The following is a 72,089-nucleotide window of genomic DNA, read 5'->3' as shown; positions in this document are numbered from 1 at the left end:
CGATTATATAAACGCATGACCTTTCAACTCCGTATGTAAATGAGGAATCTGGACAGGCTTAGGGAGTAGTTTGAAAAATGGTGTCCTGGAGGAGGAATTTGGCGATATTTTCAGGAATGATTGAGTTTTGGATGTAACAGTTTGTATGGAGTGACACGTTAGATTAAAGATATTTTTTTCTAGATGACAGTAGTATATATATAGTATCCGTCGTATCAGTTTGAATAATCGATTGAGAGGTAGGGTGCCATAACGCTGTTTATCTTTAAGGCGCCCCAATAAACAGCGTCTTCTCGCACCGACAAGACGATATTGTTCGTCTTTCTGTCCCGCTGTTTATCGTTATGGTGCCCCGCTAATCAGCGTTTTTTTCGTTTTATGCATGCTGGAAGGCGAAAAGACGCTGATAAGCGGGGCGCCATAACGATGGGCGAAAAGACGATGATTAGCGTGGCGAATTAACTCGCCCCGCTGATTAGCGACCTCACGTTTTCGTTATTTTGCATTGAGTTGTGGCGTCTTTTCTTTATGGCGCGGCGCCATAACACATATTATCAGGGCGAAAAGACGAAGATTATCGTTCTGTCGGTGCGTCATAATGACACAACGAAATGGCAGAAATCAGCCACCCTACATTTTGCTCGTGATTGAGTTTCCAGCCTTCACTTTTACACAGTACACATACCACTGATGTCATTTTTTTAAATTCTCATTTTCTATGCAAGCGCCTGTGATCATGTCCTATCCCGTGTTTTCGCGCCCGTCAATTTGCTGTTATTCATAATGTTAATATCCAACATTGATGTCAGATTTATAGTCATGTATTGGTGTTTGTTAAACCTTTGGTTATTTTCGAAGGAAAAAGGCGATTAAAGTAGTCGTCGGGGAGTATAACAGAAGAAAGAACGAAAGAAAGACAAGAGGAGAAAGGAAGATGCCAGTGAAGCAAATAATACAGGTATACCGGTCTATAAATATACAGAATATAATACAGGCATACCGGTCTATAAATATACAGAATATAATACAGGTATACCGGTCTATAAATATACAGAACATAATACAGGTATACCGGTCTATAAATATACATAACATAATACAGGTATACCGGTCTATAAATATACAGAATATAATACAGGTATACCGGTCTATAAATATACAGAACATAATACAGGTATACCGGTCTATAAATATACATAATATAATACAGGTATACCAGTCTATAAATATACAGAATATAATACAGGTATACCGGTCTATAAATATACAGAATATAATACAGGTATACCGGTCTATAAATATACAGAACATAATACCGGTATACCGGTCTACAAGTGTACATAACATAATATAGGTATCCTGGTCAATAAATGTACAGAACATAATACAGGTATACCGGTCTATAAATGTACAGAACATAATACAGGTATACCGGTCTATAAATATACAGAACATAATACAGGTATACCGGTCTACAAGTGTACATAACATAATATAGGTATCCTGGTCAATAAATGTACAGAACATAATACAGGTATACCGGTCTACAAGTGTACATAACATAATACAGGTATACCGGTCTACAAGTGTACAGAACATAATACAGGTATACCGGTCTATAAATATACAGAACATAATACAGGTATACCGGTCTATAAATGTACAGAACATAATACAGGTATACCGGTCTATAAATATACAGAACGTAATACAGGTATACCGGTCTATAAATATACAGAATATAATACAGGTATACCGGTCTATAAATATCCAGAATATAATACAGGTATACCGGTCTATAAATATACATAACATAATACAGGTATACCGGTCTATAAATATACATAACATAATACAGGTATACCGGTCTATAAATATACAGAACATAATACAGGTATACCGGTCTATAAATATACAGAACATAATACAGGTATACCGGTCTATAAATATGCATGACGTAATACTGGTATACCGGTCTATAAATATACAGAACATAATACAGGTATACCGGTCTATAAATATACTGAATATAATACAGGTATACCGGTCTATAAATATACAGAACATAATACAGGTATACCGGTCTATAAATGTGCATAACATAATACAGGTATACCGGTCTATAAACATACAGAACATAATACAGGTATACCGGTCTATAAATATGCATAACATAATACAGGTATACCGGTCTATAAACATACAGAACATAATACAGGTATACCGGTCTATAAATGTGCATAACATAATACAGGTATACCGGTCTATAAACATACAGAACATAATACAGGTATACCGGTCTATAAATATGCATAACATAATACAGGTATACCGGTCTATAAATATACTGAATATAATACAGGTATACCGGTCCATAAATATACTGAATATAATACAGGTATACCGGTCTATCAATATACAGAACATAATACAGGTATACCGGTCTACAAGTGTACATAACATAATATAGGGTATCCCGGTCAATAAATGTACAGAACATAATACAGGTATACCGGTCTATATATGTACAGAGCATAATACAGGTATACCGGTCTATAAATATACATAATATAAAACAGGTATACCGGTCTATAAATATACAGAACATAATACAGGTATACCGGTCTATAAATATACAGAACATAATACAGGTATACCGGTCTATAAATATACATAATATAATACAGGTATACCGGTCTATAAATATACATAACATAATACAGGTATTCCGGTCTATAAATATACATTATATAGTACTGGTATACCGGTCTATAAATATGCATAACATAATACTGGTATCCCGGTCTATAAATATACATAACATAATACAGGTATACCGGTCTATAAATATACTGAGCAAAATACAGGTATATCGGTCTATACATATACATAATATAATACAGGTACATGTATACCGGTCTATAAATATACATAACATAATACAGGTATACCGGTCTATAAATATACTGAGCAAAATACAGGTATACCGGTCTATACATATACATAATATAATACAGGTACATGTATACCGGTCTATAAATATACATAATATAATACAGGTATACCGGTCTATAAATGTACATAATATAATACAGGTATACCGGTCTATAAATATACATAACATGATACAGGTATACCGGTCTATAAATATACATGATACAGGTATCCCGGTCTATAAATATACATAATACAGGTATCCCGGTCTATAAATATACAAAATACAGGAATACCGGTCTATAAATATACATAATACAGATATACCGGTCTACAAGTGTGCATAACATAATACAGGTATACCGGTCTATAAATATACAGAACATAATACAGGTATACCGGTCTATAAACATACAGAACATAATACAGGTATACCGGTCTATAAATATACATAATATAAAACAGGCATATCGGTCTATAAATATACATAATATAAAACAGGTATACCGGTCTATAAATTTACAGAACTTAATACAGGTATACCGGTCTATAAATATACATAACATAATACAGGTATACCGGTCTATAAATATACATAATATAATACAGGTATACCGGTCTATAAATATACATAACATAATACAGGTATACCGGTCTATAAATATACATAACACGATACAGGTATACCGGTCTATAAATATACATAACATAATACAGGTATACCGGTCTATAAATATACATAATATGATACAGGTATGCCGGTCTATAAATGTACATATCACGATACAGGTATACCGTTCTATAAATATACAGAACATAATACAGGTATACCGGTCTATAAATGTACATAACATAATACAGGTATACCGGTCTATAAATGTACAGAACATAATACAGGTATACCGGTCTATAAATGTACATAACATAAAACAGGTATACCGGTCTATAAATATCCAGAAAAAGTAGAACAAGGTGTATGCCGAAGCGGGTCCCGCACTTCATTCACTGTCAACAATGTATTCCCACGCGCCAAACTAAGAATAAACATCATTTTCTTATGTTATACCAAATATAGACTATACACCGGTAAATATAGACAAATGATGACGTAATACGTCAATATGGTGTTGTAGCATCCTGACTATGATGGTGACGTGTTACACGATCTGGCGATCATAAAGCTGAAAAAACCTGCCAAGTTGAACAATTACATCCAGCCTATACCCGAACTGGCAAACGACACCATGGACTTCCTGAACAAAACCTGTTATGTCACCGGTTGGGGGGCAATCAAAGGTAAACCATGTACCTGTGATGTATAGTCGCTAAACCTGGTCGACATGGCGGGAGTGTCGTGATGATGTAGGGAGACACACGTCTTCGTGTTATAACTATTTTCATGCCTTAAAAGGGTTACATAACTCCCTTCAACAATGCCCTATAGAACCTGTGAACGTATTGATAATCGCGGCACCACCAGCGCTATTCATGTTTGAGTATTTGAGTTCTAGGAAATTCTATACCTCATTATAAACCATTTTTGTGTGATAGCTTCAGAAACAAAATGTTAGCAAAAGTTCAGTAGTTTATTAACCGAATCCTTTCCAAATATCTTAATAAAAAATGCAAAACAAAACAAAAAAAAACCCCCCCCAAAACAAGAAAAACTATGTAGTTAAATAAAATGACAATGCATGGTCGATATTGTGTACGATAGACACACATTAGTATCGGAGTACAGCGTAATTAATTCTATATATCTTTTCGGCTGCCCCAGGACCTTCAAGTTCGGCCAAGATTCTCCAGGAACTAAAAGTACCAGTGATAACCAATGCTGAGTGTCAGGTCGGCATCATTGGTAATGACACCGACATTTCCGCCGATATGATCTGTACCGATTCGGAACCCAAAAACTCCTGTTATGTAAGTCATTGTATTTCATTTCTATATTTCTATATTAATATCAATAATCCAAGGTTTCGAGCTGATAGCTCCTATCACTTCAACATGAAATAGATATAGTTCCTCACATTCTGTTGTGTAGGAAAACTTTAAAACGGGGAGTAACGAGAAAAACCGAACTTTCATTTCTTTTTTGCGCTAGCATAGATTGGTCTTCCCGTGACCCCATTACTCCCCGTGTTACGAAATCATTTAGCTATCGTCCAAACGCAACTTAATGTCATGTTACTACTGAGCGTAAACGTGGAATATCCGAACGGTAGTGTGAGCATTTATTAAACAGGTTTAAATCTAGTATTTCATGGAATTGATCTGACATGTATAATAAAGTTATTCTATGGTTCTATCACATTTAGGAAAATAGTACAAAACAAAAGTATGTTTAGTCATCAGAAGAGTGAGAGATATGCTTGCTCTCTGGGTTTTTTTTCTCTCCCAGAATGCCTCATTCAAGATGGCTGCCAACATTGACAGCCATCTTGAATGAGGCATTCTGGAAGAGAGAAAAAAAACCATAGGAGTCATCAATTCTCTCCCCTGTATCTTGGTTTTCAAAAACAGAAGTGACATACCTTATAATATCTGTTGTTGATGATTCATGGTGTATACCAAAACACATTGGAACCCAATTCATCAGAGGCCTTGGTGATTAAAACAAGATCTCATGACAAATGATCCTGATGACAGGTACAAAGTTTCTGTCTGTGTATCAACCATGCTAGATTTGTTACACCCCATGTTTAAATATGTGTAAACCGCCAAACTTTCCAGAATGAGGCTGTGAAGAATTCAACATGACAGCCTCCATGTGTTTACATCACGTCAGGATGTTTATGGGTTTTAACATTATAAGATATAGTAGGTAAGGTTTTTTTTTTAATCTTTTTGATCTTATCATAGAATATTTATTGTAAACATATGAGTATATTATAGAATGAAGCTGTTTTTATCATGATTTACGGAGATTGATTTGTTGATGCTCAAGTTATGACTCAGTGTTACGGAGGTCATTTTGTGCAGATTACAGTAGATTTAGATAGTTTGTATTGTAAAATGAAATCATCTCAGTTCAAAATGATCATTCTGAATTGATGTCTTCATTACAGTAGTAAAATCAAGGTTTTGTTTTGTTGCTAAAACTAAAAATACTACCATGACAAACTGGTTTCACTTTCTATTCCCGGAACTGTGACGTCACAGCCATAACTGTCTTGAGTTGTACGGAGGTCATTTTTGGAGATTACAGTAGATTTAGATGGTTTGGATTGTAAAATGGAATCATCTCAGTTCAAAATAATCATTATGAATTTATATCTTCATAACAGTAGTAAAATAAAGGTTTTGTTTTGTTGCTAGAAATAAAAATACTACCATGGTAAAATGCTTTCACTTTCTATGCTCGGAATTTTCTAGAGAGTGTGACGTCACATCCATAACTGTCTGAAGTTGTACGGAGGTCATTCTTTTGGAGATTACAGTAGATTAAGATGTTTTTTTATTGTAAAATGGAATCATGTCAGTTCAAAATAAACATTCTAAAACTGTGTTTTTTTAACATGCTAATCTAACATGCTAACATGCTGTTTTAACATGCTGATTTGCTGTTTTATATGGTGTTTTTAACATGTTTACATGCTGTTTTAAACTCATGATTTTGTCATTTTTGTTGTTTTTGTCATGTTTTGTCATTCTTGTCATGAATTTTGTCATAATTTTGTCATGTTTTGTCATTATTTGTCATTTTTGTCATGTTTTTTTGCCATATATTGTCACGAATTTGTCATAGCATGTTGAAATAGCATACTAGCATGTTGAAATAGCATGTTGCATGTTGAAATAGCATACTAGCATGTCGAAACAGCATGTTAGCATGCTATAACACCCAATCAGCATGTTAAAATAGCATGCTAGGTTGCTAAAACACCAAATCAGCATGTTAAAACACCATATCAGCATGTAATAATAGCAGGTTAGCATGCTAAAACACCAAATCAGCATGTTAAATTAGCATGTTAGCATGTTAAAACACCAAATCAGCATGTTCAAATAACATGTTAGCATGTTAAATTAGAATGCTGGCATGTTGAAATAGCATGTTAGCATGCTAAAATACCAAAACAGCATGTTAGCATGACAAAATCATGACAAATTCATGAAAAACATGACAAAAACATGACAAAATGACAAAAACATGATAAAACCATGACAAAATCATGATAAACACTTGACAAAAACATGACAAAAATGAAAAAAACATGACAAAATCATGACAAAATCATGACAAAAATGACAAAACTTTACAAAATCACGACAACACATGACAAAAATGACAAAAACATGACAAAAGGATGACAAGAATGACAAAATCATGACAAAACATGACAAAATCATGACAAAAATAACCAAAGTATGACAAAACATGACAAAATCATTATAAAATCATTACAAAATCATGAAAAAAATGGCAAAATCATGACAAAACATGAGAAAATCATGACAAAACATGACAAAATCATGACAAAATCATGACAAAAATGACAAAATCATGACAAAACATGACAAAATAATGACAAAACATCACAAAATCATGACAAAAATGACAAAACATCACAAAATCATGACAAAAATTAGAAAAAAAACAAAATCATGACAAAACATGACAAATAATGGCAATTTATGACAAATAATGACAAAACATGACAAAAATGACAAATTCATGACAAAAAAATGACACAAACAACAAAAATGACAAAATCATGAATTTAAAATAGCATGTTAACATGTTAAAAACACCATATAAACATGTCAAAACAGCAAATCAGCATGTTAAAACAGCATGTTATCATGATAAAACAGCATGTTAGCATGTTAGATTAGCATGTTAAAAAGACACAGTTTTAGAATGTTTATTTTGAACTGACATGATTCCATTTTACAATAAAAAACATCTTAATCTACTGTAATCTCCAAAAATGACCTCCGTACAACTTCAGACAGTTATGGATGTGACGTCACACTCTCTAGAAAATTTCGAGAATAGAAAGTGAAAGCATTTTACCATGGTAGTATTTTTAGTTCTAGCAACTACTGTAATGAAGACATCAATTCAGAATGATCATTTTGAACTGAGATGATTTAATTTTACAATACAAACTATCTAAATCTACTGTATTCTGCACAAAATGACCTCCGTAACACTGAGTCAAAGATAACTTGAGCATCAACAAATCAATCTCCGTAAATCATGATAAAAACAGCTTCATTCTATAATATACTCATATATTTACAATAAATATTCTATGATAAGATCAAAAAGATTTAAAAAACAACTTGCCTACTATATTTTATAATGTTAAAACCCATAAACATCCTGACGTGATGTAAACACATGGAGGCTGTCATGTTGAATTCTTCACAGCCTCATTCTGGAAAGTCTGGCGGTTTACACATATTTAAACATGGGGTGTAACAAATCTAGCATGGTTGATACACAGACAGAAACTTTGTACCTGTCATCAGGATCATTTGTCATGAGATCTTGTTTTAATCACCAAGGCCTCTGATGAATTGGGTTCCAATGTGTTTTGGTATGCACCATGAATCATCAACAACAGATATTGAAAGAAGAAGATGTTCAAAAAGAACCAGAAAAGATAAAATATCAAGAATATACAGTTAAAGATAGGTATGTCACTTCTGTTTTTGAAAACCAAGATACAGGGGAGAATTGATGACTCCTATGGGGTTTTTCTCTTCCAGAATGCCTCATTCAAGATGGCTGTCAATGTTGGCAGCCATCTTGAATGAGGCATTCTGGGAGAGAGAAAAAAACCCAGAGAGCCAGCCTATCTCTCAAGAGTTTCTTCAAAACCGAATTGATCTAAGTTACTTTAAAATCGATCTGATCTAAATGTAGATGATCGAAGTCGAGGGGACATAGCCCGAGCGTCATTATGAGGTGTGAACGAGACTGTATCTAGAATAACGAGAATACGTGAACGAGACTGTATCTAGAATAACGAGAATACGTGGACGAGACTGTATCTAGAATAACGAGAATACGTGAACGAGACTGTATCTAGAATAACGAGAATACGTGAACGAGACTGTATCTAGAATAACGAGAATACGTGAACGAGACTGTATCTAGAACAACGAGAATACGTGGACGAGACTGTATCTAGAATAACGAGAATACGTCGACGAGACTGTATCTAGAATAACGAGAATACGTCGACGAGACTGTATCTAGAATAACGAGAATACAACATGTACAATACACAATACATAATTGGATATTATATTTTGGTTCTATGTTCCCAGGGTGACAGTGGCGGGCCTCTGCAATGCTCCATGAATGGCACCTGGGTACATGCGGGAACTGTGTCGTGGGGGAACAGGAAATGCAAAGTGGGGCCTACCGTCTATGCCCGGACCTCTTACCACAGGGACTGGATATTGGCTAACATGTAGACAGGACAAAAACAATCCTTTTTCATGTACACCTTTGTTATTGGAAAGTTGATATAATTTATATCTATAACATAAATCTATTATAACAAAGATCCGCATTGTATCAATAAAGGATTCAGAATTCATTGCTTTAATTTCAAACGAGACAAAGAATAACTGAAGGTACATCAAAGCTTTAGCTATCCCAACTGCCGCGTGGCTCTATCGAAAAGGGTGGGGGCGGGGGATGTGGGTGGGTGGGGTGTCAAATTATAGCACTGCGACCCATGCGCGGAGATACCTCCGGAGCAATTCTCTCGGAATTCTATAGGTGTACTTAAAGGACTTTGGTAAATGTTTAATGTATGGGGTTGCGATGGCCGAGTGGTTAAGATATCGCCACACTAGCCTTCTATCTCTGGGTCGCGAGTTCGACATCCACGTGTCGTGGGGCAGTGAACTGGTACTGACCGCAGGCCGTTGTTTTCTTTCTGCTGATACTGCGGATTTCCTCCACCTCAAAAACCTGTAACGTCGTTAAATGAGATTGGCTGTTAAAAGGACGTTAAACAGAGGAGGGTTTCTAGTTAGAAAATGCGAGTTGCGAGTAACCGCTTTCTGTATCCACAAAAAATACTGTAATTAGGTAGATTGATGAGAATGAAAATTGACTCCTCAAATAAAATTCAACAATATATTAACACATGAGTAATTACCAGGAACAAAATACCCGTAAAGCGCAGCAGAGATTTATATAACTAATTATAGATTTATTTAACTAATTATAGTATCTAGATCTCTGGGCGCTGTAAGAGGTTTTTTACTTACATATGTATCTCCGGACATATACTCTAAATTATAGGGGTTTTCATTTTCCAACCATCGTTTGATATATTTTAATGACCTTGACAGTATTCATGGGTCTCAAACACATGACATATCCGGTCAGAACACATTTGCTGACCACTCGGCTTTTCTCCCGCATCCCACTACTCGGTTTCCCAACAACTACCCCCACCCTACCCCACCCTACCCCCACCCTACCGGTAAAAAACAGCCGTGGAGGCGAGACCCAAAATAAACACCAAGTTCTACATCGAAAATACATCAAAATCTTACTTATAGAATGAAAATTTATGTACGATAGTGGCGAATAATATCCAACAGACAAATTAATAACAAAAGAAAGGATGTGCGACACCAGTGACTACATATATGTATGTCCCTGGCCACAGCTACAACTCCAGGGATTATGAATTGACACAACTTACCCTGACGCCATCCCGATTTGCACCCTTCTCGGAAGAGAAGCTTTCTCAGAAGATCGCCTACCGTTAATATTATATATAATTGGGGGATCCGGAAGAACATAACCCAAACAAACATGGCGGATATCGCTGCGGTTCTCGGAGTGGCATGAACTGTAGTTTCAGAAATAGGAGAGACATCAAATTCAGAAAAGCAGATGAACCTTAGCCATTACTATACCAAATTGATATTCATAAAAGCAATAAAATGGAAAAGGTACACAAAGGCTGTCGGGCTCGTCACAAACAGACACAGAAAACCCTTAAGTGTTGGTGGTAGGCTATATAGGTACTGTATAGTGTTCTCTTATCGTCGAACAGATGCACGCCAATTTGAACATGACCATGACTTTTTTTAAATACAAAGTATACAGAGTAATTAATGGTATTACAATCGCATGATTTTTGCTTGATATAATTTTGCCTGTGTTGCTGAATGACATTTTGATGAAAATCATCAATCATGTCCACAAGTACCTGTGATTGAAAACAATTAACACCTAAGTGTCAATCCAGAAACACACATTTTTTATCATATCAAATACCCTCCTGCAGAACTCTTTTAATTTTGACAAAGTATGTCTTACCAAAATCAATTGGCAATTATGAGTGCAAAACTGCCAACCGCTCATTATGACATTATTCTTAATGTTACATCACAATAGTCACACTGTTGAAAAGGTTGTTCTCTCTTTGATGATAATAATTTGTTTATTCGATGTAGAATAAGTATCCTCGATATACATTCTTTAAAAAGTATTATGTAAATATATTAGCATGTTACTGCTTTGTTTGGCAGTAGCCGCCTGATGAATGCCAACCGGACAAAGGTCAATCAAGCCAACATTTGGTACCCTTAATTTGCCTGCGTCAACTTGGCGTTCATCTGGTCATAACTGACAACAGAAACAGTTCAATGCTTGAGTGAGAGTGTGAGTGGCACGTGAGCAGTACAAGGATTAAACAGGTTCACTTGTCAACTTCCATCACTCTGCACCTGACCCGAACCAAACATCAGGGAAATTTCTGGCACTATTGGTTCAAATGACTCTACCAGCCGATGATTATGTAAATCACAAGATTTTCCGCCTCAATGATATAGCAAGCTGTGTACAAGCATGCTCGTATGTATAACGATATTTACTATGGGTGGATAGGAAGAGTCAATGATGCCCGTTCTCTGTAATTTCCATTTGAGTGAAAATCTCCCCACTTTAGTTTGACAAAATCATATTATAGGTGACTGTGTTTATATCCACTCTCTAGATTTAAAATACTGATTTTTTTTCTCTCAACAAATCATTGTGTAGTACTCGAACAGTCGTTGAGCAGACAATGACACAACAATGTACAGTAACTTTTGTATTGTCCTGCATTCTAGATTGAACATGACATTGTTGATATACATATTGGAGTGCATGCTACGTGTCAGTTAATGGGTACTAGGTAATCAGGAATCAAAACGTTGGCAAAACTTGTATTAGTGCCTAGCATGGAAGGAATGGAATAACGTCATCTACTACTGACAAGGAACTAATATGATGACCTTTCATCATCAACCATCACTACTGACAAGGAACTAATATGATGACATTTCATCATCAACCATCACTACTGACAAGGAACTAATATGATGACATTTCTTGAGATAAGAACAATGATTATCGAGAAGTGAATTTGATTTATTGTAACAAAAATTTAAAAAAGGATAACAATCAAATATTAACGTTTAAAAAAGTCCATATCTATGAAATAAAATATTAATTGAATAATTTGAGCTATACCTGAAGTTACTATCTGTAACATCATTCCATGCATACTAAGGTTGGCTTCAGTATACTACTTCAACATACCTTGTTATTAGCTCCCTGTTGTTAATTAATAAATGTGAAAAAAAGTTTTAGATTGTCACAAGAACACATATAGAAATCCTACTTCAACTGCATCTTTTCCACAAATAGGAAAAAAGAAACTTGTCCTGTTATTGTCCCATCACTGTCAGTGTCACCATCATTGTCAGTGTCACCATCATCAACCATCACTGTCAGTGTCACCATCATCAACCATCACTGTCAGTGTCACCATCATCAACCATCACTGTCAGTGTAACCATCACCAACCATCACTGTCAGTGTCACCATCATTGTCAGTGTCACCATCATCAACCATCACTGTCAGTGTAACCATCACCAACCATCACTGTCAGTGTCACCATCATCAACCATCACTGTCAGTGTCACCATCATTGTCAGTGTCACCATCATCAACCATCACTGTCAGTGTCACCATCATCAACCATCACTGTCAGTGTCACCATCATCAACCATCATTGTCAGTGTCACCATCACCAACCATCACTGTCAGTGTCACTATCATCAACCATCACTGTCAGTGTCACCATCATCAACCAACACTGTCAGTGTCACCATCATCAACCAACACTGTCAGTGTCACCATCATTGTCAGTGTCACCATCATCAACCATCACTGTCAGTGTCACCATCATCAACCAACACTGTCAGTGTCACCATCATCAACTATCACTGTCACCATCATCAACCATCAGTGTCACCATCATCAACCATCACTATCAGTGTCACTATCATCAACCGTCACTGTCAGTGTCACCATCATCAACCATCACTGTCAGTGTCACCATCATCAAACATCACTGTCAGTGTCACCATCATCAACCGTCACTGTCAGTGTCACCATCATCAACCATCACTGTCAGTGTCACCATCATCAACCATCACTGTCAGTGTCACCATCATCAACCGTCACTGTCAGTGTCACCATCATCAACCAACACTGTCAGTGTCACCATCATCAACCAACACTGTCAGTGTCACCATCATCAACCATCACTGTCAGTGTCACCATCATCAACCATCACTGTCAGTGTCACCATCATCAACCATCACTGTCAGTGTCACCATCATCAACCATCACTGTCAGTGTCACCATCATCAACCGTTACTGTCAGTGTCACCATCATCAACCGTCACTGTCAGTGTCACCATCATCAACCACCATCATCAACCATCACTGTCAGTGTCACCATCATCAACCATCACTGTCAGTGTCACCATCATCAACCATCACTGTCAGTGTCACCATCATCAACCATCACTGTCAGTGTCACCATTATCAACAATCACTATCAGTGTCACCATCATCAACCATCACTGTCAGTGTCACCATCATCAACCATCACTGTCAGTGTCACCATCATCAACCAACACTGTCAGTGTCACCATCATCAACTATCACTGTCAGTGTCACCATCATCAACCATTACTGTCAGTCAAAGATTAAAGATGTTAAAGCTGCTGTCAAGCAGAACCTATCAAGATTGATCACCGGTGTATTTTTATTTCGTTTTAATATTATTTTTCCCTGTGTGATATTTTATGAGATGTCAGACGTTTTCGATGCTCTCAATATGCCTAGTGGTGACTTAACCCGACCTAGATTTCTATGACTGGTATCGTCACTGAAACAGAAGACGCCTGATTTTCTGGAGTTCCTGGTCTTTTACCTATTTAACGTCTAAAGAAACCTGACACAACTCTACATTTATCTCCTATTGTGCCCCGTTTTGTCGACTCTGGGTAAGAATCAGCTTCCCTTTTTTAATGTTGGTCCAACAAAAATACGGACAGACAGTCTCACTGAAGAACACAGTGGTACAGGAATGCTAGAGACGGCAACAATGGCTGTTTTAGGAATAATTATCGTGAAACTATTGACCAATACATAGCTGGACATATTTTTCTTCATAACTGTTTTGGAGATAGGAGAATTGTGCAAACGCATGTGCGAGTACATATCTCAAGAGTACAGGCGCTTGTCATTTCATGTGATTTTATTTAGCTATTGAATTACTCCCCCACTATAATCAATATAAATCTATTAGCTAATTCTAATATCACCGGTAAATAATCATGGTGTTGCCTTATTTTGACACGAATACATATACTAATGCCAATATAAGAGGTTCTGTATTTACGTAGATTGGGACTGTAACTGATTGGGTACAACAACTCCATGCGTCCCTTTGCTGCACATTGTTATTTCTCGTATGCTTAATAATGAAAAGGTAAATGATTATATTATAAGGCCACGATAATTAAAATATTGATTTTACAGAAATATTATGTAACTGTGGCAATCTCCTCAAGGAAAGCTTGTCTCCAGACAACAGACACCGAGACCACTACGTTAACCCGGAAATACCTTTATCACTCTCATCATTCACCTCAAGTTCAAAGGTCAAGCAAACACACTATTTTCCTTACATTGAATGTTTTTCCGTCTTATTACTTTTAGCAGATGTTTTTTTTAAACAATTTAAGCCAGCTCAATGAAACTGCCTAATCAAAGATCATGGTCATCGGATTCTATGTCAGATTGGATATCACTCAGCTTTTTAATGTCTTCATATATTTACAGTTAGGTAGTTAGACACGATATAAACTAGATAAGATTTACAGTTAGGTAGTTAAGACACGATATACACTAGATAAGATTTACACTTAGGTAGTTAGACACGATAGAAACTAATTAGATAAGTCTACGAGAGCATATCTGACACAGATCGTAACATCATTCCATAAATATGAAATTATAAAGTTACGCGTAACACATGCCTTGTCATTCAGTGTTTTAAATGATCGAAACTTCGATACGCGGCACGTAAATGTTTACATCCTATCACAAAACTATCCCTAGCCTGTCAGTAACGTTTACTTCAATACTCCTGTTCACTAGATCGCCTTCCTGTGTAGCAACTGACAACTGTGAATTAATCCATGCACAAAAAAAATGTTCCTAATGACAATTCGAAAATATAAAACAAAACAAAACACCACATTCTTCAATAAAACACAAGCAAATAGATAACATGTCTGCTGATAATAAATGGTTATAAGAGATTCGTATGTTTACTTTGATTTGTAGTATTTCCATGCATTCTGGTTACCGATCTGTACGTGACAATGGAATTACAGAGTAAGGCGCAGGCCTGTCAAATGGCACGGTTAGTTTTATTTGTTCGTTTTAAAACGAGAAACAGAAAACGTAAATATCTGAGAAGTGCGTTACTAAAATATCTTTATATGGAATCTGTATAGTCGATTTAAATCCACGGATACACGTTCTAAACCTGATCTGTATTATCCTGGGTATGTTATTGATATAACACCGGTTTGTTGAACTTTGTATCGGCCGTTCTGTCCCTATCTTGCCCACAGCAATGTCCAGTCTGACCGATAAGGTTGTGATCATTACAGGTTTGTTTGTAACTTTATACATAGTGAACACTCAAATTCATAATGCATGTGTTATTATAGCCCAGAACAACTCTTCGGCGTCTATATATATATATATATATCATGGTATAGTTTTCCTGTCAACTATGTAGTTATAGGAATGTCTAACAAAACGGAACGAAATAACCTGTATGTACATAGCTATAGGTAACCCCCTGATGGACTCGTCCATTCATCAACAATGATACTAGTAATCTCGGCAGCATCGGATCAGTAGAACACTACCTTTATGATACAACAATACAATTCAGGTGTAATATTAAAGTACTTGTCCATGTAATTATAACAGGCCGTCCAATCAAAACAGTTATACAACGTTGTATTGTAGTTATGTATAATGTGCACTACATCTATACTTGATTATCACATGAAGTCTTATCTATGACATCTATACTTATCTATGATTATCTATGACATATGCAGTTATGATAATTATCTGTGACATATGTAATTATCTATGACATCTATATTAATTAATGACATCTACATGAATAATAATTAATGACATCTATAATAATAAATGACATCCATACTTATCTATGACATATGTAATTATCTATGACAGATGTAATTATCTATGACATATGTATTTATCTATGACATACATACTTATCTATGACATATATAATTATCTATGACACATGTAATTATCTATGACATATGTAATTATCTATGACATATGTTATTATCTATGACATATATAATAAATAATGACATACATACTTATCTATGACATATATAATAATTAATGACATACATATCGTAATGTTGTAAAAACGATCCCCCTCGGCCGATACTTAATTCGCCAAGGGCCTATTATGATTAATTAGGAAACAGCATAGGTGGTGTACAGATGCTAAAAGTAAATGATTAAATAAATAAATAAATAATATAACTTAAAGGTTTAACAAAATAACATCGCGGGTTGATTCGATGTGATGGCAGCGCGTGTTATGTCGTGAATGTTTTTGTTATTGTTTTTTTACGCGATATGTACATTTCGTCCGCAAATCTCGCCCCAAACAGCGGGTAGCAGTGACAATATCGGGTGGCAAATTCATATTAAAATTAGTTCGTTGTAACGAATTGAACAAATATTAAAATTATATGAAAGTAATTGTGTAGAAAGGTATAATTTAGGCATAAGAAACCAAACAAAAGGTGGTCGAAAGATCCTATTAGCGTAACGAAAAGGGTATCAAGATGACTCGTCACAAACCGACAACATGTACTCACACAACTTATTCGGCCAATCAGCTGCATATAGTTTATATTGCAATGAACGCCGATGGTAAGCTAATGTACGATACTTCTTTGATAAATTACTAAAAACACTAGAATACACTGTATGTCTGTGTGAAATGAAAATAAGATCTGGTATGAGTAGGCTTAAAACTTCAAGTTCATATAATTTTTAATTTTTGCTCGCCAAAACTCACATGGGATGACAACCCATTTCCCTTTTGTACCATTTATATAACTTAATACACTTAATTTACCAGGTGCCAGTTCCGGTATCGGAGCCAGTACCTGTGTACACCTGGCCAAACTCAAACCAAAGTTGGTACTGGCCTCGAGGAATGTAGATAACTTGACCAAGGTTTCTGAGCAGTGTCAAGCTAATGGACTGTCGTCGGAGTCGGTGAGTTTCCAGGTCATTTGTGTAAAATATATGTAAACAGAGACATATACACACTACTGAAGTTACATTGTAAGTACCACAGGGGAGAACGACTGTTACTACTGAAGTTAACGACCACAGGGGAGAACGACTGTTACTATGTCTCTGATGTAAACCAAGTGTTATCTCGCATTATTTCGTCTTTTTAGACTATATATTGTTTGATCACGTGTAGTCGGGGTATAAGTGTTTATGTTTGTATTATACATTCCCAGCGGATGAAGGACAGTTGTCTCTGTTGAACATTACTCGAGGACATGGCCAGTTTTATTGAGAGTTGATAGTATCCTGGTTTGTTCCTTTATTATAGAGGTTGTACAATTCTCTGCCTCGTTTGACATACGGCTCAGCTCCAGGCTAATCGGAGGGTATCAGATAGGTGTTAGAAGCTTTGCCTCGTGGTGTTTACAACTTTGCCTTTAGTTTTAAAACAATCGCGATATCTTGTTGTGTGAAGTTCATGATAAAGGGATCGTGATGTAACCTTGACCCTTTAGGTCGTTGAATAGCTTTCAAATAAAACCATACCAATTGATTATTAATTGTTGGGTAGCTCACAAGTTCATTGTGATATACCATTGTGTTTGTGATATATCATTGTTTGTGATATATCATTGTTTGTGATATATCATTGTGTTTGTGATATATCATTGTGTTTGTGATATATCATTGTGTTTGTGATATACCATTGTGTTTGTGATATATCATTGTTTGTGATATATCATTGTTTGTGATATATCATTGTTTGTGATATATCATTGTGTTTGTGATATATCATTGTGTTTGTGATATACCATTGTGTTTGTGATATACCATTGTTTGTGATATATGATTGTTTGTGATAGATCATTGTTGGTGATATATAAGGCGGCTGTCTTTAAGCAGTTTATTCTCCTCGATTTTGGATCTTCACGAATGTATATACCGGTACCCTATTTCCTGACCGATTTGGTTTTGTTTTAGTCGAACGTATTGAATTTATCTATCAGTTCATGAGGTAATGAAGATTTTCCTCATCACTTGATTGGGATCGAGTTTGAATATCTTTATTATTTTACTCATTTTGTACCTGTGCTCAAATACACATGCCTGCGTAATGTTTTGTATCAAGCAGGAATATAACTATCAAGAAATGGATGTTTCAATATTTACATCAATTGTTGTCAGATCAGAAACACAGTAATAACAAATGTTTTCTAAGGAGTCGTTTTTAGATCAGTAACATTTGTACCTCATATGCCTTTATAATGATAAATGTATCTTTTTGACAGATTCTAATAGTTCATTGTGACGTCGACAAGGAGGATGACCTTCGGAACCTTGTAGATGAGACTGTATCAAAGTTCGGGCACATTGACGTACTGGTCAGTAGCTCATCATCTTATAACAAGACAGTAAATATTGTATGATATAATATTACAATAAAACAAAACAACTTAAAGAAATAAAGTGTAAAAAAAACAATGATGCATTGCAATAGAGTATCAATTAACAGATGTAAAAATGTACCAAATATAGCAACAAATACCATGTGTAAAAATGTACCACATATAGTAACAATTACTAGGTGTAAAAATGTACCAAATATAGTAACAATTACTGGGTGTAAAAATGTACCAAATATAGTAACAATTACTGGGTGTAAAAAATGTACCAAATATAGCAACAAATACTGGGTGTAAAAATGTACCAAATATAGTAACAATTACTGGGTGTAAAAATGTACCAAATATAGTAACAATTACTGGGTGTAAAAATGTACCAAATATAGCAACAAATACTGGGTGTAAAAACGTACCAAATATAGCAACAATTACTGGGTGTAAAAACGTACCAAATATAGTAACAATTACTGGGTGTAAAAATGTACCAAATATAGTAACAATTACTGGGCGTAAAAATGTACCAAATATAGTAACAATTACTGGGCGTAAAAATGTACCAAAAATAGTAACAATTACTGGGCGTAAAAATGTACCAAAAATAGTAACAATTAACGATCGTAAGAATGTACCAAATATAATAACATTTAACGAGTATAGCAATGTAACAAATATGGTAACAATTAACGGGTGTAAGACTTTACCAAATAAAGTAATATTTTGTCCCAAATACCATTGTACATCATGCCCGAACATAGTATGATCACACTGTAAGATTGAATGGCCACACTATATTATTGTATATATGACCACATTGTACAATTGTATGACCACACTGTAACATTGTATGACCACACTTTAACCTTATGTGACCACACTGTAACCTTGTATGACCACACTGTAACCTTATATGACCACACTGTAACATTGTATGACCACACTGTAACCTTGTATGACCACACTGTAACCTTGTATGACCACACTGTAACCTTATATGACCACACTGTAACCTTATATGACCATACTGTTACCTTGTATGACCACACTGTAACCTTGTATGACCACACTGTAACCTTGTATGACCACACTGTAACCTTATATGACCACACTGTAACCTAATATGACCACGCTGTAACCTTATATGACCACGCTGTAACCTTGTATAACCACACTGTAACCTTATATGACCACACTGTAACCTTGTATGACCACACTGTAACCTTGTATGACCACACTGTAACCTTATATGACCACATTGTAACCTTATATGACCACACTGTAACCTTGTATGACCACACTGTAACCTTGTATGACCACACTGTAACCTTATATGACCACATTGTAACCTTATATGACCACACTGTAACCTTGTATGACCACATTGTAACCTTATATGACCACACTGTAACCTTATATGACCACAATGTAACTTTGTATGACTACACTGTAACCTTGTATGACCAAACTGTAACCTTATATGACCACACTGTAACCTTGTATGACCACACTGTAACCTTATATGACCACACTGTAACCTTATATGACCACACTGTAACCTTGTATGACCACACCGTTACCTTATATGACCACCCTGTAACCTTATATGACCACCCTGTAACCTTATATGACCACATTGTTACCTTGTATGACCACACTGTAACCTTTTATGACCACACTGTAACCTTATATGATCACACTGTAACCTTATATGACCAAACTGTAACCTTGTATGACCACACTGTAACCTTGTATGACCACATTGTAACCTTATATGACCACACTATAACCTTGTATGACCACACTGTAACCTTGTATGACCACACTGTAACATTGTATGACCACACTGTAACCTTGTATGACCACACTGTAACCTTGTATGACCACACTGTAACCTTGTATGACCACACTGTTACCTTGTATGACCACACTGTAACCTTGTATAATCACACTGTAACCTTATATGACCACACTGTAACCTTGTATGACCATACTGTAACCTTATATGACCACACTGTAACCTTATATTATCACATTGTAACCTTGTATGACCACACTGTAACATTATATGACCACACTGTAACCTTGCATGACCACACTGTAACCTTGTATGACCACACTGTAACCTTGTATGACCACGATGTAACCTTGTATGACTATATTGTAACCTTGTATTTCCACACTGTAACCTTGTATGACCACACTGTAACCTTATATGACCACACTGTAACCTTGTATGACCACACTGTAACCTAATATGATCACACTGTAACCTTATATGACCACACTGTAACCTTATTTGACCACACTGTAACTTTGTATAATCACACTGTAACCTTGTATGACCACACTGTAACCTTATTTGACCACACTGTAACCTTGTATGACCACACTGTAACCTTATATGACCACACTGTAACCTTATATGACCACACTGTAACCTTGTATGACCACACTGTAACCTTATATGACCACACTGTAACCTTGTATGACCACACTGTAACCTAATATGACCACACTGTAACCTTATATGACCACCCTGTAACCTTATACGACCACACTGTAACCTTGTATAATCACACTGTAACCTTGTTTGACCACACGTAACCTTATATGACCACACTGTAACCTTGAATGACCACACTGTAACCTTATATAACCACACTGTAACCTTGTATAACCACACTGTAACCTTGTATGACCACACTGTAACCTTGTATGACCACACTGTAACCTTATATGACCACGATGTAACCTTGTATGACTACACTGTAACCTTATATGACCACACTGTAACCTTGTATGACCACACTGTAACCTTGTTTTTCCACACTGTAACCTTGTATGACCCACTGTAACCTTGTATGACCACGATGTAACCTTGTATGACTACATTGTAACCTTGTATGACCACACTGTAACCTTATATCACCACACTGTAACCTTGTATAATCACACTGTAACCTTGTATGATCACACTGTAACCTTATATGACCACACTGTAACCTTGTATGACCACACTGTAACCTTGTATGACCACACTGTAACATTATATGACCACACTGTAACCTTGTATGACCACACTGTAACCTTGTATGACCACACTGTAACTTTATATGACCACACTGTAACCTTGTATGACCACGCTGTTACCTTATATGACCACACTGTAACCTTGTATGACCACACTGTACCTTATATGACCACACTGTAACCTTGTATGACCACACTGTAACCTTGTATGACCACACTGTAACCTTATATGACCACACTGTAACATTGTATGACCACACTGTAACCTTATTTGACCACACTGTAACTTTGTATGACCACACTGTAACCTTGTATGACCACACTGTAACCTTGTATGACCAAACTGTAACCTTGTATGACCACACTGTAACCTTGTATGACCACACTGTAGCCTTATATGACCACACTGTAACCTTATATAACCACACTGTAACCTTGTATGACCACACTGTAGCCTTATATGACCACACTGTAACCTTATATAACCACACTGTAACCTTATATGACCATACTGTAACTTTATATGACCATACTGTAACCTTATATGACCACCCTGTAACCTTATATGACCATACTGTAACCTTGTATGACCACACTGTAACCTTGTATAACCACACTTTAACCTTGTATAACCACACTGTTACCTTGTATAAGCACACTGTTACCTTGTATAACCACACTGTTACCTTGTATGACCACACTGTAACCTTGTATGACCACACTGTAACCTTGTATAACCACACTTTAACCTTGTATAACCACACTGTTACCTTGTATGACCACACTGTAACCTTGTATGACCACACTGTAACCTTGTATGACCACACTGTAACCTTGTATGACCACACTGTAACCTTGTACAACCACACTTTAACCTTATATAACCACACTGTAACCTTATATGACCACACTGTAACCTTGTATAACCACACATTAACCTTGTATAACCACACTGTTACCTTGTATGACCACACTGTAACCTTGTATGACCACACTGTAACCTTGTATGACCACGCTGTAAACTTATATGACCACACTGTAACCTTGTATGACCACACTGTTACCTTGTATGACCACACTGTAACGTTATATGACCACACTGTAACCTTGTATGACTACATTGTAACCTTGTATGACCACACTGTAACCTTGTATGACCACACTGTAACGTTATATGACCACACTGTAACCTTGTATGACCACATTGTTACCTTGTATGACCACACTGTAACGTTATATGACCACACTGTAACCTTGTATGACCACACTGTAACCTTATATGACCACACTGTAACCTTGTATGACCACATTGTTACCTTGTATGACCACACTGTAACGTTATATGACCACACTGTAACGTTATATGACCACACTGTAACGTTATATGACCACACTGTAACCTTGTATGACTACATTGTAACCTTGTATGACCACACTGTAACCTTGTATGACCACACTGTAACCTTGTATGACCACGCTGTAACCTTGTATGACCACACTGTAACCTTGTATGACCACACTGTAACTTTATATGACCACACTGTAACCTTATATGACCACACTGTAACCTTGTATAATCACACTGTAACCTTGTTTGACCACACTGTAACCTTATATGACCACACTGTAACCTTATATGACCACACTGTAACCTTGTATGACCACACTGTAACCTTATATGACCACACTGTAACCTTGTATGCAGGTGAACAATGCCGGGAGCAGTATATACCGGTCAATCATGGACACAACTTTGGACATGTTTGACCAGACTGTGAGAACCAATTTGCGAGCGCCTTTCTACCTCAGTCAACTATGTATTCCTCACTTGATTAAAACACAAGGTGAGTAATCCATAGAAATGATGGTTTATATAGATTTATCCTATAACTACGCTTGTTTCACAACTGATATGGTACGTGCTAAAATTCGTAGCAGTGTGTTATTGTCTTTGTTTACACACCGCAGTGTGTAACCACTTTCTAAGCGTCTGATTGGTCATTTGTGACCCCCAACAAATCTGACTGGCTAACCTCTGGCCTTTGACCACAGACTATTTTTACTACTCTCACTTTATTCTTCTTTTTTTGTCGTCTGCCTTCAAAATATCAACATAGACACGTTTTGTGGAGGATTTGTCGATACTCAAAATTAGCAACGTTTGATTGTGACTTAATCACGATCGGTATGGCGGATGTCCTCAATGTTTGATTGTGACTTAACCCAGATTTGCATGGCGGATGTCCTCAGCGTTTTATTGTACCTTAGCCCTGATTTGCATGGCGGATGCCCTCAGCGTTTTATTGTGACTTAACCCTGATTTGCATGGCGGATGCCCTCAGCGTTTTATTGTGACTTAACCCTGATTTGCATGGCGGATGCCCTCAGCGTTTTATTGTGACTTAACCCTGATTTGTATGGCTGATGTCCTCAACCTTTTATTATGACTTAACCCTAATTTGTATGGCGGATGTCCTAAATGTTTTATTGTGACTTAACCCAGATTTGCATGGCGGATGTCCTCAGCGTTTTATTGTACCTTAACCCTGATTTGCATGGCGGATGCCCTCAGCGTTTTATTGTGACTTAACCTTGATTTGTATGGCGAATGTCCTCAATGTTTGATTGTGACTTAACCTTGATTTGTATGTCGGATGTCCTCAATGTTTGATTGTGACTTAACCCTGATTTGCATGGCGGATGTCCTCAATGTTTGATTGTGACTTAACCTTGATTTGTATGGCGGATGTCCTCAATGTTTGATTGTGACTTAACCCTGATTTGTATGGCGGATGTCCTCAATGTTTGATTGTGACTTAACCCTGATTTGCATGGCGGATGTCCTCAATGTTTTATTGTGACTTAACCCTGATTTGCATGGCGGATGCCCTCAGCGTTTTATTGTGACTTAACCCTGATTTGCATGGCGGATGTCCTCAGCGTTTTATTGTGACTTAACCTTGATTTGTATGGCGGATGTCCTCAATGTTTGATTGTGACTTAACCTTTATTTGTATGGCGGATGTCCTCAATGTTTGATTGTGACTTAACCCTGATTTGCATGGCGGATGTCCTCAAGTTTGATTGTGACTTAACCTTGATTTGTAGTTCGGATGTCCTCAATGTTTTATTGTGACTTAACCCTGATTTGTATGGCGGATGTCCTCCATGTTTGATTGTGACTGACTTAACCCTGATTTGCATGGCGGATGTCTTCAATGTTTGATTGTGACTAAACCCTGATTTGTATGGCGGATGTCCTCAATGTTTGATTGTGACTAAACCCTGATTTGTATGGCGGATGTCCTCAATGTTTGATTGTGACTAAACCCTGATTTGTATGGCGGATGTCCTCAATGTTTGATTGTGACTAAACCCTGATTTGTATGGCGGATGTCCTCAATGTTTGATTGTGACTAAACCCTGATTTGTATGGCGGATGTCCTCAATGGCGGATGTCGTTACACAGATTTATATGGTGGATGTCCTAACACAGATTTGTATGGCGGATGTCCTAACACAGATTTATATGGCGGATGTCCTAACACAGATTTGTATGGCAGATGTCCTCAATGAAGTCGGAGACGCTTACTCTTCCGGACCGTTTGTACTTCGAGCCTTCACGGAAATCTTTGTTTTTTTGTTGATAATTTTCCCCCATGTAATCAAAGTTTTGATTTTTGATTCGTTATTATGTCGATATTTATTGTTGTATTTGATCAGATTGTTTACCACTACAACATTCTCATGATGCAGTGATATAATCAGCTTTATATATCTGGCTATTCGATTTGGTACCGTGCATTGTTAACGAAGGACTAAACAGCTGTATGGTGCAGTTTTACATTCATTATTCAGCATTGATTTACCTTTATAATAAATTCATACTTGCAAGATCAATGATTCTGATATTAAAGACGATTTAAAGCAATCCTTTTGTTACTTCCCTCGTCGTTGTACTGAGTGACCTTTTTTTTGGATAGGTATACATGGCTTTATCATTGAAGGTGACAATAAAAAGGTCAATATATAGTTACAGGTATTTATGTTTACAGGTAACATCGTCAATGTATCCAGCATTTCGTCCACTAAAGCGGTACGTAATTGATCATCAGGATAGACATTTCTTTAAAGTCACACTATACGTACAGTATCTGTATGGAGTTCCATTACCCAGTAACTAACACCACCGCGGGGATTCTTATCGCTTGATATACCTGTTTGTTACCGTTTCTCTTTGCAAACCGTATCAGCTTATTACCAAAAGGGCTACTCTCCGCAAACATTGTATACGAGTTATAGGTTTAACTGCACAAAACGTACACCTTATACTGTCGTCCAGTGTTTCCCCGGAGTTGGTGAGAGTTACCTACCCTTAATCAGTCCAGACTTATTTCCACAGTTCCCGACAGCTGTTGCCTACTGCATGGCAAAGGCGGGACTTGACCACCTGACTCGGACCTTAGCTGTAGGTAAGTCGTTATCTTATTTACCGTTTACTGACGTCGATGTTTCCGTGAAATGTTTGGTATGATATAGTGACAGACACTGCCGACATTAGACAGCCCTGGTCAGTTGTTAACCGTGTACGTCCGATATGCTGGCAGTGGTTTCTTACCATATTGTACCTTCTTTTTACATCAGGGTCCGATGTAGACACCAGTTTTTCAGTTTATTTTTCAGCATAGCCGTCTAATTTTGTTTTGGCTCCGGATATGACGCAACAGGTGGCGTTTCTGGTCAAGATGAAGTACGTGATTGGTCAATGTAGCGGTCAATGCAAAATGCAGATATATTTCTTGTTTCTAATGTTTTTTTCCATGGGAATGGTGCGTTTATTGATTTTGTCTGTTTTAATCAAATTTGTTGGCACATTTATCTTGAATATCTGCCAAGTTATAAGTGGTATAAGTGACAAAGAGTCATGCGGTTTCATGTAGCAAAACGGCCAGAGGTCGAAGAACCTCAAAAATAGTATTTCCGCAACAATCGAGGAATCGCTGAAAAGCAAAATCTTCGCCATTAGAACTGTAAAACAGGTATTAATCTTCCGGAAGACGCCGTAACTGCTAAGAATATAATCCCTTTCAAAACAGATTACATGAAAGAATTATAGGGAAGCCATAACTAGAAAAGAACTTTAACCACAAATTGTAGGATACTGAAAGAGTCCAGTGCAGAGGAACTTAATCATTTCACTTTAGGGATGTTTCCGATAAAAACTTTTAAGTTTTCATCAGATCATTACAATGTCATCGGAGTATATTAATGAACTGGTTAAACGGAAAATGGTCAGTATATATTATCGCTTTTTAAGATTTGTTTATTGTTGTTTTTACATTGAAACATAAAAGTTACGCTGTAAGCGACTATTAACATTTGCTTTTAATAACTGACCATTTTAAGTTCAACCAGTTCATTAATATACTCCGATGACATTTTAATGATCTGATGAGAACTTAAAAGGTTTTTTTTATCGAAAATACCCCTAAAGTGAACAGAATAAGTACTATTGTGAAAGTCATCATACCACTTCTGATTTCTGTTGTAGATCTCGCTGGAAAAAAGGTTCGCGTAAACTCAGTCAAGTATGTATTGTAAACAAGTATGTATTGTAAACAAGTATGTATTGTAAACAAGTATGTATTGTAAACAGGTATGTATTGTAAACAGGTATGTATTGTAAACAAGTATGTATTGTAAACAGGTATGTATTGTAAACAAATATGTATTGTAGACAGGTATGTATTGTAAACAGGTATGTATTGTAAACAAGTATGTATTATAAACAGGTATGTATTGTAAACAGGTATGTATTGTAAACAAGTATGTATTGTAAACAGGTATGTATTGTAAACAAGTATGTATTGTAAACAGGTAATTATTCCATCAAGGTAGAGTTGATACCAAGTGTATTTCATTAAAGGTAGATGTACTACTGGAATGAACACCTACTTTCTGTATCGAGGTGTCCTACTACCGTCTAAATGACGTTTACTATACTGCGTAGATAGCTGGCTACCTAGGGTTATACACTTTGAAATAAGTTCGGGATTTTAAGATGTACCTGATCTTACTTTGTTGTTGTTGTAGCCCCGGTGTAATTATCACCAACTTCCAGAAAAATGCGGGTATGGCTGACGACAAATATGAGCAGGTAATTGTTGACCACTTAGACACGAGAAACACTTATATATAATAATACGCTCGCTTAGCTTTCCTTTTAGTGTCTGATATGGTACATTGTACTACGGTATTGTCACAGAAACAATCAATCAGTTGTTAAACCTCCCTGATTTGATAATAAATCTGATTCCTTAACAAGGATACTGACGAAATCAACATCTCTGTTACCAGACCTTGTCTGAGATACTGACGAAATCAACATGTCTGTTACCAGACCTTGTCTGAGATACTGACGAAATCAACATGTCTGCTACCAGACCTTGTCTGAAATCTACATAACATTTCCTCATCCCAAATTAACTGAGGTTATTCTGATGAGGTTTTGGATGCTTATCTCAAAACTCTTAGTAGATGTATATTTCAGGTTCTCTTGAATATTCACACAATCACAGACATATCCAATGTTTTAGTTGGGACCGTTGTATTAAGTGCCATATTTTCACGTGACAGTAATCGTCCCATAATCCCAATGGAGACATACTGTATATATAACTGTAACATTGACCGTCCCAATGGAGACATACTGTATATATAACTGTATTTTCAGTACATTGACCGTCCCAATGGAGACATACTGTATATATAACTGTATTTACAGTACATTGACCGTCCCAATGGAGACATACTATATGTATAACTGTATTTACAGTATATTGACCGTCCCAATGGAGACATACTATATGTATAACTGTATGTACAGTACAATGACCGTCCCAATGGAGACATACTATATATATAACTGTATTTACAGTACATTGACCGTCCCAATGGAGACATACTATATGTATAACTGTATTTCAGTATATTGACCGTCCCAATGGAGACATACTATATGTATAACTGTATTTACAGTTTTTTGACCGTCCCAATGGAGACATACTATATGTATAACTGTATTTACAGTACATTGACCGTCCAAATGGAGACATACTGTATATATAACTGTATTTTCAGTACATAGACCGTCCCAATGGAGACATACTGTATGTATAACTGTATTTTCAGTACATTGACCGTGCCAATGGAGACATACTATATATATAACTGTATTTACAGTACATTGACCGTCCCAATGGAGACATACTATATGTATAACTGTATTTTCAGTACATTGACCGTCAGAAAGCTCTCCAACCTCTGGGAGGTGCTGGCGATCCTGAAGAGGTTGCTAAGGCGATCCAATTCCTGGCATCTGACGATTCTTCGTTCGTTACTGGTCAGCTGATATTTGTGGACGGAGGACGTCACGTATTTTCCCCGTGTTAGAAATGAAGTGTTGGCAATGTTATGGAATGTATACAAAATTGAGTGATTGGTGATTGGACGATGTGTAATACATATAAAACAGTTTAGGTCATTGAACTATGTGTAATACATGTACAACATTTTAAGTGATTGAACGGTGTCAATTGCGCTACATATTCGATTGGCCTACTGAGCAATGAACAATGCCAAAGTATCCAGTGAGTTACATTGTAAAATGCCAACATATCGGGCGATTAGGCATCGTTAGAAATAGGCCTAGTGGAAACGACAACTGCATTCCTTATTATCCAGTAACATATTATAAGTTACAAGTTGTACGTTTATTATAATAAATAATCACAGACAAAGAATGGACGTTCTTCTCGTTTAATGACATGTTTCTTTTTACAATGCGTTTCCAATTATGAACCCTAGTTTGATAATGGCTGATGATTATGATTGCACTAGTTGAATTACGTGTGTTAGTCAAAATTACAAAGTGGCAAGTACTGTACTAGTCCGATTACGGGTGTTAATCATAATTACACATGGCGGGTTCCAGTCCAATTACAGATGTTAATCATAATTACACATGTCGGGTCCTAGTCCAATTACGGGTGTTAATCATAATTGGCGGGTTTTAGTCCGATAACGGGTGTTAATCATAATTACACATGGCGGGTTCTAGTCCAATTACGGATGTTAATCATAATTACATATGGCGGGTTCTAGTCCAATTACAGATGTTAATCACAATTACACGTGTCGGGTCCTAGTCCAATTACGCGTGTTAATCATAATTGGCGGGATCTAGTCCGATAACGGGTGTTAATCATAATTACAAGTGGCGGGTTCTAGTCCGATTACGGGTGTTAATCATAATTACAAGTGGCGGGTTCTAGTCCGATTACGGGTGTTAATCATAATTACACATGGCGAGTCCTAGTCCGATTACGGGTGTTAATCATAATTACACATGGCGAGTCCTAGTCCGATTACGGGTGTTAATCATAATTACACATGAAGGGTCCTAGTCCGATTACGGATGTTAATCATAATTACACATGGCGGGTTCTAGTCCGATAACGGGTGTTAATCATAATTACACATGCTAAATCCCTACATATTGTGAATATTGTTTCCTTTTTTCGCACCTAAAATTAAATTATAAATAGCTAAACTACATTATATGAACTCTTCTTTTTTACATAATACGACCAGTGATTATTTTAATTCTCGTGTTTTTAACACGCTGTGGTTACCAGTGCCAAGCATAGAACTGATGTCACGTGTACATAGTGACCTTAACCAATCTGATGTCACATGTACGAGGATGGCACTGGTACTGCCCTAGTAGTACAGTGATTAGTGTCGTCCCCGTACTGTTGTTGTTTGTGTAACTGGAGCGTGTCGGATTGTGAGTATTAGTTTCGTCCCTGTACTGGTGTTGTTTGTGTAACTGGAGCGTGTCGGATTGTGAGTATTAGTTTCGTCCCTGTACTGGTGTTGTTGTTTGTGTAACTGGAGCGTGTCGGATTGTGAGTATTAGTGTCGTCCCCGTACTGGTGTTGTTTATGTAACTGGAGCGTGTCGGATTGTGAGTATTAGTGTCGTCCCCGTACTGGTGTTGTTTGTGTAACTGGAGCGTGTCGGATTGTGAGTATTAGTGTCGTCCCCGTACTGGTGTTGTTTGTGTAACTGGTGCGTGTCGGATTGTGAGTATTAGTGTCGTCCCTGTACTGTTGTTGTTGTTTGTGTAACTGGAGCGTGTCGGATTGTGAGTATTAGTTTCGTCCCTGTACTGGTGTTGTTGTTTGTGTAACTGGAGCGTGTCGGATTGTGAGTATTAGTGTCGTCCCCGTACTGGTGTTGTTTATGTAACTGGAGCGTGTCGGATTGTGAGTATTAGTGTCGTCCCCGTACTGGTGTTGTTTGTGTAACTGGAGCGTGTCGGATTGTGAGTATTAGTGTCGTCCCCGTACTGGTGTTGTTTGTGTAACTGGTGCGTGTCGGATTGTGAGTATTAGTGTCGTCCCTGTACTGTTGTTGTTGTTTGTGTAACTGGAGCGTGTCGGATTGTGAGTATTAGTTTCGTCCCTGTACTGGTGTTGTTGTTTGTGTAACTGGAGCGTGTCGGATTGTGAGTATTAGTGTCGTCCCCGTACTGGTGTTGTTTATGTAACTGGAGCGTGTCGGATTGTGAGTATTAGTGTCGTCCCCGTACTGGTGTTGTTTGTGTAACTGGAGCGTGTCGGATTGTGAGTATTAGTGTCGTCCCCGTACTGGTGTTGTTTGTGTAACTGGAGCGTGTCGGATTGTGAGTATTAGTGTCGTCCCCGTACTGGTGTTGTTTGTGTAACTGGAGCGTGTCGGATTGTGAATATTAGCATTAAACTGATTTTGGTTAGGATGCTTATTATAGTTTAGCATGAAGTAATGAGTTTTCATTATGCTTAAAATGCATCATTCACATGATAAATAACTACTATGGATCCCTTTTACACAGGAATATCTGCCATCAGATGACATATCTATGGGAATACTAATGACAGTATATCTACACCGAGAACATTTACTTATATCAGGTCACCACGTCAGGACACTCATTCTGTGCCGCCTAATATTGCTGCTATGGCATGAGATCGTTATAAATACAGGGAACTTCCGGTCTAAAGAGTTGGGTACGCAAACTATGAACTTCCGGGCTACAGAGATGAGTACGCAAAATATGAACTTCCGGTCTACAGAGATGAGTACGCAAACTAGGAACTCCCGGTCTACAGAGATGAGTACGCAAACTATGAACTTCCGGTCTAAAGAGTTGAGTACGCAAACTATGAACTTCCGGTCTAAAGAGTTGGGTACGCAAACTATGAACTTCCGGTCTAAAGAGTTGAGTACGCAAACTATGAACTTCCGGTCTAAAGAGTTGGGTACGCAAACTATGACGAGACATGGCTGTGTAAATATATTGATGGAAAGTTATTGAATATCAACATATCTAGGGAGACATCGTTTTACAGAATATCATGGGGTGAAGCTACAAAGTTGTATCTACATTTCTAACATGTTCATCAACATAAAACCCTGGAGCGGACTGGCATTTCCCGAGGATAGTGCTTGGAATAACATCATTTGTTGCATAAGCTGCATGCTTTCTTCATTCATATGGTTCCTATGACGGAACGGGTTAAATCTCCACGACCTGTTCGGAGACGGGGATCTCGGGGCCGGTCTCCTGTACTGGGGTCGATTTGTTGGTTTGGCCGGTGCTGGGGTGGAAACGATTTGAGCTGGACGAGGTGATTTGGTTGCAATCTGAGTCGGTGGTTTCTTTTGTTGAATCAGGGTTGGACCTGCTGGGGCTTGTTTCACCGGTGCTTGGTGTCCAGGTACTTGTTTTCCTTGTGTTGGTCTCATAGGTCCTGGTTTCCTTGGGGCTTGGTGTCTCGGGACTTGACCTTGGTTCCCAGGGAGTCTTTGTCTTGGTCCTTGGTTGCCTGGGACTTGACCTTGGTTCCCAGGGAGACTTTGTCTCGGTCCTTGGTTGCCTAGGACTTGACCTTGGTTCCCAGGGAGTCGTTGTCTCGGTCCTTGGTTGCCTAGGACTTTACCTTGGTTCCCAGGGAGTCGTTGTTTTGGTCCTTGGTGGCCTGGTACTTGTTTTCCTTGGCCAGTTGGGACGTTGTTTTCTGGAGCTGGCTTTCCCTCGACTTGGCGAGTCGCAGTTAACATGGCCTGAAATTTATTGTCAGAGGTCTGCGGCACCTGAGGTCGTGTCCTTCCTGTCTGTACACGTGGGCCCATTGTCTGTTCCAGCCTCGGTCTGACAGGCGGGCGTGTGGTCTTACACTCAGATTTATTGTCGGATTTTAGGACTAATCTCGGCTCACAGCCATCTGGAAGTACTTTGCATTCATTGGGTACAACGAGATTTGCTGAACGGATTCCGTACCTGTAACGAGGAAACAGATATATAATTATTAGTATGTACATCATCGCACATGTTCAGACGGGGACAGTCGTGTTTCCTGAGGTTAGATACATTTAAATGCAGGACGATTGGATACACTAGGTTTACACTAATACAGTAATTGTATGTTCACGCAAAGCGTACGTGTAAGCTAAAAATATTGCTTACTAAGTAAAAAGTCTGAGAACTTTTATAATGTTAACATATCCGTTACACCGTTACATAACGTAGATGTGTTAAATGAGTTTTAGTCACTGATGTAGCGGTATCCTTGACCTGTTACATGTATTACACGTGTTACAGATATTACACGTGTTACAGGTATTACAATGGTGACAGATATTACACGTGTTACAGGTATTACAATGGTTACAGATATTACACGTGTTACAGGTATTACACGTGTTACAGATATTACACGTGTTACAGGTATTACACGTGTTACAGGTATTACACGTGTTACAGATATTACACGTGTTACAGATATAACACTTGTTACAGGTATTACACTTGTTACAGATATTACACTTGTTACAGATATTACACTTGTTACAGGTATTACATTTGTTACATATATTACACTTGTTACAGATATTACACGTGTTACAGATATTACACGTGTTACAGGTATTACACGTGTTACAGATATTACACTTGTTACAGGTATTACACTTGTTACAGATATTACACTTGTTACAGATACATTGTATTACGTTTACTGTGGCCGGGTATCGTTGGTCTATTTACATGTCTGTATTTCATATGTCTGTTTATTCCTAAGACAAACTGCGTCATATATGGGTAGTAATTAGTTATGTATCTATGTAGCCCCTGTCACGTTGCCATGACATTGACAAGTGCCCGGATGGTCAGTGACCAGAGTTCCTGAGGTTGTAGACTCGAGCCCCTGATTGGTGATGTGTGTCCTTTGGTTACAGGAGACTGATCCCGTCATATTAGTCGTTCTACGGATCACACGTCACTCGTTAACAAATAAATTGTTTACGAGTGTCAGTTTTTATTTATGTTTATTTTGTTTACACAAGTCAAACAGATGCCGTCTGTCTTGGCTGCCGTCTAACATTCGGCGGACTTATCTGTTTGTTCGTTAATCAGAATTCGGTATAACTCGTCTGTCCTTTAGTCAAATCTGCATCTCATAAATTTGGCACTTAGGAAAGCAACAAATCAAAAGAAGGACATATTTCACAAGTACAGGGTGTTAAACTGGCGCTTTAATTCAGTTTCAAACATACGATAAAACAGAACAGGAAGTCCATGCGATAGTATAAAACAGAACAGGAAGTCCGTGAGATAGTATAAAACATAACAGGAAGTCCATGAGATAGTATAAAACAGAACAGGAAGTCCATGCGATAGTATAAAACAGAACAGGAAGTCCATGAGATAGTATAAAACAGAACAGGAAGTCCATGCGATAGTATAAAACAGAACAGGAAGTCCGTGAGATAGTATAAAACAGAACAGGAAGTCCATGAGATAGTATAAAACAGAACAGGAAGTCCGTGAGATAGTATAAAACATAACAGGAAGTCCATGAGATAGTATAAAACAGAACAGGAAGTCCATGAGATAGTATAAAACAGAACAGGAAGTCCATGAGATAGTATAAAACAGAACAGGAAGTCCATGCGATAGTATAAAACAGAACAGGAAGTCCATGAGATAGTATAAAACAGAACAGGAAGTCCATGCGATAGTATAAAACAGAACAGGAAGTCCATGCGATAGTATAAAACAGAACAGGAAGTCCATGAGATAGTATAAAACAGAACAGGAAGTCCGTGAGATAGTATAAAACAGAACAGGAAGTCCATGCGATATTACTAAATGACCTAATGGCTTTAATGACCACATGCATTCTTAAAAAGTTCAGTACAGTTGTCCATTTTTGAATTGCCCATCAGCCCCTTGGGTTAGTCAGTGCCACCAAACTACCATCCAAACAAACCATGCTCAAAATGCGATTTTCCTACATAAACTGTAGTGAGGATCGCCACGGGGAAACATGAGATGCCATGGTCATGAAATAAAAAATTTGGTAAGATACCTCAAGACCCTTATTTCTCTCTATGAAGATATCACACGCTGAACATATCCATGTTAGCTTCCACTTTGGGTGTCTTATGTACAGACAAGCGAGGAGATTTATCTGACATGTACAACCTCCAGTTGACATGTATGGCAAGCCATTTTACATCATGTTTTATGATACAGAGATTAACAAGGAGAAGGTAGGTGGTGGTATAAAGGTGACGAGCTTCAGGTGTCCTACATAGTCTGGACATTATCGCCGGACATCAGTAAGTAATTGTGGATATCATTTAGGTCGTGGGATAGAGCTATTTCTTCATGGGAGGTCTAAACAGGCGATCACTGGACAGAGACACGGACACAATTATACCACGTGATGTCCCGTACTAAATAACACGACCAGGGATCTATCTCGACTCGCACGGAGAGACTATCTTAGACATTGTATCACTACATACAGACATATCACTACATACAGACATTGTATAACTACATACAGACATATCACTACATACAGACATATCACTACATACAGACATTGTATAACTACATACAGACATATCACTACATACAGACATATCACTACATACAGACATTGTATCACTACATACAGACATATCACTACATACAGACATATCACTATATACAGACATATCACTACATACAGACATTGTATCACTACATACAGACATTGTATCACTACATACAGACATTGTATCACTACATACAGACATATCACTACATACAGATATATTACTACATACAGACATCACTACATACAGACATTGTATCACTACATACATACATGTCACTACATACAGATATATTACTACATACAGACATCACTACATACAGACATATCACTACATACAGATATATTACTACATACAGACATTGTATCACTACATACAGACATATCACTACATACAGACATATCACTACATACAGACATATCACTACATTCAGACATATCACTACACACATACATATCACGACACACATACATATGAATAATTCATCACTTTACACGTATAGCCATCACTAAACACAGACAATATATCTCACCCGCAGCACTGGAGTCCGTTTCTGGTACAGTGACATTCGGAACACTCGCTGGTTCGGAACCTGGAGCCCGGTATTATAGACAGTTTAACCGACGAGTTGCCTCTTCCTATTACGTAGTCACAGTAATATTTCTTCGTCCCAAACACTGAAAAAACAAAGTGACACTAAAATATCATATGACATTCGCTACAACGTGATCAATGCTTCTTATCCCAAATACTGAAAAAACAAAATATCATATAACGTTCTCTTCAACGTAATTAATACTTCTTATCCCAAATACTGAACTACAACGTAATCAATGCTTCTTATCCCAAATACTGAACTACAACGTAATTAATGCTTCTTATCCCAAATACTGAAAAAACAAAATATCATATAACGTTCTCTTCAACGTAATTAATACTTCTTATCCCAAATACTGAACTACAATTAACGTAATCAATGCTTCTTATCCCAAATACTGAACTACAACGTAATTAATACTTCTTATCCCAAATACTGAACTACAACGTAATCAATGCTTCTTATCCCAAATACTGAACTACAACGTAATTAATGCTTCTTATCCCAAATACTGAACTACAACGTGATCAATGCTTCTTATCCCAAATACTGAAAAAACAAAATATCATATAACGTTCTCTTCAACGTAATTAATACTTCTTATCCCAAATACTGAACTACAACGTAATTAATACTTCTTATCCCAAATACTGAACTACAACGTAATCAATGCTTCTTATCCCAAATACTGAACTACAACGTAATTAATACTTCTTATCCCAAATACTGAACTACAACGTAATCAATGCTTCTTATCCCAAATACTGAACTACAACGTCATCAATGCTTCTTATCCCAAATACTGAACTACAACGTAATTAATACTTCTTATCCCAAATACTGAACCACAACGTAATTAATGCTTCTTATCCCAAATACTGAACTACAACGTAATTAATACTTCTTATCCCAAATACTGAAAAATCAAATATCATATAACGTTCTCTTCAACGTAATTAATACTTCTTCCAAATACTGAAAAAAAACTAAACAAAGCGACACTAGAATATCATTTTACAGCCGCTACAACGTAATTAATGCAAAAACAACAACAAAGTGAGTGACAATTACACGATTCATCATATTATATTTAAATATAATTGTATCTTGCTTGTATGAAGCAATATTTTGGATTTAAAAAAAAATGTTATTAGACGTAACCGTTTGTAACGTCATTTTTGATTGGCTGACACAGCGGCCAAAAACTGTAAAAGGGATTATGTACAAATTATACGGATTAACATGAAATATGTTGCTATTTATGTTATGGGATGCTATTAATTCGTTTTTTTTTATGTCGAGGTTTTATGACATTATTATAGGTGCTATGGATTCGTTGATATATCTTTGTTTAACTACGTAAAATATCAGGGCTATCAATTCGGTAACATTATGTTATTATACTCGCTCTTTATATCATTATACTTACTCGATATATAAAATTACACTCATTATATCATTATACTTACTCAATATAACATTACACTCATTATATCATCATACTAATTATATCATTATACACAATATATCATTATACTAATTATATCATTATACTCAATATATCATTATACTAATTATATCATTATACTCAATATATCATTATACTAATTATATCATTATACTTACTAATTATATCATTATACACTTACTCAATATAAAATTATACTCAATATAACAATATACTCATTATATCATTATACTCAATATATCATTATACTAATTATATCATTATACTAATTATATCATTACACTCATTATATCATTACACTCATTATATCATTACACTCATTATATCATTATACTCATTATATCATTATACTAATTATATCATTACACTCATTATATCATTACACTCATTGTATCATTACACTTACTCATTATATCATTATACTTACTCATTATATCATTATATTCATTATATCAGTATACTCATTTTATCTATATACTCATTATATCATCATATTTACATCTCTCCCTTCTTCAGCTGACTGCGAATATATCTGCATATACGTAATGTAAAAAGGCTAAGCAGATTTATAATCGCGGGACTCGGTAACATAATTATTAAGTCGTTTGTTTGTGACGTTACCGGAACGTCAACTAAGTAACTCCATTTTGAATTTTCTCCATGTTACCTGGTGATCTCTGCACAAAAAGCTAACGTCAAGTGAGTATTTTATCAATAGCTAAACTGAATATTATGGAAATGGGTGCATATTTAACTTCTCCACGAGGTTAGCTAACAACAAATGGCTGAAGCGTACAGTTCCTAGAGAAACTTTACCATGTCGCTACTAACTCTGTGTCAATAATCTAACACAGAAACACTGGATTGTGAATATATCAGTTAATTGAAAATGTGAAAGGTATTAAACAAAAATATTGAGTTGTTTCTTTTAATTTTGTTAACAATACTGGTGTCTTTACGTAGATTCACTGGAAATGTATTATCTTAGACACCACGACTGCCGTAGTTACCAACGTCGCGAAACACCCGAATCTTATTTTCTTCGTTCTGTATTTAAACGATTTGTTTGATGTAAATATAAGGATTGTACCTCATTTTGACTGCGTATACGACTATACGGTAGTATGCCCGCAGTTGGTAACGAGCATACCCTAAGGAGCGCGTTCGGTTGCCAACTGCGGGCATACTACCGTATACGCAGTCAAAATGAGGTACAATCCTTAAAATCAGGTTACACTCTCGTTCTCTCTGTGTTGCAGCGCTTAGAAAGGTTGGTCAAATGAACAGTTGCTAAGATAAATTCGTACTTGGTCCAGTTTCTTTCTTCTTCGGCACATACAAAAACTACTCAAACTATTGTGTTGTTGATTTTAGATGAGAATGAATAAGTGTTCCCCTCATTTTCGTATTTCTCATTTCGTATTAAAAAAAAAAACCCAAAAAACCCTCTTCTTTCTGTTGTACAAACTATATATTTATTATAAAACTATATATTTCCTGTTGCCCTTGGTCCTGTCCATATTCTCATTAACATTATTTAGAGACAAAGAGTATGTCAAAATAAGTGGTAGGTACTGTACTGTCCTTCAGGGAAATATATTACTGTGATCAAAGGAAGAGTAATTGTCTTCAATTCACGAGAAAGATCTACATGATGACCATTCTCTGGAAGCCGAAATCAGGCAAGCACCATACAAACGCTCAAATAACTGGAGCAAGACGAATGGGCCGCAGGTCGTGGTTAGGGGCGTCCGATGTTAGAGAGGAAGCAATGTGTTACCATATGACTTAAGTCTGATCATGGTGACAACATGTCTCGGTAGAGGGTGAAAACCTCTCTCCATTATACTATAAGTCAGAATCGTAGAGATGGATGTATCCCCTTTACAAACCTTTATAGGGACAGAATGGATGGCTAAACAGTATGAACTTCCAAGAACCATCAATAGTTTTATTAGTATAATGCATTCTTATATTAATCGTATTCGACACATATTGTATGTCTTAATATTGTTTATACGAGCAGTATACTTTAACACCGTGCTCTTGTCCTTCATAATTCCTTTGTTAGAACGGACTACATTTTACATGATATCTGATAGACAATGCGTAAAACCCTTATAGTGCCTAGCCGTGTGTTCCAGTGTGATACTAGAGTATCATTAAATAGTAATACGTCTGGACAGTGAAATGTCGTGTCTATATAATTGTACGCTCGAAGAATAATTAAAATGTGTCCTTTACTATCAATCATATCATTGTAATATTTTACTTCATATCTAAAAAATAAATTGAAATACTAAATAAAGGATTGCTGGCTAAAAAGTGTAGTTAATAACAACAACCTCGGAGCCAGCCTATTCCCGGACCAGGTGGATAGATCTGTTGACCAGGCCCCTGGGGGCATACTTACACCCTACTGGCGTACGTTGTCTATTGCAAGAGCAGAACGGTAAAACAGAGTGTGTTACCGACATCAAAGTCCTCGAGACACCTATGGATGACACTTTTCATTCATAACACGCCATTGTGCATTTCTATTTTAACATACTACATCAGGAGCTCCACTTTCATTTTACGCCCTCACATCTATCTAAGTCTGCCATCTGCTGGCGCGCCAGGTCACCCAGGCCGACATGTCGTCCTTAAACACCAGTAATACAATAGAAAGAGGTCTGGTGGCAAGTGATCAAACCGAAGACGGTTATTAATATATACTATATACAAATGTTTACCGTAATAATATACAGGTGGGCACTTTACTGTACCGTACACTACTCCCCTGTACCGTACACTACTCCCCTGTACCGTACACTACTCCCCTGTACCGTACACTACTCCCCTGTACCGTACATAACTCCCCTTTTCGTATAGTAACATCCCTGTCTCCCCTGTACCGTACACTACTCCCCTGTACCATACACTACTCCCCTGTACCGTACACTACTCCCCTGTACCGTACACTACTCCCCTGTACCGTACGCTACTCCCCTGTACCGTACGCTACTCCCCTGTACCGTACACTACTCCCCTGTACCGTACACTACTATCCTGTACCGTACACTACACCCCTGTACCGTACACTACTCCCCTGTACCGTACACTACTCCCCTTTCCGTATTGTAACTCTTTCCTTTTCCGTATTTATTCCTGTTTAACAGGAATTTATCTTCCCCTGTTTACCTTTATTACTTATATTTATCAAATTAATACAGCAGTCGTATAAAAGTGCATGTACATTAAGTACATAAAACAGTAACTGCATTGTTTGGGTATGATCGATGATGTATATGTTAGAACGGGACCACCTGTCGGAGATAACAGTCTCCATTATTGTGTAGAGGTGAAGTGACAGATTGTCGTTGTCTTGAGAGTTAACCCGCCCAACATACGGCCACTAAACCTCGGAACACTGACGGACACTAAACCTCGGACTACTGACGGACACTACACCTCGGACCACTGACGTACACTAAACCTCGGAACACTGTCGTACACTACACCACGGACCACTGACGTACACTACACCACGGACCACTGACGTACACTACACCACGGACCACTGACGTACACTACACCACGGACCACTGTCGTACACTACACCTCGGACCACTGACGTACACTACACCACGGACCACTGACGTACACTAAACCTCGGAACACTGTCGTACACTACACCTCGGACCACTGACGTACACTACACCACGGACCACTGTCGGATACCACACCTCGGACCACTGACGGACACTACACCTCGGACTACTGACGGACACTACACCTCGGACCACTGACGGACACTACACCTCGGACTACTGACTGACATTACACCTCGGACTACTGACTGACATTACACCTCGGACTACTGACGGACACTACACCTCGGACTACTGACGGACACTACACCTCGGACCACTGACGGACACTAAACCTCGGACCACTGACGGACACTACACCTCGGACCACTGACGGACACTAAACCTCGGACCACTGACGGACACTACACCTCGGACCACTGACGGACACTACACCTCGGACTACTGACTGACATTACACCTCGGACTACTGACTGACATTACACCTCGGACCACTGACGGACACTACACCTCGGACCACTGACGGACATTACACCTCGGACTACTGACGGACACTACACCTCGGACCACTGACGGACATTACACCTCGGACTACTGTCGGACACTACACCTCTGACCACTGACGGACATTACACCTCGGACTACTGACGGACACTACACCTCTGACCACTGACGGACATTACACCTCGGACCACTGACGGACACTACACCTCGGACTACTGACGTACACTACACCTCGGACTACTGACGGACACTACACCTCGGACTACTGTCGGACGCTACACCTCGGAACACTGACGGACATTACACCTCGGACTACTGACGGACACTACACCTCGGACTACTGACGGACATTACACCTCGGACTACTGACGGACACTACACCTCGGACCACTGACGGACACTACACCTCGGACTACTGTCGGACACTACACCTCGGAACACTGACGGACATTACACCTCGGACTACTGACGGACACTACACCTCGGACTACTGACGGACATTACACCTCGGACTACTGACGGACACTACACCTCGGACCACTGACGGACACTACACCTCGGACTACTGACGGACACTACACCTCGGACTACTGTCGGACACTACACCTCGGAACACTGACGGACATTACACCTCGGACCACTGACGGACACTACACCTCGGACCACTGACGGACACTAAACCTCGGAACACTGACGGACATTACACCTCGGACTACTGACGGACACTACACCTCGGACCACTGACGGACAATACACCTTGGACTCCTTACTAACCCCTAGTGTTGGTTTGTTTGTTTATGTTTTACGGCCCATCGACAACTAGGGTCATTTATGGCCAAACAGTAAAAAATCAGATAAAATTTGTCATTTTTAAAAGCATTCGTATTGTATATCTAGATCATTATGATAAAAAAGTTGGTTAAAATTGGTAAAATATATATATGTACGAATATATTATGTGAACGTTGTGATATAAATAGAACGTCAAAGACAGTAACGTAAAAGACATCAAAGTCTATAAAATAGATCGATTTCTTTCAAGTAGCTAACTATTGTTTTCGAATCCACGGAACTGAAAAGGGTTTTCATATCCGGGACTCGAAAGTATTTATTACGAATGTGCTTGATATCGGAACATTCTATTCAAAAATGCTCCACTGTGAATTGAGCATCACATGCATAACACACCGGTGGATCCTCTCGTTTTAAAAGGAACGAATGAGTAGGATATGTGTTCCCGGTACGGAGCCGAGAGAGGACGATTTCCTCTCTACGATCCTTCCGACTTGGTGTTGATGTTTTAAGTTTTGGTTGTACTTTAAAAAGTTTGTTGCTCGTCTAGAGAGACCAGCGTTGACTAACCCCTAGTAACAGTAGTAACTAACACGGACTCCGTACTAACCCTTAGTAACAGTAGTAACTAACATGGACTCCGTACTAACGCCTAGTAACAGTTGTAACTAACACGGACTCCGTACTAACCCCTAGTAACAGTAGTAACTAACACGTACTCCGTACTAACCTCTAGTAACAGTAGTAACTAACACGGACTCCGTACTAACCTCTAGTAACAGTAGTAACTAACACGGACTCCGTACTAACCCCTAGTAACAGTAGTAACTAACACAGACTCCGTACTAACCTCTAGTAACAGTAGTAACTAACACGGACTCCGTACTAACCCCTAGTAACAGTAGTAACTAACACAGACTCCGTACTAACCCCTAGTAACAGTAGTAACTAACACGAACTCCGTACTAACCCCTAGTAACAGTAGTAACTAACACAGACTCCGTACTAACCCCTAGTAACAGTAGTAACTAACACGGACTCCGTACTAACCCGTAGTAACAGTAGTAACTAACACGGACTCCGTACTAACCCCTAGTAACAGTAGTAACTAACACGGACTACGTACTAACCTCTAGTAACAGTAGTAACTAACACGGACTCCGTACTAACCTCTAGTAACAGTAGTAACTAACACGGACTCCGTACTAACCTCTAGTAACAGTAGTAACTAACACGGACTCCGTACTAACCCCCAGTAACAGTAGTAACTAACACGGACTCCGTACTAACCTCTAGTAACAGTAGTAACTAACACGGACTCCGTACTAACATCTAGTAACAGTAGTATCTAACACGGACTCCGTACTAACCTCTAGTAACAGTAGTAACTAACACGGACTCCGTACTAACCCCTAGTAACAGTAGTAACTAACGCGGACTCCGTACTAACCCCTAGTAACAGTAGTAACTAACGCGGACTCCGTACTAACCCCTAGTAACAGTAGTAGCTAACACGGACTCCGTACTAACCCTAGTAACAGTAGTAACTAACACGGACTCCGTACTAACCCCTAGTAACAGTAGTAACTAACACGGACTCCGTGCTAACCCCTAGTAACAGTAGTAACTAACACGGACTCCGTACTAACCCCTAGTAACAGTAGTAACTAACACGGACTCCGTACTAACCCCTAGTAACAGTAGTAACTAACACGGACTCCGTACTAACCTCTAGTAACAGTAGTAACTAACACGGACTCCGTACTAACCCCTAGTAACAATAGTAACTAACACGGACTCCGTACTAACCTCTAGTAACAGTAGTAACTAACACAGACTCCGTACTAACCCCTAGTAACAATAGTAACTAACACGGACTCCGTACTAACCCCTAGTAACAATAGTAACTAACACGGACTCCGTACTAACCTCTAGTAACATTAGTAACTAACACGGACTCCGTACTAACCCCTAGTAACAGTAGTAACTAACACAGACTCCGTACTAACCTCTAGTAACAGTAGTAACTAACACGGACTGCCATTGAACCGGATAAAAACTGACTGGCCTGGATATAAATACAAGTGTTTGATCAAGTTAACATGACAAGGGCTAATAGTAAAACATGAACGACATTCATGTAGGCTTTTAGGCCAACATATTCATGTATATGTATGTGTGTATTTATGGTTGAACAAAAGACAACATATCTATTGTATTAATTAAGCGGTGAATGATTTTGATTTGAAGTTAACAAAATCATATATCTACATTGGACTCTTGTTTAAAGTGACCTTAATAATATATTGCCTTAGATAAGAGTTTTTTTTACAATGGATTATTTTCTCCAGTGTGAGGCATAAACCTGTTACAAAGCCTTGACATGTGATAACATTAGTCCCAAGAGTGGTGCTGTGTGTGTGGCGAAATTACACGTTTACGTTTTCACTCTCTTAAGATTCACGCCCTCTTCCTCGTGAATTCGTAAAACATTCATCCTCGATTTCCTGTTGAAGCTCCCGCCGTGTTGTTAGTTTCCCGAGCTATGTTTACATGTGACGTGGTAATATGTTTGGTGCGTAAGTGGGTTGTTATTGTTTGTATTTTAGTAAAAAACATGAATGCGGGCAGTTTCGGGTTTTTTCACATTTTAGAGACGTTTTATTCAAGATTTCTTTTATTTCACTCTGACACACTTAAGTGTGTAACAAGAAGTCAAACGATATATATCAATTGTATAACATGGCAACGAGAGTAGAGGGACAAATTGTATAACATGGCAACGAGAGTAGAGGGACACATTGTATAACGAGAGTAGAGGGACAAATTGTATAACGAGAGTAGAGGGACAAATTGTATAACGAGAGTAGAGGGACAAATTGACAGATTCACCGGGCTGTAATGAAATGATGACATTTTCATGTACACAAGTAATACAGTTTTCTAGAATTGTTTGTAATTTTGCAAGAAATATGCTTATCCTTTTTATTAATCGTATGATACATATTGCAAACATTCCTTTCATTTTGTTAACATTTGGATTTGTATAGTAATATTTCGGTACAAATTTTCCCCTAATCTGACAAAAAGATTTTGTTTACATTTAAACAAAAATCACATTAATCTCCTACTTCATCTCCATTACATAGTGTACATCTCCATTACATAGTGTACATCTCCATTACATAGTGTACATCTCCATTACATAGTGTACATCTCCATTACATAGTGTACATCTCCATTACATAGTGTACATCTCCATTACATAGTGTACATCTCCATTACATAGTGTACATCTCCATTACATAGTGTACATCTCCATTACATCGTGTACATCTCCATTACATAGTGTACATCTCCATTACATAGTGTACATCTCCATTACATCGTGTACATCTCCATTACATAGTGTACATCTCCATTACATAGTGTACATCTCCATTACATAGTGTACATCTCCATTACATAGTGTACATCTCCATTACATAGTGTACATCTCCATTACATAGAGTACATTTTCTTTCATCGCGGGGGATTCCTATCCAACGACGTGTAAATCTTTTTATAAGTACGTCTAAAATGTTTTCTAGATTTTTACAGTTTTCGTAGATTTATCAAAGTATATCAGACTACAATAAATTGGCTTGGTTTGTTTGTTTTTGTTTAACGTCCTGTTAACAGCCGGGGTCATTTAAGGACGTGCCAGGTTTGGAGGTGGAGGAAAGCCGGAGTACCCGGAGAAAAACCACCGGCCTACGGTCAGTACCTGGCAACTGCCCCACGTAGGTTTCGAACTCGCAACTCAGAGGTGGAAGGCTAGCGTTAAAGTGTCGGGACACCTTAACCACTCGGCCACCGCGGCCCCCAATAATTTCGCAGAAAAAAACAATCATTCTGCAATAAAATTGGCAGAATGATACAAACCGTCAAATATTGTTCAAGGCAACATAAAATAAATTATCTTCTCGCTGCAGGCAGATTCAGTATCTGTGCGATGAGGTATATCAAGTTCTGTTGTCACCCTCCACAGAGATCAGGGTGTTACATTTATACAATACACCAGTCATACCCTCCACAGAGATCCTGGTGTTACGTTTATACAATACATCAGTCATACCCTCAACAGAGATCACGGTGTTACGTTTATACAATACACCAGTCATACCCTAAACAGAGATCATGGTGTTACGTTTATACAATACGTCAGTCATACCCTCCTCAGAGATCATGGTGTTACGTTTATACAATACACCAGTCATACCCTCCACAGAGATCATGGTGTTACGTTTATACAATACGTCAGTCATACCCTCCAAAGAGATCACGGTGTTACGTTTATACAATACGTCAGTCATACCCTCCACAGAGATCACGGTGTTACGTTTATACAATACGTCAGTCATACCCTCCACAGAGATCATGGTGTTACGTTTATACAATACACCAGTCATACCCTCCACAGAGATCACGGTGTTACGTTTATACAATACACCAGTCATACCCTCCACAGAGACCATGGTGTTACGTTTATACAATACGTCAGTCATACCCTCCACAGAGATCACGGTGTTACGTTTATAGAATACACCAGTCATACCCTCCACATAGATCATGGTGTTACGTTTATAGAATACACCAGTCATACCCTCCACAGAGACCATGGTGTTACGTTTATACAATACGTCAGTCATACCCTCCACAGAGATCACGGTGTTACGTTTATACAATACGTCAGTCATACCCTCCACAGAGATCATGGTGTTACGTTTATACAATACACCAGTCATACCCTCCACAGAGATCACGGTGTTACGTTTATACAATACACCAGTCATACCCTCCACAGAGACCATGGTGTTACGTTTATACAATACGTCAGTCATACCCTCCACAGAGATCACGGTGTTACGTTTATAGAATACACCAGTCATACCCTCCACATAGATCATGGTGTTACGTTTATAGAATACACCAGTCATACCCTCCACAGAGATCACGGTGTTACGTTTATACAATACGTCAGTCATACCCTCCACAGATATCACGGTGTTACGTTTATACAATACGTCAGTCATACCCTCCACAGAGATCACGGTGTTACGTTTATACAATACACCAGTCATACCCTCCACAGAGATCATGGTGTTACGTTTATACAATACGTCAGTCATACCCTCCACAGAGATCACGGTGTTACGTTTATACAATACGTCAGTCATACCCTCCACAGAGATCACGGTGTTACGTTTATACAATACGTCAGTCCTACCCTCCACAGAGATCACGGTGTTACGTTTATACAATACACCAGTCATACCCTCCACAGAGATCACGGTGTTACGTTTATACAATACACCAGTCATACCCTCCTCAGAGATCATGGTGTTACGTTTATACAATACACCAGTCATACCCTCCACAGAGATCACGGTGTTACGTTTATACAATACACCAGTCATACCCTCCACAGAGATCATGGTGTTACGTTTATACAATAAGTCAGTCATACCCTCCACAGAGATCACGGTGTTACGTTTATACAATACACCAGTCATACCCTCCACAGAGATCATGGTGTTACGTTTATACAATACGTCAGTCATACCCTCCACAGAGATCATGGTGTTACGTTTATACAATACGTCAGTCATACCCTCCACAGAGATCATGGTGTTACGTTTATACAATACGTCAGTCATACCCTCCACAGAGATCACGGTGTTACGTTTATAGAATACACCAGTCATACCCTCCACATAGATCACGGTGTTACGTTTATAGAATACACCAGTCATACCCTCCACAGAGATCACGGTGTTACGTTTATACAATACGTCAGTCATACCCTCCACAGAGATCACGGTGTTACGTTTATACAATACACCAGTCATACCCTCCACAGAGATCACGGTGTTACGGTTATACAATACACCAGTCATACCCTCCACAGAGATCACGGTGTTACGTTTATACAATACACCAGTCATACCCTCCACAGAGATCACGGTGTTACGTTTATACAATACACCAGTCATACCCTCCACAGAGATCACGGTGTTACGTTTATACAATACGTCAGTCAAACCCTCCACAGAGATCACGGTGTTACGTTTATACAATACGTCAGTCATACCCTCCACAGAGATCACGGTGTTACGTTTATACAATACAACAGTCATACCCTCCACAGAGATCACGGTGTTACGTTTATACAATACGTCAGTCATACCCTCCACAGAGATCATGGTGTTACGTTTATACAATACGTCAGTCATACCCTCCACAGAGATCACGGTGTTACGTTTATACAATACGTCAGTCATACCCTCCTCAGAGATCATGGTGTTACGTTTATACAATACAACAGTCATACCCTCCACAGAGATCACGGTGTTACGTTTATACAATACGTCAGTCATACCCTCCACAGAGATCACGGTGTTACGTTTATACAATACGTCAGTCATACCCTCCACAGAGATCACGGTGTTACGTTTATACAATACGTCAGTCATACCCTCCACAGAGATCACGGTGTTACGTTTATACAATACGTCAGTCATACCCTCCACAGAGATCACGGTGTTACGTTTATACAATACGTCAGTCATACCCTCCACAGAGATCACGGTGTTACGTTTATACAATACGTCAGTCATACCCTCCACAGAGATCACGGTGTTACGTTTATACGCTGTCGATATCAGTAAGTATGTAACAGGTATCGTAGACATTATAATCAGCGATGACGCGGGCTTTCTAATATAGGTGAATATGATATGAATTAATAGTGGCGGTGACCAGATACAAAAAGATAAATAAGTACTTTTATTCAGGCGAATGTAGATATGTGAACGAATACACGAATAAAATATTCTGTGGTTAGGCAAATGCTTTCTTAAAACAGAAATATATATGGTTATGAAATGTGAAAATTAATGTGTGAAAACTTACAACACATATGCAGTTTGAAACATTTTTCATAATACGTCAAACTTAAAAGTTATATTACGTAGTGATGCCGAATTATAACAAACCCCGTCATACCTGTGGTTTCTTGTCTTGCCGGTGTGTATGTGCATGCCAAGGACTGCTGCATAGCTCCGAGAATTAACATTGCCAGCAAAGCAAGCTCCATCTCGAAAAATAACAGACTTCCAATGTATTCACTCTCCGAAACACAGGTGCTCCGACGATCTCAGCAACGGTACTGACCACCGTATGGACTCTCCGTGGTACTAACGAGTCTCCAGAATGTCACCAGCCCAATTCGGCTGTCAAGACCGTTACGTCGCCCCAATCAACAACGTGCATTCTTTGATGCTATACGATTGATGCTCTCCTGAGGTCAAGAGAGACCTCGGCTGTAAGGTCAGGCTGTACCAGGTGTCAATGCCAGTATGACGTAACAGGGCCGCACGTTGTCTGACGTTCGCTCTGTCTCCTATTATGACGTCTGGAAAACACCTATAAAATATGTCGACTTTAATGACATAATTAAATTTTGTGCCTCCGTGTTACTCTCTCTGAGTAAAGTGACCGATGATCAGTGACAATTTCATACGCCTTTTTATTTTGACGACTATTGACAGTATGTTATGGCCGTAGGCGGTACATGATCCAATCACTGTATTAACAATGACACGATAATCTCAACGACTGTTTGGACCAATTAAAATGTTCCAACTAGGGAGGCTAATCCTAGAGGTTATGTTTAAGTTTTAAATTATTTTGGAAAAGGAGAAAAGTTCTAACGAGAAATGAGAGAGTTAAATCGTTATACATGTACTTTGACTAGACCATGTCATACTAACTGCAAATATCCAAACAGTTAGTGCTTTCTTTATGTTTGAAGGAGCTCAATGTTAAGAAAATAATTGAAAAAAACTTTAGTCAGGATGATTTTCTTCGAAAAATTAAGTCAGAGAGGAAGTGTGTTTTGAAAATAGCTGTGGGAAAGTCATCGTCGGATACCCACGGTTGATTGCAATTCCGAATGGGAAAGGGGCGAAACCAATCAGATTGACTCCATTGTAACGAGGGTTTTTTTTCCACTGAGTTGCGTAATTTAGGAAAATTTGTCCACAAAGCAAGCATATTACGAATAGATTATTTAGTAGAAAATTAAATGTTTTATGAATGACTCTGGAATTATTTATAGAAAAATATTTTTTTATTTAATCTTTTCAGATTTTGTATTCTATCAGCTATATCAGTTTACGATTGATAGCAGAATTGAAATCAATATAATTAAGTGCAGAGTAGTGTGGTGCAATCAATCGTGGGTATTCTACGATGTGAGGGTTAGAAATGAGGTAAGGGACGCGATAAGGTGGAGGTCGTGGTATTGTGAGGGTTAGAAATGAGGTAAGGAGGGCGATAGAGTGGAGGTCGTGGTATTGTGAGGGTTAGAAATGAGGTAAGGAGGGCGATAGAGTGGAGGTCGTGGTATTGTGAGGGTTAGAAATGAGGTAAGGGACACGATAGAGAGGAGGTCGCGGTATTGTGAGGGTTATAAATGAGGTAAGGGACGCGATAGAGAGGAGGTCGTGGTATTGTGAGGGTTATAAATGAGGTAAGGGACGCGATAGAGTGGAGGTCGCGGTATTGTGAGGGTTAGAAATGAGGTAAGGAGGGCGATAGAGTGGAGGTCGTGGTATTGTGAGGGTTAGAAATGAGGTAAGGAGGGCGATAGAGTGGAGGTCGTGGTATTGTGAGGGTTAGAAATGAGGTAAGGAGGGCGATAGAGAGGAGGTCGTGGTATTGTGAGGGTTATAAATGAGGTAAGGAGGGCGATAGAGTGGAGGTCGTGGTATTGTGAGGGTTATAAATGAGGTAAGGAGGGCGATAGAGTGGAGGTCGTGGTATTGTGAGGGTTAGAAATGAGGTAAGGAGCGCGATAGAGTGGAGGTCGCGGTATTGTGAGGGTTAGAAATGAGGTAAGGAGGGCGATAGAGTGGAGGTCGTGGTATTGTGAGGGTTAGAAATGAGGTAAGGAGGGCGATAGAGAGGAGGTCGCGGTATTGTGAGGGTTAGAAATGAGGTAAGGAGCGCGATAGAGTGGAGGTCGCGGTATTGTGAGGGTTAGAAATGAGGTAAGGGACGCGATAGAGTGGAGGTCGCGGTATTGTGAGGGTTATAAATGAGGTAAGGGACGCGATAGAGTGGAGGTCGCGGTATTGTGAGGGTTAGAAATGAGGTAAGGGACGCGATAGAGTGGAGGTCGTGGTATTGTGAGGGTGAAAAATGAGGTAAGGAGGGCGATAGAGTGGAGGTCGTGGTATTGTGAGGGTTATAAATGAGGTAAGGGACACGATAGAGAGGAGGTCGCGGTATTGTGAGGGTTAGAAATGAGGTAAGGAGGGCGATAGAGTGGAGGTCGCGGTATTGTGAGGGTGAAAATGAGGTAAGGGACACGATAGAGAGGAGGTCGCGGTATTGTGAGGGTTAGAAATGAGGTAAGGGACGCGATAGAGTGGAGGTCGTGGTATTGTGAGGGTTAGAAATGAGGTAAGGGACACGATAGAGTGGAGGTCGCGGTATTGTGAGGGTTATAAATGAGGTAAGGGACACGATAGAGTGGAGGTCGCGGTATTGTGAGGGTTATAAATGAGGTAAGGGACACGATAGAGAGGAGGTCGCGGTATTGTGAGGGTTATAAATGAGGTAAGGAGGGCGATAGAGTGGAGGTCGCGGTATTGTGAGGGTTATAAATGAGGTAAGGAGCGCGATAGAGTGGAGGTCGTGGTATTGTGAGGGTTATAAATGAGGTAAGGAGCGCGATAGAGTGGAGATCGTGGTATTGTGAGGGTTATAAATGAGGTAAGGAGGGCGATAGAGTGGAGGTCGCGGTATTGTGAGGGTTATAAATGAGGTAAGGAGGGCGATAGAGTGGAGGTCGTGGTATTGTGAGGGTTATAAATGAGGTAAGGAGCGCGATAGAGTGGAGGTCGTGGTATTGTGAGGGTTATAAATGAGGTAAGGAGGGCGATAGAGAGGAGGTCGTGGTATTGTGAGGGTTATAAATGAGGTAAGGAGCGCGATAGAGTGGAGGTCGCGGTATTGTGAGGGTTATAAATGAGGTAAGGGGCACGATAGAGTGGAGGTCGCGGTATTGTGAGGGTTATAAATGAGGTAAGGGACACGATAGAGTGGAGGTCGCGGTATTGTGAGGGTTATAAATGAGGTAAGGGACACGATAGAGTGGAGGTCGCGGTATTGTGAGGGTTATAAAATGAGGTAAGAGGACCGATAGAGTGGAGGTCGCGGTATTGTGAGGGTTATAAATGAGGTAGGAGGGCGATATAGAGGAGGTCCGCGTGTATTGTGGAGGGTTATAAATGAGGTAGAGGGCGAGAAGTGGAGGTCGCGGTATTGTGAGGGTAAGAAATGAGGTAAGGAGGGCGATAGAGAGGAGGTCGTGGTATTGTGAGGGTTATAAATGAGGTAAGGAGCGCGATAGAGTGGAGGTCGCGGTATTGTGAGGGTTATAAATGAGGTAAGGAGGGCGATAGAGAGGAGGTCGCGGTATTGTGAGGGTTAGAAATGAGGTAAGGAGTGCGATAGAGTGGAGGTCGCGGTATTGTGAGGGTTAGAAAATGAGGTAAGGAGGGCGATAGAGTGGAGGTCGTGGTATTGTGAGGGTTAGAAATGAGGTAAGGAGGGCGATAGAGAGGAGGTCGCGGTATTGTGAGGGTTAGAAATGAGGTAAGGAGGGCGATAGAGTGGAGGTCGCGGTATTGTGAGGGTTATAAATGAGGTAAGGGAGCGCGATAGAGTGGAGGTCGTGGTATTGTGAGGGTTATAAATGAGGTAAGGAGGGCGATAGAGTGGAGGTCGCGGTATTGTGAGGGTTAGAAATGAGGTAAGGAGGGCGATAGAGTGGAGGTCGTGGTATTGTGAGGGTTAGAAATGAGGTAAGGAGTGCGATAGAGAGGAGGTCGCGGTATTGTGAGGGTTAGAAATGAGGTAAGGGACGCGATAGAGTGGAGGTCGCGGTATTGTGAGGGTTAGAAATGAGGTAAGGAGGGCGATAGAGTGGAGGTCGTGGTATTGTGAGGGTTATAAATGAGGTAAGGAGGGCGATAGAGTGGAGGTCGTGGTATTGTGAGGGTTAGAAATGAGGTAAGGAGGGCGATAGAGAGGAGGTCGCGGTATTGTGAGGGTTATAAATGAGGTAAGGAGGGCGATAGAGAGGAGGTCGTGGTATTGTGAGGGTTATAAATGAGGTAAGGAGGGCGATAGAGAGGAGGTCGTGGTATTGTGAGGGTTATAAATGAGGTAAGGAGGGCGATAGAGAGGAGGTCGTGGTATTGTGAGGGTTATAAATGAGGTAAGGAGCGCGATAGAGTGGAGGTCGCGGTATTGTGAGGGTTATAAATGAGGTAAGGAGGGCGATAGAGTGGAGGTCGTGGTATTGTGAGGGTTATAAATGAGGTAAGGAGGGCGATAGAGTGGAGGTCGCGGTATTGTGAGGGTGAAAAATGAGGTAAGGGACACGATAGAGTGGAGGTCGTGGTATTGTGAGGGTTAGAAATGAGGTAAGGGACACGATAGAGTGGAGGTCGCGGTATTGTGAGGGTTATAAATGAGGTAAGGGACGCGATAGAGAGGAGGTCGCGGTATTGTGAGGGTTATAAATGAGGTAAGGGACGCGATAGAGTGGAGGTCGTGGTATTGTGAGGGTTATAAATGAGGTAAGGGACGCGATAGAGTGGAGGTCGTGGTATTGTGAGGGTTATAAATGAGGTAAGGAGGGCGATAGAGAGGAGGTCGCGGTATTGTGAGGGTTATAAATGAGGTAAGGAGGGCGATAGAGTGGAGGTCGTGGTATTGTGAGGGTAAGAAATGAGGTAAGGAGGGCGATAGAGTGGAGGTCGCGGTATTGTGAGGGTTAGAAATGAGGTAAGGAGGGCGATAGAGTGGAGGTCGTGGTATTGTGAGGGTTAGAAATGAGGTAAGGGACGCGATAGAGTGGAGGTCGCGGTATTGTGAGGGTTATAAATGAGGTAAGGGACACGATAGAGAGGAGGTCGCGGTATTGTGAGGGTTAGAAATGAGGTAAGGAGGGCGATAGAGTGGAGGTCGCGGTATTGTGAGGGTTAGAAATGAGGTAAGGGACGCGATAGAGAGGAGGTCGCGGTATTGTGAGGGTTAGAAATGAGGTAAGGGACGCGATAGAGAGGAGGTCGCGGTATTGTGAGGGTTAGAAATGAGGTAAGGAGTGCGATAGAGAGGAGGTCGCGGTATTGTGAGGGTGAGAAATGAGGTAAGGAGGGCGATAGAGTGGAGGTCGTGGTATTGTGAGGGTTAGAAATGAGGTAAGGAGGGCGATAGAGTGGAGGTCGTGGTATTGTGAGGGTTAGAAATGAGGTAAGGAGTGCGATAGAGTGGAGGTCGCGGTATTGTGAGGGTGAAAAATGAGGTAAGGGACGCGATAGAGTGGAGGTCGCGGTATTGTGAGGGTTATAAATGAGGTAAGGGACGCGATAGAGTGGAGGTCGTGGTATTGTGAGGGTTAGAAATGAGGTAAGGAGCGCGATAGAGAGGAGGTCGCGGTATTGTGAGGGTTATAAATGAGGTAAGGGACGCGATAGAGAGGAGGTCGCGGTATTGTGAGGGTTAGAAATGAGGTAAGGGACGCGATAGAGAGGAGGTCGCGGTATTGTGAGGGTTAGAAATGAGGTAAGGAGGGCGATAGAGTGGAGGTCGTGGTATTGTGAGGGTTATAAATGAGGTAAGGAGGGCGATAGAGTGGAGGTCGCGGTATTGTGAGGGTTATAAATGAGGTAAGGAGGGCGATAGAGTGGAGGTCGTGGTATTGTGAGGGTTATAAATGAGGTAAGGAGGGCGATAGAGAGGAGTTCGCGGTATTGTGAGGGTTATAAATGAGGTAAGGAGGGCGATAGAGAGGAGGTCGCGGTATTGTGAGGGTAAGAAATGAGGTAAGGAGGGCGATAGAGTGGAGGTCGCGGTATTGTGAGGGTTAGAAATGAGGTAAGGAGGGCGATAGAGTGGAGGTTGCGGTATTGTGAGGGTTAGAAATGAGGTAAGGAGGGCGATAGGGAGGAGGTCGCGGTATTGTGAGGGTTAGAAATGAGGTAAGGAGCGCGATAGAGTGGAGGTCGTGGTGTTGTGAGGGTTAGAAATGAGGTAAGGAGCGCGATAGGATCGCTCTTTTGAGAGAGTTGAAGATGAGGTACAGAGAGACGAACGTGTTGACATATTAATCGATATTTAAGTACCCACTTCATTTCCTGGTACAAGTCCAGAAAGATATCGGTAAGTGTATTACAGTAGATCATAAAACCCCTGTCCAGTCCGACAAGGGTCCGTAACTCCCTCGGGCGTTAGTGGACAGTCCACACACGTGTCACTGTAATTGGCCTGACAGGTCTAACAAGGAGACTGGAGACGGCTATCATCAATCATCCAACCCTCTCTGATACTGTTCTACTATATCTATCCCTGTGTCATCTCATTAAGTTTCAGTCTAACTATTTACTATTCCATATCATCACTGGAGTTATAGACACAACAGATAAAACTAGGTATTATCAGCTACCAGTGTGACTCGAGTGTTGGACAATGGCCGTCATACTTCAGTTACATAAGTTTATTTCGCTACCAATATATCTCAAATCTATAGGATATGTATTAAAACATGAGATCCATGTTGACTTCTGTTACAACAACAACAATAACAACAGAATATTTCTTTTTGACGATGCGTTATACAACAATATAATGTAAGAAGGACCGGTGACATTGTGTAGTGTGTAAAGGTGGCTCTGTGACATAAGGGTATATGTTTCCAAACTGTATCAATCCGCGCGCGTGGCAGGTTCATACAGAAGTTTACAAACTATTAGTCCGCGTAGCAGGTTCATACAGAAGTTTACAAACTATTAGTCCGCGTAGCAGGTCCATACAGAAGTTTACAAACTATTAGTCCGCGTAGCAGGTTCATAGATTATAAGAAGGCCTTTGACTTTGTTAATAGACAAAATTTATGGTATAAGCTTGTCAAAGAAGGAGTAGAAGGTAAAATGTTAAATATTATACGTTCTTTGTACAATGATGTTAAATGTTGTGTTAAGTTTAATAATTGTTTGTCGGATTTCTTCTCTTGTGAAAACGGTTTATTCCAGGGTGAAATAATGTCGCCGATTTTATTTTCGCTTTATGTTAATGACTGTGAAATGCATTTTTTAACCGAAAATTGTCCATCAATAGAATTACAAATGATTAACTTATTTCTATTAATGTATGCAGATGATATGATACTATTAGCTGAATCAGCAGAGGGGCTACAGAAAATGTTAGATTCATTGTTATTATATACGGATAAATGGAATTTAACAGTTAATGTTGAAAAAACAAAAGTAATGGTTTTCAGAAATGGCGTTAAACTGAATGACGCTGAGAAATGGTACTACAATGGTTGCTTACTAGAAAATGTAAATAGTTTTAGTTATCTAGGAATTTTGATGAAATTTAATGGAAAATTCTGGATAACACAAGAAAAAATAGCGGAACAAGGAAGAAAGGCATTGTTTGCTGTATCAAATATTTGTAAAAGAAAATATTTTAACGTTGAAACCCAATTAAGTATTTTTGACACTTTTGTGGGTAGTATATTGAATTATGGATCAGAGGTATGGGGATTCCATAAAGCACCTGGTGTGGAAAAATTACATTTAGGGTTTTGTAAGAGAATTTTAGGGGTTAAGAGAAGTACTCCAAATGTAATGATATATCAAGAACTTGGAAGACTACCTTTACAAATAATTCGAAAATTTAAAATTTTTAAATATTGGCTTAAACTTAAATCTTCAGACAATTGTATTTTGAAAGCGTGTTATGAAGAAATGATTCAAAGAGGCAGTGAGTGGACCGATAGTATAAGAAATGAATTATTTAGATTAGGTTTAGGATACTTATGGGAGATTGAACCCAGCGGTAACGAAACGAATATATTAAGTATTATTAAATCTAGAATACGTGATAATTTTCAACAACATTGTATGGAGCTAATAAATTCATCGTCTAAATGTTCTTTGTACAAATATATTTGTGGAAATTTCTATCTTAAGCAGTACTTAACAAAACCCATTGGCCAACATACTATAAAGGAAATCGCAAAAATTAGATTATCATCGCATAAGTTGTATATAGAATCTGGAAGATATAGAAATATTGAAAGAAATAATAGAATTTGTACATATTGTGACAGCGGTGATATTGAGGACGAGTATCATTTTATCATCAAATGTAATCATTTTATAGATATTAGAAAGCATTTTATCAAACTATATTACCATAAAAAACCTAGTATGGCCAAATTTATACAACTTTTAACGACGGAAAATAATAAAGATTTATGTAATTTAGGCAAATATATTTCTATCGGTTCAAAAAGACGGTTAAATTCTGTTTAATTGTTTAATGTAATAGAACGCTCTCTACACTAGCGAAGCGATCGTGTATGTGTGGTTTGTGTGTGCTTGTGAGTTACAATGTACTTTGTATTTGTATTGTATGTTATTTGTAATGTCTGCACTGTATATATATGCACTACTGATAAACCGTAAGGTTTAAAGTAATAAATGAATTGAATTGAAGGTTCATACAGAAGTTTACAAACTATTAGTCCGCGTAGCAGGTTCATAGAGAAGTTTACAAACTATTAGTCCGCGTAGCAGGTTCATACAGAAGTTTACAAACTATTAGTCCGCGTAGCAGGTTCATACAGAAGTTTACAAACTATTAGTCCGCGTAGCAGGTCCATACAGAAGTTTACAAACAGCATTGTTTTCATGTCCATATGAACCTAAATATTGACATCAATGTATATAACTAATGTCTGAAAATGTATATCAAATTTAATTCACGTTTTATTTACAATTTTACTTATTCAATTAGGGATTCTTTTGAACAAATCATTACTCAACGTCAATGGTCGTACAAATTATTTTGACGTCACGTTTTTCGCACCATTTACTATATATGTATGAAAAGAAAACTCAGTCATGCAGAAAGCTGCATACAAACAACAGATTACAGATTTTATAAAAATGTGTTTTGTCCGATTTACAGATTTTACACGGGTTTTGTCTGATTTATAGATTTTACACGGGTTTGTCTGATTTACAGATTACAGATTTTACACAGGTTTTGTCTGATTTACGGATTACAGATTTTACACGTGTTTTGTCTGATTTACAGATTACAGATTTTACACAGGTTTTGTCTGCTTTCAGATTTTACACAGATTTTGTCCTATTTACAGGTTTTACACGTGTTTTGTCTGATTTACAGATTACATATTTTACACAGGTTTTGTCTGATTTACAGATTATAGATTTTACACGTGTTTAGTCTGATTTACAGATTACAGATTTTACACGTGTTTTGTCTGATGTACAGATCACAGATTTTACACGTGTTTTGTCTGATTTACAGATTACAGTTTTTATGCAGGTTTTGTCTGATTTACAGATTACAGATTTTACACGGGTTTTGTCTGATTTACAAATTACAGATTTTATACAGGTTTTGTCTGATTTACAGATTACAGATTTTACACGGGTTTTGCCTGATTTACAGATTAGATACGGGTTTTGTCTGATTTACAGATTACAGATTTTACACCGATTTTGTCTTATTTACAGATTACAGATTTTACACGGGTTTTGTCTGATTTATAGATGAGAGATCTAACACGGGTTTTGTCTGATTTACAGATAACAGATTTTACACAGGTTTTGTCTTATATACAGATTACAGATTTTACACGGGTTTTGTCTGATTTATAGATTTTACACTGGTTTTGTCTGATTTACAGATTACAGATTTTACACGGGTTTTGTCTGATTTACAGATTACAGATTTTACACGTGTTTTGTCTGATTTACAGATTACAGATTTTACACGGGTTTTGTCTGATTTACAGATTACAGATTTTACACAGGTTTTGTCTTATATACGGATTACAGATTTTACACGTGTTTTGTCTGAATTACAGATTACAGATTTTACACAGATTTTGTGTGATTTACAGATTTTATACAGGTTTTGTCTGATTTACAGATTAAAGATTTTACACGTGTTTGTCTGATTTATAGATTATAGATTTTACACGGGTTTTGTCTGATTTACAGATTACATATTTTACACTGGTTTGTCTGATTTACAGATTTTACACGGGTTTTGTCTGATTTACAGATTACAGATTTTATACAGGTTTTGTCTGATTTACAGATTACAGATTTTATACAGGTTTTGTCTGATTTACAGATTACAGATTTTACACGTGTTTTGTCTGATTTACAGATTACAGATTTTACACCGCTTTTGTCTGATTTACAGATTACAGATTTTACACCGGTTTTGTCTGATTTACAGATTACAGATTTCACACGTGTTTTGTCTGATTTACAGATTACAGATTTTACACCGGTTTTGTCTGATTTACAGATTACAGATTTTACACGTGTTTTGTCTGATTTACAGATTACAGATTTTACACGTGTTTTGTCTGATTTACAGATTACAGATTTTACACGGGTTTTGTCTTATTTACAGATTACAGATTTTACACTGGTTTTGTCTGATTTACATATTACAGATTTGACACAGGTTTTGTCTGATTTACAGATTACAGATTTTACACGGGTTTTGTCTTATTTACAGATTACAGGTTTTACACAGGTTTTGTCTGATTTATAGATTACAGATTTTTCACATTTTCGAGAATAATGCATACTTTTCTTCACATCAAACCAAATATTGGATCAAAGACCCCAATATCGGTTCGGAGACCCCAATGCTCTGACATAAAAAATGTTACGTTTTAATTAACTTATTGTATGCTTAGTAGTAAATCACAGAAAAAATCGTTTAAATAACAAGAACAAGCAGTTTAATTTGTTCAATTGAATGAATAATTTCATTTTCTTATCAAATGTAACAAATTTGAAAATAAACCCTCGTTTATAATATTAAGTGTTTGAAGTCTTTGTGGATTTTATACGTTTGTCATATTAACAATAATTTCTGAAAACTGATATCCTTTCCAAAAGTTTTTTTTCTATCGGTGAAGATCAGCTTGTATGACTGGCTACTGTACAGCGTGGATTACCCAATCCCTTAGCCACCATCCGTTTCAATACGGGGTTTAGAGTGAATCACTAATATCAATAATGTATGAGTGACGATTGCGGGTCGAGAAATTTGGCGCCATAATGTGTATGTTAAAAAATACCCACTGTGCTTATTACTAAGTATATAATAAAAGGTAATTACAGACATTTCGTTACATTAACATTATATTCATGTCCGTGAATTACGGTATAATTACACACCTGTTCCTATACGTTTATATAGTATTCATGTCCGTGAATTACGGTATAATTACACACCTTTTCCTATACGTTTATATCGTATTCATGTCCGTGAATTACAGTATACTTACACACCTTTTCCTATACGTTTATATCGTATTCATGTCCGTGACTTACGGTATAATTACACACCTTTTCCTATACGTTTATATAGTATTCATGTCCGTGAATTGCGGTATAATTACACACCTTTTCCTAAACGTTTATATAGTATTCATGTCCGTGAATTAAGGGGTAATTACACACCTTTTCCTATACGTTTATATATTATTCATGTCCATGAATTAAGGGGTAATTACACACCTTTCCGTATACGTTTATATAGTATTCATGTCCGTGAATTACGGTTTAATTACACACCTTTTCCTATACGTTTATATAGTATTCATGTCCGTGAATTACGGTATAATTACACACCTTTTCCTATACGTTTATATCGTATTCATGTCCGTGAATTACGGTTTAATTACACACCTTTTCCTATACGTTTATATAGTATTCATGTCCGTGAATTACAGTATAATTACACACCTTTTCCTATACTTTTATATAGTATTCATGTCCGTGAATTACGGTATAATTACACACCTTTTCCTATACGTTGATATAGTATTCATGTCCGTGAATTAAGGGGTAATTACACACCATTTCCTATACGTTTATATAGTATTCATGTCCGTGAATTACGGTATAATTACACACCTTTTCCTATACGTTTATATAGTATTCATGTCCGTGAATTAAGGGGTAATTACACACCTTTTCCTATACGTTTATATAGTATTCATGTCCGTGAATTAAGGGGTAATTACACACATTTTCCTATACGTTTATATAGTATTCATGTCCGTGAATTAAAGTATAATTACACACCTGTTCCTATACGTTTATATAGTATTCATGTCCGTGAATTACGGTATAATTACTCACCTTTTCCTATACGTTTATATAGTATTCATGTCCGTGAATTACAGTATAATTACACACCTGTTCCTTTACGTTTATATAGTATTCATGTCCGTGAATTACGGTATATTTACACACCTGTTCCTTTACGTTTATATAGTATTCATGTCCGTGAATTACGGTATAATTACACACCTGTTCCTATACGTTTAAATAGTATTCATGTCCGTGAATTAAGGGGTAATTACACACATTTTCCTATACGTTTATATAGTATTCCTGTCCGTGAATTACGGCATAATTACACACCTTTTCCTATACGTTTATATAGTATTCATGTCCGTGAATTACGGTTTAATTACACACCTTTTCCTATACGTTTATATAGTATTCATGTCCGTGAATTACAGTATAATTACACACCTTTTCCTATACGTTTATATAGTATTCATGTCCGTGAATTACGGTATAATTACACACCTTTTCCTATACGTTTATATAGTATTCATGTCCGTGAATTAAGGGGTAATTACACACCTTTTCCAATACGGTTATATAGTATTCATGTCCGTGAATTACAGTATAATTACACACCTGTTCCTTTACGTTTATATAGTATTCATGTCCGTGAATTACGGTATAATTACACAACTTTTCCTATACGTTTATATAGTATTCATGTCCGTGAATTAAGGGGTAATTACACACCTTTTCCAATACGTTTATATAGTATTCATGTCCGTGAATTACAGTATAATTACACACCTGTTCCTTTACGTTTATATAGTATTCATGTCCGTGAATTACGGTATAATTACACAACTTTTCCTATACGTTTATATAGTATTCATGTCCGTGAATTAAGGGGTAATTACACACCTTTTCCTATACGTTTATATAGTATTCATGTCCGTGAATTAAGGGGTAATTACACACATTTTCCTATACGTTTATATAGTATTCATGTCCGTGAATTAAAGTATAATTACACACCTGTTCCTATACGTTTATATAGTATTCATGTCCGTGAATTACGGTATAATTACACACCTTTTCCTATACGTTTATATAGTATTCATGTCCGTGAATTACAGTATAATTACACACCTGTTCCTTTACGTTTATATAGTATTCATGTCCGTGAATTACGGTATAATTACACACCTGTTCCTATACGTTTATATAGTATTCATGTCCGTGAATTAAGGGGTAATTACACACATTTTCCTATACGTTTATATAGTATTCCTGTCCGTGAATTACGGTATAATTACACACCTTTTCCTATACGTTTATATAGTATTCATGTCCGTGAATTACGGTATAATTACACACCTTTTCCTATACGTTTATATAGTATTCATGTCCGTGAATTAAGGGGTAATTACACACCTTTTCCAATACGTTTATATAGTATTCATGTCCGTGAATTACAGTATAATTACACACCTGTTCCTATACGTTTGTATAGTATTCATGTCCGTGAATTACAGTATAATTACACACCTGTTCCTATACGTTTATATAGTATTCATGTCCGTGAGTTACAGTATAATTACACACCTTTTCCTATACGTTTGTATAGTATTCATGTCCGTGAATTACAGTATAATTACACACCTGTTCCTTTACGTTTATATAGTATTCATGTCCGTGAATTACGGTATAATTACACAACTTTTCCTATACGTTTATATAGTATTCATGTCCGTGAATTACGGTATAATTACACACCTTTTCCTATACGTTTATATAGTATTCATGTCCGTGAATTAAGGGGTAATTACACACCTTTTCCTATACGTTTATATAGTATTCATGTCCGTGAATTAAGGGGTAATTACACACATTTTCCTATACGTTTATATAGTATTCATGTCCGTGAATTAAAGTATAATTACACACCTGTTCCTATACGTTTATATAGTATTCATGTCCGTGAATTACGGTATAATTACACACCTTTTCCTATACGTTTATATAGTATTCATGTCCGTGAATTACAGTATAATTACACACCTGTTCCTTTACGTTTATATAGTATTCATGTCCGTGAATTACGGTATAATTACACACCTGTTCCTTTACGTTTATATAGTATTCATGTCCGTGAATTACGGTATAATTACACACCTGTTCCTATACGTTTATATAGTATTCATGTCCGTGAATTAAGGGGTAATTACACACATTTTCCTATACGTTTATATAGTATTCCTGTCCGTGACTTACGGTATAATTACACACCTTTTCCTTTACGTTTATATCGTATTAATGTCCGTGAATTACGGTATAATTACACACCTTTTCCTATACGTTTATATCGTATTCATGTCCGTGAATTACGGTATAATTACACACCTTTCCCTATACGTTTATATAGTATTCATGTCCGTGAATTACGGTATAATTACACACCTTTTCCTATACGTTTATATAGTATTCATGTCCGTGAATTACGGTATAATTACACACCTGTTCCTATACGTTTATATAATATTCATGTCCGTGAATTACGGTATAATTACACACCTTTCCCTATACGTTTATATAGTATTCATGTCCGTGAATTACAGTATAATTACACACCTGTTCCTTTACGTTTATATAGTATTCATGTCCGTGAATTACGGTATATTTACACACCTGTTCCTTTACGTTTATATAGTATTCATGTCCGTGAATTACGGTATAATTACACACCTGTTCCTATACGTTTAAATAGTATTCATGTCCGTGAATTAAGGGGTAATTACACACATTTTCCTATACGTTTATATAGTATTCCTGTCCGTGAATTACGGCATAATTACACACCTTTTCCTATACGTTTATATAGTATTCATGTCCGTGAATTACGGTTTAATTACACACCTTTTCCTATACGTTTATATAGTATTCATGTCCGTGAATTACAGTATAATTACACACCTTTTCCTATACGTTTATATAGTATTCATGTCCGTGAATTACGGTATAATTACACACCTTTTCCTATACGTTTATATAGTATTCATGTCCGTGAATTAAGGGGTAATTACACACCTTTTCCAATACGTTTATATAGTATTCATGTCCGTGAATTACAGTATAATTACACACCTGTTCCTTTACGTTTATATAGTATTCATGTCCGTGAATTACGGTATAATTACACAACTTTTCCTATACGTTTATATAGTATTCATGTCCGTGAATTAAGGGGTAATTACACACCTTTTCCAATACGTTTATATAGTATTCATGTCCGTGAATTACAGTATCATTACACACCTGTTCCTTTACGTTTATATAGTATTCATGTCCGTGAATTACGGTATAATTACACAACTTTTCCTATACGTTTATATAGTATTCATGTCCGTGAATTAAGGGGTAATTACACACCTTTTCCTATACGTTTATATAGTATTCATGTCCGTGAATTAAGGGGTAATTACACACATTTTCCTATACGTTTATATAGTATTCATGTCCGTGAATTAAAGTATAATTACACACCTGTTCCTATACGTTTATATAGTATTCATGTCCGTGAATTACGGTATAATTACACACCTTTTCCTATACGTTTATATAGTATTCATGTCCGTGAATTACAGTATAATTACACACCTGTTCCTTTACGTTTATATAGTATTCATGTCCGTGAATTACGGTATAATTACACACCTGTTCCTATACGTTTATATAGTATTCATGTCCGTGAATTAAGGGGTAATTACACACATTTTCCTATACGTTTATATAGTATTCCTGTCCGGGAATTACGGTATAATTACACACCTTTTCCTATACGTTTATATAGTATTCATGTCCGTGAATTACGTTATAATTACACACCTTTTCCTATACGTTTATATAGTATTCATGTCCGTGAATTAAGGGGTAATTACACACCTTTTCCAATACGTTTATATAGTATTCATGTCCGTGAATTACAGTATAATTACACACCTGTTCCTATACGTTTGTATAGTATTCATGTCCGTGAATTACAGTATAATTACACACCTGTTCCTATACGTTTATATAGTATTCATGTCCGTGAGTTACAGTATAATTACACACCTTTTCCTATACGTTTGTATAGTATTCATGTCCGTGAATTACAGTATAATTACACACCTGTTCCTTTACGTTTATATAGTATTCATGTCCGTGAATTACGGTATAATTACACAACTTTTCCTATACGTTTATATAGTATTCATGTCCGTGAATTACGGTATAATTACACACCTTTTCCTATACGTTTATATAGTATTCATGTCCGTGAATTAAGGGGTAATTACACACCTTTTCCTATACGTTTATATAGTATTCATGTCCGTGAATTAAGGGGTAATTACACACATTTTCCTATACGTTTATATAGTATTCATGTCCGTGAATTAAAGTATAATTACACACCTGTTCCTATACGTTTATATAGTATTCATGTCCGTGAATTACGGTATAATTACACACCTTTTCCTATACGTTTATATAGTATTCATGTCCGTGAATTACAGTATAATTACACACCTGTTCCTTTACGTTTATATAGTATTCATGTCCGTGAATTACAGTATAATTACACACCTGTTCCTTTACGTTTATATAGTATTCATGTCCGTGAATTACGGTATAATTACACACCTGTTCCTATACGTTTATATAGTATTCATGTCCGTGAATTAAGGGGTAATTACACACATTTTCCTATACGTTTATATAGTATTCCTGTCCGTGACTTACGGTATAATTACACACCTTTTCCTTTACGTTTATATCGTATTAATGTCCGTGAATTACGGTATAATTACACACCTGTTCCTATACGTTTATATAATATTCATGTCCGTGAATTACGGTATAATTACACACCTTTCCCTATACGTTTATATAGTATTCATGTCCGTGAATTACGGTATAATTACACACCTTTTCCTATACGTTTATATAGTATTCATGTCCGTGAATTAAGGGGTAATTTCACACCTTTTCCTATACGTTTACATAGTATTCATGTCCGTGAATTACGGTATAATTACACACCTTTTCCTATACGTTTATATAGTATTCATGTCCGTGAATTAAGGGGTAATTTCACACCTTTTCCTATACGTTTACATAGTATTCATGTCCGTGAATTACGGTATAATTACACACCTTTTCCTATACGTTTATATAGTATTCATGTCCGTGAATTACAGTATAATTACACACCTGTTCCTATACGTTTATATCGTATTCATGTCCGTGAATTACAGTATAATTACACACCTTTTCCTATACGTTTATATCGTATTCATGTCCGTGAATTAAGGGGTAATTACACACCTTTTCCTATACGTTTATATAGTATTCATGTCCGTGAATTACAGTATAATTACACACCTGTTCCTATACGTTGATATCGTATTCATGTCCGTGAATTACAGTATAATTACACACCTTTTCCTATACGTTTATATAGTATTCATGTCCGTGAATTAAGGGGTAATTACACACCTTTTCCAATACGTTTATATAGTATTCATGTCCGTGAATTACAGTATAATTACACACCTGTTCCTATACGTTTGTATAGTATTCATGTCCGTGAATTACAGTATAATTACACACCTGTTCCTATACGTTTATATAGTATTCATGTCCGTGAGTTACAGTATAATTACACACCTTTTCCTATACGTTTGTATAGTATTCATGTCCGTGAATTACGGTATAATTACACACCTGTTCCTTTACGTTTATATAGTATTCATGTCCGTGAATTACGGTATAATTACACAACTTTTCCTATACCTTTATATAGTATTCATGTCCGTGAATTACGGTATAATTACACACCTTTTCCTATACGTTTATATAGTATTCATGTCCGTGAATTAAGGGGTAATTACACACCTTTTCCTATACGTTTATATAGTATTCATGTCCGTGAATTAAGGGGTAATTACACACATTTTCCTATACGTTTATATAGTATTCATGTCCGTGAATTAAAGTATAATTACACACCTGTTCCTATACGTTTATATAGTATTCATGTCCGTGAATTACGGTATAATTACACACCTTTTCCTATACGTTTATATAGTATTCATGTCCGTGAATTACAGTATAATTACACACCTGTTCCTTTACGTTTATATAGTATTCATGTCCGTGAATTACGGTATAATTACACACCTGTTCCTTTACGTTTATATAGTATTCATGTCCGTGAATTACGGTATAATTACACACCTGTTCCTATACGTTTATATAGTATTCATGTCCGTGAATTAAGGGGTAATTTCACACCTTTTCCTATACGTTTACATAGTATTCATGTCCGTGAATTACGGTATAATTACACACCTTTTCCTATACGTTTATATAGTATTCATGTCCGTGAATTACAGTATAATTACACACCTTTTCCTATACGTTTATATAGTATTCATGTCCGTGAATTAAGGGGTAATTTCACACCTTTTCCTATACGTTTACATAGTATTCATGTCCGTGAATTACGGTATAATTACACACCTTTTCCTATACGTTTATATAGTATTCATGTCCGTGAATTACAGTATAATTACACACCTGTTCCTATACGTTTATATCGTATTCATGTCCGTGAATTACAGTATAATTACACACCTTTTCCTATACGTTTATATCGTATTCATGTCCGTGAATTAAGGGGTAATTACACACCTTTTCCTATACGTTTATATAGTATTCATGTCCGTGAATTACAGTATAATTACACACCTGTTCCTATACGTTTATATCGTATTCATGTCCGTGAATTACAGTATAATTACACACCTTTTCCTATACGTTTATATAGTATTCATGTCCGTGAATTAAGGGGTAATTACACACCTTTTCCAATACGTTTATATAGTATTCATGTCCGTGAATTACAGTATAATTACACACCTGTTCCTATACGTTTGTATAGTATTCATGTCCGTGAATTACAGTATAATTACACACCTGTTCCTATACGTTTATATAGTATTCATGTCCGTGAGTTACAGTATAATTACACACCTTTTCCTATACGTTTGTATAGTATTCATGTCCGTGAATTACGGTATAATTACACACCTGTTCCTTTACGTTTATATAGTATTCATGTCCGTGAATTACGGTATAATTACACAACTTTTCCTATACGTTTATATAGTATTCATGTCCGTGAATTACGGTATAATTACACACCTTTTCCTATACGTTTATATAGTATTCATGTCCGTGAATTAAGGGGTAATTACACACCTTTTCCTATACGTTTATATAGTATTCATGTCCGTGAATTAAGGGGTAATTACACACATTTTCCTATACGTTTATATAGTATTCATGTCCGTGAATTAAAGTATAATTACACACCTGTTCCTATACGTTTATATAGTATTCATGTCCGTGAATTACGGTATAATTACACACCTTTTCCTATACGTTTATATAGTATTCATGTCCGTGAATTACAGTATAATTACACACCTGTTCCTTTACGTTTATATAGTATTCATGTCCGTGAATTACGGTATAATTACACACCTGTTCCTTTACGTTTATATAGTATTCATGTCCGTGAATTACGGTATAATTACACACCTGTTCCTATACGTTTATATAGTATTCATGTCCGTGAATTAAGGGGTAATTACACACATTTTCCTATACGTTTATATAGTATTCCTGTCCGTGAATTACGGTATAATTACACACCTTTTCCTTTACGTTTATATCGTATTAATGTCCGTGAATTACGGTATAATTACACACCTTTTCCTATACGTTTATATCGTATTCATGTCCGTGAATTACGGTATAATTACACACCTTTCCCTATACGTTTATATAGTATTCATGTCCGTGAATTACGGTATAATTACACACCTTTTCCTATACGTTTATATAGTATTCATGTCCGTGAATTACGGTATAATTACACACCTGTTCCTATACGTTTATATAATATTCATGTCCGTGAATTACGGTATAATTACACACCTTTCCCTATACGTTTATATAGTATTCATGTCCGTGAATTACGGTATAATTACACACCTTTTCCTATACGTTTATATAGTATTCATGTCCGTGAATTAAGGGGTAATTTCACACCTTTTCCTATACGTTTACATAGTATTCATGTCCGTGAATTACGGTATAATTACACACCTTTTCCTATACATTTATATAGTATTCATGTCCGTGAATTAAGGGGTAATTTCACACCTTTTCCTATACGTTTACATAGTATTCATGTCCGTGAATTACGGTATAATTACACACCTTTTCCTATACGTTTATATAGTATTCATGTCCGTGAATTACAGTATAATTACACACCTGTTCCTATACGTTTATATCGTATTCATGTCCGTGAATTACAGTATAATTACACACCTTTTCCTATACGTTTATATCGTATTCATGTCCGTGAATTAAGGGGTAATTACACACCTTTTCCTATACGTTTATATAGTATTCATGTCCGTGAATTACAGTATAATTACACACCTGTTCCTATACGTTTATATCGTATTCATGTCCGTGAATTACAGTATAATTACACACCTTTTCCTATACGTTTATATAGTATTCATGTCCGTGAATTAAGGGGTAATTACACATCCTTTGCTATGCGTTAATATTGCTTTTATGTCCGTGAATTACGGTATAATTACACACCCTCTCCCATAGAACTCACACAACTATAAAGAAAATCAGCCAATCAGCTGGTGTTTCTTCCGAACCAAGTCCCTGAGGAAATGTGAATAGAGAGTAGGGTCTTGAGATTCGGAAAATCAAAAATATACACTCCTACTGGAAATAGAATGACGTCGGATTCGAGGTGTAAAAAGGCGGGAATTCCCCAGGTGGGGGTTCCCCAGTGCACTATGAATGTCAGGGTTACTGTCTTTCGAGTACCCATGTACCCTATACAATAACAACTTTTCTACCATAATAGGTGGGTGTTATTCAACTCCCAAGGCATGAAATAATCATTACAACTGTTGAATAGCATTTCGTTTATACCACACGTGGAATAAACACTAAATGTGTTTTATTGGCTGACACGGTGACCTTTGACCGGGAATATTTCTTAATCACATGGTTCAAAGCAATTCGATTGCCTCGCACTTCAAGGCCGCTTCACACCGTTCCAGAAATGAAAACATACGAGAAGTAATTCGCAGCTGTTTCATTATACTCTTGAAAATATATTTAGATTTTTGTCAATTTATTTCTTTGTAAGAATAAACCTACTTATGACTTTGTTATGATTTGTGATAAAATGTAATGTTTCCATACCTTTCAGAATTTGTCACTTCTGCAAATTAATTAGCGGCATTTCTAATTAGATCGTATCCATACACCACACCTGATATTGTGAAAAGAACACACGTTGACACAAAGCAGGCGGTCAATTCATCCTCAGCTTTTCTATTGTGGTAGGAACAGGTCATACAAACTCGTGGTCGTTTTGTATGGTATTTATTTCTAAATTGTAACTATATATCTAGCCACGAGGATACTTATATCTAAATTGTAACTATATATCTAGCCACGAGGATACATGTATCTAAATTGTAACTTTATATCTAGCCACGAGGATACATATATCTAAATTGTAACTATAAATCTAGCCACGAGGATACTTATATCTAAATTGTAACTATATATCTAGCCATGAGGATACATGTATCTAAATTGTAACTATATATCTAGCCACGAGGATACATATATCTAA

General features: G+C 37.6%; 3 protein-coding genes across 5 annotated transcripts in view; 2 read left to right on the top strand and 1 right to left on the bottom strand.

Moving 5' to 3' along the window:
• LOC117344146 (testisin-like) overlaps nucleotides 1–9,494 on the top strand; it is an 18,321-nt gene extending 8,827 nt beyond the window's left edge. The window contains exons 3-6 of the mRNA XM_033906801.1: nucleotides 859–958; nucleotides 4,068–4,230; nucleotides 4,712–4,857; nucleotides 9,220–9,494. Coding sequence (XP_033762692.1) covers nucleotides 859–958; nucleotides 4,068–4,230; nucleotides 4,712–4,857; nucleotides 9,220–9,369 — 559 coding nt within the window. The 3' untranslated portion in view covers nucleotides 9,370–9,494. The remainder of the gene's footprint in view (nucleotides 1–858; nucleotides 959–4,067; nucleotides 4,231–4,711; nucleotides 4,858–9,219) is intronic.
• A 6,353-nt stretch (nucleotides 9,495–15,847) lies between these two features.
• LOC117344132 (3-oxoacyl-[acyl-carrier-protein] reductase FabG-like) lies at nucleotides 15,848–29,883 on the top strand. Of its 2 annotated transcripts, none has more exons than XM_033906782.1 (9): nucleotides 15,848–15,949; nucleotides 17,491–17,630; nucleotides 18,941–19,033; nucleotides 23,787–23,925; nucleotides 26,137–26,177; nucleotides 26,484–26,553; nucleotides 27,633–27,669; nucleotides 28,175–28,238; nucleotides 29,375–29,883. In XM_033906782.1, exons 1-9 carry the CDS (start codon nucleotides 15,913–15,915, stop codon nucleotides 29,531–29,533), a joined length of 780 nt encoding a protein of 259 aa, XP_033762673.1. In that variant the 5' UTR covers nucleotides 15,848–15,912; the 3' UTR covers nucleotides 29,534–29,883. The 2 variants fall into 2 exon arrangements, with proteins under 2 accessions (XP_033762673.1, XP_033762680.1); XM_033906789.1 differs by lacking the exon at nucleotides 29,375–29,883 and adding an exon at nucleotides 28,917–29,089.
• Nucleotides 29,884–31,015: 1,132 nt separating this feature from the next.
• Nucleotides 31,016–50,349, bottom strand: LOC117344117 (proline-rich protein 2-like). 2 transcript variants are annotated; one of them, XR_004536120.1, is made up of 4 exons: nucleotides 50,076–50,349; nucleotides 36,606–36,750; nucleotides 32,462–33,467; nucleotides 31,016–32,389 (listed from the first exon to the last, which is right to left on the bottom strand). XR_004536120.1 is itself a non-coding variant. In XM_033906768.1 (3 exons), exons 1-3 carry the CDS (start codon nucleotides 50,164–50,166, stop codon nucleotides 32,567–32,569), a joined length of 1,137 nt encoding a protein of 378 aa, XP_033762659.1. In that variant the 5' UTR covers nucleotides 50,167–50,348; the 3' UTR covers nucleotides 31,016–32,566. The 2 variants fall into 2 exon arrangements, 1 of the variants encoding a protein (XP_033762659.1); XM_033906768.1 differs by having other exon boundaries at nucleotides 31,016–33,467; nucleotides 50,076–50,348.
• Nucleotides 50,350–72,089: the final 21,740 nt, after the last annotated feature.

This window comes from Pecten maximus, chromosome 2, assembly GCF_902652985.1.
Source record: "Pecten maximus chromosome 2, xPecMax1.1, whole genome shotgun sequence".
Lineage (NCBI taxonomy): Eukaryota > Metazoa > Mollusca > Bivalvia > Pectinida > Pectinidae > Pecten > Pecten maximus.
Note: the sequence above shows the minus strand (reverse complement) of the source record. Positions and strands in the feature narration are given on the sequence as shown.

Excerpts from the sequence above, each read along its gene's own strand:
- LOC117344132 (XM_033906782.1), top strand. The coding sequence starts at position 15,913 with ATGTCCAGTCTGACCGATAAGGTTGTGATCATTACAG. Across the intron at positions 15,950-17,490 it reads TAAGGTTGTGATCATTACAG|GTGCCAGTTCCGGTATCGGA; the intron begins GTTTGTTTGTAA and ends TTAATTTACCAG. Across the intron at positions 17,631-18,940 it reads ATGGACTGTCGTCGGAGTCG|ATTCTAATAGTTCATTGTGA; the intron begins GTGAGTTTCCAG and ends TCTTTTTGACAG.
- LOC117344117 (XM_033906768.1), bottom strand. The coding sequence starts at position 50,166 with ATGGAGCTTGCTTTGCTGGCAATGTTAATTCTCGGAGCTATGCAGCAG. Across the intron at positions 36,751-50,075 it reads GGCAAGACAAGAAACCACAG|TGTTTGGGACGAAGAAATAT; the intron begins GTATGACGGGGT and ends TTGTTTTTTCAG. Across the intron at positions 33,468-36,605 it reads AACGGACTCCAGTGCTGCGG|GTACGGAATCCGTTCAGCAA; the intron begins GTGAGATATATT and ends TCCTCGTTACAG.